The 70,520-nt window shown below is 41.3% G+C and overlaps 6 protein-coding genes, 1 long non-coding RNA gene, 2 other non-coding genes and 1 pseudogene across 9 annotated transcripts; 5 read left to right on the top strand and 5 right to left on the bottom strand.

Moving 5' to 3' along the window:
* The first annotated feature begins 6,702 nt into the window (after positions 1-6,702).
* On the top strand, positions 6,703-8,897 carry LOC106359640 (annotated as a pseudogene).
* A 5,868-nt stretch (positions 8,898-14,765) lies between these two features.
* Positions 14,766-18,561, top strand: LOC106444041 (homeobox-leucine zipper protein HDG4-like). The gene is made up of 10 exons (XM_013885578.3): positions 14,766-15,236; positions 15,328-15,482; positions 15,564-15,681; positions 15,807-15,968; positions 16,038-16,406; positions 16,749-16,847; positions 16,927-17,317; positions 17,392-17,636; positions 17,713-17,808; positions 17,883-18,561. Exons 1-10 carry the CDS (start codon positions 15,066-15,068, stop codon positions 18,279-18,281), a joined length of 2,205 nt encoding a protein of 734 aa, XP_013741032.1. The 5' UTR covers positions 14,766-15,065; the 3' UTR covers positions 18,282-18,561.
* A 298-nt stretch (positions 18,562-18,859) lies between these two features.
* LOC106433625 lies at positions 18,860-21,733 on the top strand. Its single transcript, XM_013874456.3, has 4 exons — positions 18,860-19,347; positions 19,453-19,544; positions 19,911-20,764; positions 20,842-21,733. The coding sequence occupies exons 3-4, from the start codon at positions 19,913-19,915 to the stop codon at positions 21,517-21,519; spliced, it is 1,530 nt and encodes a 509-aa protein (XP_013729910.1). The 5' UTR covers positions 18,860-19,347; positions 19,453-19,544; positions 19,911-19,912; the 3' UTR covers positions 21,520-21,733.
* A 73-nt stretch (positions 21,734-21,806) lies between these two features.
* Positions 21,807-23,089, top strand: LOC106453755. The gene is made up of 3 exons (XM_022719426.2): positions 21,807-22,027; positions 22,119-22,200; positions 22,276-23,089. The coding sequence occupies exons 1-3, from the start codon at positions 21,903-21,905 to the stop codon at positions 22,957-22,959; spliced, it is 891 nt and encodes a 296-aa protein (XP_022575147.1). The 5' UTR covers positions 21,807-21,902; the 3' UTR covers positions 22,960-23,089.
* A 1,267-nt stretch (positions 23,090-24,356) lies between these two features.
* Positions 24,357-26,992, bottom strand: LOC111208912. Its single transcript, XM_048765919.1, has 2 exons — positions 24,611-26,992; positions 24,357-24,524 (listed from the first exon to the last, which is right to left on the bottom strand). Exon 1 carries the CDS (start codon positions 26,916-26,918, stop codon positions 24,624-24,626), a length of 2,295 nt encoding a protein of 764 aa, XP_048621876.1. The 5' UTR covers positions 26,919-26,992; the 3' UTR covers positions 24,357-24,524; positions 24,611-24,623.
* A 9,352-nt stretch (positions 26,993-36,344) lies between these two features.
* Positions 36,345-37,908, bottom strand: LOC106360233. Its single transcript, XM_013799819.1, has 2 exons — positions 37,852-37,908; positions 36,345-37,622 (listed from the first exon to the last, which is right to left on the bottom strand). The coding sequence occupies exons 1-2, from the start codon at positions 37,906-37,908 to the stop codon at positions 36,345-36,347; spliced, it is 1,335 nt and encodes a 444-aa protein (XP_013655273.1).
* Positions 37,909-38,107: 199 nt separating this feature from the next.
* LOC106360221 lies at positions 38,108-39,517 on the bottom strand. The gene has a single exon (XM_013799811.1). The coding sequence runs from the start codon at positions 39,515-39,517 to the stop codon at positions 38,108-38,110; it is 1,410 nt and encodes a 469-aa protein (XP_013655265.1).
* Positions 39,518-45,606: 6,089 nt separating this feature from the next.
* LOC125592096 lies at positions 45,607-45,713 on the bottom strand. Its single transcript, XR_007327946.1, has one exon. It is a non-coding gene; the product is annotated as a small nucleolar RNA R71 (small nucleolar RNA).
* A 13,616-nt stretch (positions 45,714-59,329) lies between these two features.
* LOC125592056 lies at positions 59,330-59,436 on the bottom strand. The gene has a single exon (XR_007327906.1). It is a non-coding gene; the product is annotated as a small nucleolar RNA R71 (small nucleolar RNA).
* Positions 59,437-67,265: 7,829 nt separating this feature from the next.
* On the top strand, positions 67,266-70,410 carry LOC125591747. Its single transcript, XR_007327860.1, has 4 exons — positions 67,266-69,048; positions 69,130-69,425; positions 69,503-69,926; positions 70,006-70,410. It is a non-coding gene; the product is annotated as an uncharacterized LOC125591747 (long non-coding RNA).
* Positions 70,411-70,520: the final 110 nt, after the last annotated feature.

Genomic DNA, 70,520 nt, shown 5'->3' with positions numbered 1-70,520 from the left:
AATGATAATGTACCTCTTAAGTCTAGCTCCCTAAACCCAAGATTTAATGAGACTCATGTTTGGTTGATACCTAAAGAGTCATAGGTCATTGACTATCAACCAATTTTCTTATGTAATATGAGCACTACAAAATATTGTAAAATTTTTGACCACACGTCTACAACCGCTGCTATAGTCCATAATATCCTCCCACCAATCAACTCTCGTTCAGAGAGAAATCTCAAACAATGTGCTGATAACTCATGAAATCCTCCACTATCTATGCACTTTGGGAGCTAAGAAGAGATGTTATATGGCCAGAAAAGTTGATATGAGTAAAACATATGATAGGGTTGAGAGGCCTTTTTTGCAAGCTGTTTTGAGGAAACTGGGTTTCCACGAGATTTGGCTTTCATGGATAATATAAGTCTCGTCTATCTCATATTCCTTCTTCTTTAATGGAGGCCACATGGTAAATTGTGCTTGTCACGTGGGATCCGACAAGGAGACCCCATTTCTTTGTACATCTTCACTATGCACGGAGCTACTCTTAAGCTTATGCAAACAAGCCTAGCAAGAAGGCTCCCTTCTAGGGGTGAAGGCTGGATGCTAATGCTATCCGATAAATCACCTTGTTTTGCCGATGACGTTATGTTTTTTGGTAAATCGGACCGGCTAGTGTTCGAGCTCTAATCTTATTCTCCTCTGTTACGAGAAGGCCTCAGGACAATACAAAAACATGACTAAATCAACCATAAACTTTTCTTCTAAAACGTCCTTGGCTCAGAGACTAAAACCAAGTTGAGAGGGAGCTCTACGTCTCTTGTGAAGGTGCAATTGGGAAATACCTTGGTTTACCCAAACATTTTGGACGACAGAAGCATGACATCTTTGCTAGTATTGTGGACCGAGTGAGGCAACGGTCTCACATCTGGACATGCTTTTTATCCAGCGCAGACAAGATGGTACCCCTCAAAGCAGTATTAACAAGAATACCGAATTATGTTATTTCCTACATAAAATTACCTAAGTCCTAAAAAATCTAGTTGGTCTTCACATGCTTTTGGTGGGACGCGAAACATGAGCTGAAGAAGCTTTGTTGGGTATCTTAGGATAAATTAACCTTTCTATAGCTTGTGGGAGATCTTGGGTTCAGAGATATTGAGATCTTTAATGACTCGATATATACTATCTTAAAATAACTTCACTCTTTATTGGGCTGGACTCTGCTGGATAAGTATTGTAGGCACGCATCCTTACTCAATTGTTCTGCCCCAGAAAATGCATCACATGGATAGAGGGCCATTTCGGCTGGACATGAGGTCCTACAAAAAGGTCTAGGATGGGTGGTGGGTAGAGGTAACCAAATCAGTATATGGAATGAGACATGGCTGTCCAAGATCCAACCATTTAGGCGTATGTGACCTTGCTTTTCCACAGGACATAACCTCTTTGTCAATGAACTGATCGACCTAACAACTAGAGAATGTATGGTGGATGTGATCAAACTTGATTTAATTCAGTAAGAGATTCAGACTTTAAAGCTGGCTTTGAGATCCAAAGACATAGATGCCGAGTTGGAATCAAGGATTTATTCCACCAAAACCGGTTGTGTCCTTGCCAAGCTGAGCTTTACCGACCAAACAGTGGATAAATTCAACTAGAAAAATGTATTTGGCAAGTTAAATGCCTTTCCAAATTACAATTCTTCATGTGAAAGCAGAAAATAAGGCATTCTCAGTTGGTGAGACCCTTCACTCAAATGCGAAATGTGTTGGAGCTTTCACGATAATGCATGCATAATTATTAAGCAATGATCATCTCAACACCCCCCTTAGTAGCTTTTGCCTTGCTACGGAAGTATGAACCTTGAATGCTGTTGTCTCTGATGCGCTAATCTCAAGTTTTAAAGACATGGTATACATGTTAGATTCTGGTTACTTTTTTCTCTTGTTGGAATTCAATCAAATGCATTTTCTATGACATCGTCCGTGTGTTGCGTAGGTCTTTTACTTCTATTTCTTTCGATTTTATCCCCACAAGTTGTAATATTGTTGATGATGGTTTAGCCAAGACAGCTTTGTTTGAATCTTCTCTCTATGAGGATGAGTAACTCTATATGCTTTTGAGTTTAAAGTAATGAAAGATTTGATAAAATTTATATATATATATATATATATATAGGAAAGATTCAAAGTTTTCAGATGTATTTAATTTTGAAAATGTAAATCTAATGTCAATAAGATCAGCTGGGTTTAGATTGTGAAATTATACTATAGTTTGTTGTATAGTACATCTAGAAGTAAACTTACGTAACAAATTCAGCTAGAGTTATTTTTGTTTTTTGAACTATCAGCTAGAGTTCTTTTAGCGAACTATATGCATTTTCGTTTCAAGCTACGCAAGGGCAAATATTTATATACCAAATCCAATAACGAAATCCATTAACAACTATATATTGTTTCTTAAACAAGGATTAACAAGTATATATTGTTCTTATTCTTTTATATCCAAATTCTTTCTTTGAATATCATCCCCACAATTACTCTGCGAACGCCATGACACATCATATTATCATTACCTAATCTTGATTTTTGGTATAAATATATTGCTTATTTAACTTATTTGTTGAATGACTCGTATACTGTAGACTAATAGACTTGTCACACACTGTGAGAAATAATATTTACATAAAATCGTGACGAATGCATAAAATCTTGTCCAGCCTGGTGAAGCTTAGTGCTCAGCACTACCTTTTTTGTGCCTTCATTAATGAAGAGCTTTTTTTGGAATATTAGAGGCCTAAATGGCGACACTAGAATATCGTCAGTCTCGGATTGGATAAGGCTTAATAAGCCATTATTAGGTGGATTACTTGAGACACATGTGCAAGAAGAAAATTTAAGTGGTATTTTAGGTACTATTACTCCTGGCTGGAGGTATGAAGCCAACTATTCAGAAGAGGCAGACAACGGCAGAATTGTGGTTATCTGGGATCCGTCCATCTCAGTTGTTATTTATTATAAATCTCCTCAGATGATTCTTTGTGGTGTTTTCAACCCGGCTACGGATCAAGAATTTTCGGTGGCTTTTATCTACGCAAGGAATAGGTATGAGCAAAGGGTTTCATTGTGGACAAAAATTAAGGAGCTGGCAAACTCAACAAGACTTAGCCAGTCACCCTGGATTATTCTCGGAGACTTCAACCAAGTTCTTTCGGTCTCTGAAGTCTATTCTTTATCACAGCCTACTATCTGTCTTCAGGGAATGGAGGATTTGAGTGAGTGTTTGGCTGAAAGTGGAGTCTTTGATCTAACTTTCAGAGGCTGTCACTTCACCTGGACCAACAAAAGTCCTACAAATCCCAAGGCAAGGAAGCTTGATCGAGCACTTATTAACGAATCTTGGCTAGAGAAGTTTCCGGATTCTAATGCTTATTTTGACGCTCCGGGTTCTTCGGATCACTCACCTTGTTTAATTTCAATGGGAACCGCTCCTGGTATAAGGAAATCTCGATTTCTCTATTACAATATGTTCTCGACTCACCCGGACTTTCTTGCGCTGATTGAAGAGGCTTGGAGATCGCCAGTCATACCTTCCTCGCCGATGTTTGCTCTTTATCAGAGATTGAGGCTGGCTAAGGTTTGTTGTAAAAACTTAAATAGAAGCAGTTTCAGCGGCATTCAAAAGAGAACAAAGGAAGCTTTCTCCAAGCTAGAAGAGGTTCAGAGACAGGTTCTCACTGCTCCTTCTCCTCAGTTATTCGAGGATGAGAAGATAGCTCGGGATTCATGGATATTTTTTGCCGCTGCTGAGGAATCGTTCCTTCATCAAAAATCAAGAGTCCGATGGTTAGATGTTGGGGATTCTAATACTGGAGTTTTCTTCAAATATGTCAAGGCACATCTGCAGAGAAATAAAATTTTGTATTTGATGGATGGAGAAAATAACAGAGTCTATGATCCTATTTTGTTACAGGAAATGGCAGTGGGGTATTATTCTGATCTCTTGGGTTCTGAAAATGAGGATGTAGTCCCTCTGACGGTTCAGCAAATCCAGCAGCTCCATCCTTACAGATGCGAAGACTCAATGGCCAATCGACTTTGTATTATTCCCTCGGTTGAAGAGATCAAAGGCACTGTCTTCAGCTTGCCAAAGAACAAGGCTCCGGGTCCCGATGGTTTCACCACAGAGTTCTTCTGCACTGCTTGGAGTGTCGTGGGATCTGATTTGGTTAATGCTGTTCAGGATTTTGTCCGAAATCCGGGGATGCTCCGTCAGTTGAATACAACGGTTATTGCTCTTATTCCGAAGACCCCAGGCGCGACAACCCTTGCTGAGTTCAGACCAATCTCTCTTTGCAACACGGTTTATAAGGTGATATCAGCAATTCTGAGTGAAAGATTAAAACTGATTACACCTCTAGCAGTCCAAAGGAATCAAGTGGGGTTTGTACAAGGTCGGCTGATGTGCGAGAATGTCTTATTGGCAGCTGAGCTAGTTAATGATTTCAACAAGCCCGGAGAGCGAACTCGAGGCTGTTTGCAAATTGACATCACCAAGGCCTATGACAACGTTGACTGGAGGTTTCTATTGAATATTCTAAGGGCTTTTGAACTGCCGAAAGTTTTCATTGAATGGACCTGTTTGTGTTATTCCACTCCCTATTATTCGGTTTGTTTAAATGGAGAACTGGCGGGATTCTTTCCGGGGAAGAAAGGTCTTAGGCAGGGGGACTCAGTTTCTTCTTCTCTCTTTGTTTTAGTTATGGACATTCTGTCTAAGAAGCTTGACCACGCCGCCTTGACGAACCAGTTCACTCTACATCCTCGATGTTCTAGACCACTCATTTCACATTTAAGCTTCGCTGATGACATGTTGATTTTTTTCGATGGATCAGAAACATCCTTATCTGCGATCATCGATACTCTATCTGATTTTCACAGAGTTTCTGGTCTGGGACTCAGTCTACCAAAGTCGTGTCTCTTTGTGGATGGAGGGAACATCACCCTCGCTCGGTCGCTTGCAGGACGATTTGGAATATCGCAAGGGTCTCTCCCGGTAAGATATCTCGGTTTGCCTCTAATGCCTCACAAGCTAAGGCCTAGGGACTATCAGCCTCTCCTGGACAAAGTTAGAGCTAGAATAAATTCTTGGACAGTTAAGAGATTATCTTTTGCGGGTCGGCTTCAGCTGCTGCAATCTGTCCTATATGGAATCTTCAATTTTTGGGCAGCTATTTTCCCACTTCCACAAACTTGTATCGACTCTTTAGAGAGAATGTGCAATGCTTTTCTTTGGAATGGTACTCCGGACTCAGCACGAGGTGCAAAGGTTTCCTGGGAGTCGGTTTGTACACCAAAGAAATCAGGTGGCTTGGGACTAAGAAGAATGGCAGATTCGAACCAGGTTTACGGACTTAAGTTAATATGGCTTATTTTTGCTGCCAATGGATCCTTGTGGGTAGCGTGGGTGAAGGAACAATTAATAGGAAACATAATGTTTTGGGATGCGGACTTTCAGAATATTGGATCATGGATTTGGAGATCGCTTATGAAGCTCAGACCTACAGCTCGCCCATTCTTGGTCTGCAATGTTAGATCTGGCTCAATTGCTCTTTTTTGGCACGACAATTGGATAGGACTCGGACCTCTATTCGAATTGTGTGGAACCTCAGGTCCTATGGTCTCAGGTATAGGATACATGGATTCGGTTTCTATGGCATCAACTTCTAATGGATGGCGCCTTCCAAGGGGTCGCCATCCTATAAACCAATTCCTTCGAGATTGCCTTTCAACTGTCTCCTATGACCTAGACCCTTTAGCCCAAGATTTCTTTCAATGGAAACATTCACCTGATTCTTCTCCAGGAGACTTCTCTACCATAAAGACATGGGCATCTCTACACCCGAGCCCTCCGCATGTTTCCTGGTTCAAATCTGTCTGGTTCAGCTCTAATATACCAAAGCATGCCTTCACGGCATGGATTGTAACCAGAAACAGATTACCTACAAGGGATAGGCTGATAACTTGGGGAATGATTGTGCCAAGCTCATGTCTCCTCTGCGACCGGGCTAATGAATCAAGATCACACTTGTTCTTTGATTGTCTTGTATATGCAGAGGTTTGGACGTCTTTTTTCACACATCCCACACTTCACCCGCCTCACTCTTTTGATGGTATTCTCACATGGGTTTTAACAGCTTCTCCACATCCCAAAGTTAAATTTATTTGCAAGCTTCTACTTCAGGCAGTATGCTATGTCCTTTGGCGTGAAAGGAACCTGAGATTGCATAACTCAACAAGCAGATCAGCCCACCTCCTTATCAAGGAAATTCAAGTGATCATGAAGGCAAAACTCATAGGAATGGACCGCAGACCAGTTCAACCAACACAACGCTCTCAATCTTTTCAGGAGTCTCATCTTGTTACTTGGTTTACGTACTTCCAGCCGTAACGACGTCTTAACTTTATCCCTTTAAAGCTTTCGTTCACATGTGTCTCTCTTAAAATTTTATTTGCTTTCTGAAAACTGATGTCCCACTATAGGGAGGAAGACTATTAAAATAAAATTAAAAAAAAAAAAAAAAAAACTTTAGTTTTATCATGGCTCCTTTTCCCACATGTATATATATATACACATACAATAGACCGTAGATAGCTACGAAAGAAAGAATCAAATCTTCAATAATCCTTAATAAAATTAGGGTTCTTAAGCAAAAAAATGGGAAGATCACCGTGTTGCGATCAAGACAAAGACATGAAGAAAGGACCGTGAATGCCCGAAGAAGATGATAAGCTCAGGGCTTATATAAATAAGAAGGGTTATGGGAATTGGCGGTCGCTTCCAAAGCTCGCTGGACTTAACCGCTGCGGTAAGAGCTGTCGTCTCCGGTGGATGAATTATCTCCGGCCTGATATCCGGCGAGGCGAGTTCTCTGACGAAGAAGAGATTAATATCGTTAGACTCCATGCCCTTCTTGGCAACAAGTAAGACCTTTTTGTGAATTAGTATTTTTTTTTCTTTTATGAGACTCTTTAGCATCGACTAATGATTTACGTCTCTATTTTTTTCAAAACGATGTTTATCTGTTTCCATTTGCATGTTTTCATAATTTTGAAATATAAAACATTTTCCATTTTTTCATAAAATAGTTATGCGAAATGCATTTTAGACGTTTTAACGTTAATCGTTTGTGTGATGTCAAAAAAATACGTTAATCGTTTGCGCTTACAAATGATTAACAATTATTGATTAAAATGCTTAGAAGGTGAGCAGTTTTGTATTTCTTTATATTATAGGATGAGTTATTCTTGGGTTCACCCCCTAGGTTCAGCAACCAATAGGATTTTATTATTTCAAATTCGATATCTTATAGAAAATGAAACAAAATATTATCAACTTATATTATGTTTTTAAAATAAAAGGTCAAAAGAAATAAAAAAATAGTAGTTACAGAAAAAAAATTTAAAAAATATATTTTAAACGTCGTCAGCATAATACTAAACCCTAAATCATAATCCCTAAACCCTAAATCATAAACCCTAAACCATTGGGTAAACCCTAAACCCTTAGATAAATCCTAAACTCTAAATCAAAAACACTAAACACTACAACACTAAACCCTAAACCCTAAATCCTAAACACTAAACCCTAAACCCTTGAGTGTTTTAGTGTTTTGTGTTTTTGATTTAGAGTTTAAGATTTATCCAAAGGTTTAGGGTTTAACCGAAGATTTAGGGTTTAGGATTTATGGTTTAGAGATTATGATTTATGGTTTAGTGTTTTGGTGAGGACGTTAAATTTTTTTTTTGTAATTACTACTATTTTTTATATATTTTTTTTACTTTTTATTATTTTAAAAACATAATATAATTTGACAATATTTCATTTCGTTTCTTAAAAGATATCGAATATGAAATAACACAATCCTATTGGTAGGACCGGGGGGGGGTGAACCCAAAAATAAGTGTTATAGAATTATTACAAGTCTAGTCTTCAATTTAAGATCTCTTACCATAAAAAAATGTTAATCTTTGGTTTTTGGTTGTAACGATTAAATTTGACATTTATTCTACAGATGGTCGAAGATTGCGAGTCATCTACCAGGAAGAACCGATAACGAAATAAAAACCTATTGGAACACTCATATGAGGAAGAAGATGTTGCAAATGGGGATTGATCCAACCACGCACGAGCCAAGAACCAACGATCTTAGCCCTATACTCGACGTTTCTCAAATGCTTGCGGCGGCTTTTAGTAACGGGCAATTTGGTAACAGTAACCTCTTCAACAACAAAACTGCTTTGGAAAATCTTCTCAAACTCCAATTAATCCATAAAATGCTTCAAATGATAACCCCCAAAGCCGTACCAAACATCAATAGCTTCCGTACCAACTCATTGATTCCTAAACAGGAGCCTGTAGTCAATGATTTCAATACAAATTCAGTGAATCCTAAACCGGAGCCGGGGGCTGGACAACTGAATGCTATTGGTGGTCAACAGGTTTTCATAAACAAAAGTGAAAATGAAGATTTCATGCCATCTTTTGGACATGACTGGGATGGTTTTGAAGATAACCAGCTTCCTGGTTTGGTTACGGTTTCTAAGGAGAATCTGAAATCAGCTAAACCGGGTACCAGTACTACCACTGAGGTAAATTATAAAACCGGACCCGATATGATGCCGGGTTATTATGGTGATCAATTACGTGAAATCCCATCTACTGGTTTGATATCGGTTTCTCCTGAAACATCCGGTTTGAACTATCCTGGTACAACTCAACACTCATCAGCTTCAGATGTCCTAGAGGACTGGGAGAAGTTCCTTGATGATGAAACAAGTGACTCTTGCTGGAAAAGTTTCTTAGAGTAAGAATTTTTTCTCCAGATTTATTTTTGATATATGCTATTTGGTATTTATACATGGTAATACAATATACTTTCTCAAGTTAAAAAAAAAAAAAATATATATATATATTAACAGAGAATTGCTATCTAATATGCAGCTTGACGTCGCCCACATCGTCACCCTGCCCGTTGTAGAAGTGGATATTGTTTAAACAACATTCATACACAAAAACGTCCATTTAATGTTATAAAATTTTGTAACAAAATTATTGATTTATATGTTTGTATTCATTTTCTTATGAAGGAATGTTTGAAATTGTATTCCTTCTCTTTGGTTTGTTTGTTGGATAAAGAAACACATTGTAATCACTTTTCTATATTTAATCAAAATTCGCAGTAATATAAATTGATTGAGGAACATTACAAAATAACGAAAACTTTTAATTGCTATTAATCACATGTTATGCCATCAAAAATAACTAAGAATAACGATTTTTATTATTTATATAAAATCATAACTCGGTCAGTCTACAAATCTATATTATTAAATTAGAAGTACCCATTAAAAAATACCCCTAAATTTTTTAACTTATTTACACTTCCAAGCCACTGAAAATTAAATTAAACTACCCATTTTAATGCTTGTCTTTTCCAGTTAAATTAATGAGTTTTCGTTACTCAAATTTAAACTTAATGTCATTAAATGAACCTACCTATTTTAATGCTCGTCTTTTCCAGTTAAATTAATGAGTTTTCCTTAATGAAATTTAAACTTAATGTCATTAAATGAACCTAAAAATACATCATATTTAACGTAGCTTATTACGGACGAGTACGGCCCAATAATGAACTTGAATTTTATTTTTACGAAAACGTGAATCACTTGACTTATATAATATTTAAAATATATTAACTACAATATAACAAATGCATATAACCTACCTATACTTTAGTTTGAAATGATCATGCTCAAGTTTTATATAGTCAACTTACATCATGCATCGATCGATGTACAATAGTCAAACCACCTATAGTTTTCGTTTTCTTTATAGGATGTATCAACCAACCAATCATCCCGCTGATTTTCTAAGCTTTATAAAAAAACAAATCAATAAATACAAACTCAAAATCCAATATCTTCTATTAATCAAAACAGAATATCTTCAATGTCGTATCTTTAATGTACCTATTAAATATAGAAACTGTAACCATAATTACACTAATTATAAGAATAGATTTGATTCCAACCAATTGATCTATTACTTCGGTAATTGATTTGCTTGCAGAAGAGGAAACAATAAATTTAAAATTTATAAGAATATAAAGATATAGAGATTCCAACCAATTGCCTATATTTGCGTATGATTTTCGCATAATAAGCTTCAAATTGAACATTTAAAAATATAGAGAGATTTTTTTAATCTTTTACCGACACAGAACTTAAACAAAACGAAGAGTTGAAGGTAATTTTTTTTGTTACACTTCTCAGAAAAAAACGGTTACAACATGAGCTTTCATAATATGGTCTTTTAACATATTAATGTTATGGACATTTAATAATTATCTTGACGAAAAACAAAGACTATAAATAATTTATTATTAACAAAATTATGAAATTATTTACAGTTCGATGACTAATTCATCACCTTTTTTATATGTTAAATTTTTCATATAAGTTTAAAAATAATTTTATTTTCTTTAAACATGTATAAATAATTTATAATCTTTTATGTCATACTAAGTCATGATATAATATTTCTTCATATTTTACATTAATAACCATTGTTTTTATATATCGTCTACAATTCTTTAATTACGTCTATTTGTTCAATTTTGTATATGATATCGAATATTCATCATAAATAGATGGTTTAAGATGCCAAAAAAATTATTTACTTGGTGAATGTAATACATCAAATATTACAAATACATCATTTAGTTAAATAAATAACTAAAAACCGAAAATTCATACCCGCGGTGGTGCGCGGATCAGGGTCTAGTATGTATTAAAATACAAAACCTAAACCTACCTAACTAGCAGTATAATATACAAATACTTACTTTTTAATCAAAATAAGAAATATGTTAAGTCAATCTCCAAAATAAAAAATATGTTAAGTCAGGACCTATATATGATATCACCTAAATTATAAAACTGGGATTTCACGTCAGACCAGTAGATGAGATTTATATTTTACGTGAAATCCCATCTACCGGTTTGACATGATTTTAACAGCGGACTCAAGAACACCATGCTCAACCAACCTTTTTCTCTTCGATCCTAAAGATTTCGACTTGACCGTCCTCAATTAAGTCTTCAAAATTATTCGTCTGAGCAGCCTCGCGATTCCCCTCCACCTCGTCGGTTAAGCGATCATCCTCTACCTGATTGATCTCAACTTCCTGTTCTCTTTCCCATTCAAGACCAGCTTTCGCTCTCTTAGAAGACTTACTTTTCTTCTTCTTCTTTTTGGACGGACGAGCGTCGGACACCTGATCAATCGCCCCCTCTACCAAGGCCTCCCCCGCAGAAGCATCTATCCCCCCATCAGGAGATCCACGAGCGTCAGAATCCTCCTCTTCCGCTACCGTCATGGCACTGAAGCTCTCGCCAATTGAGCATCGAGAATGTCGTTGTAGTGGTACGACTTCGGAATTTTACCCATGAGTGGAAGCTTCAATCTTTTTCCCTTTGTCTCCTCGCAAGGAACGTTCGATGGCCAATCGTCTGAGGCAAAGAGAAAAACAAGTCAACCCAGAGAAATATTTGATGGCCGATCGATTGATCATAAAAAGAGAGAAAAGAAGTGACCTTTAGCGATTCACTCTTGCTGGCGACTGATCCTTCGACGGTCGAAGTTTTCCCAATGCTGCCGACTGAGTACAACGATCTTCGGAACGTCCTTCCAAAAAGTATCCAATGGTCCGATAGTATTCAGATGAATAACTACAAAAGTCGGAAGACAAGGAGTTTAAACTGACATAAAAAAAAATCAATCAGTCGCTTGACATCAGCTAAACTACCGATACGACAGTTCCATAGGATGTGGAAGCGGTCGTCCGGCGACTCTTCAAAGGCAGCACTGTTAGCTTTAACATAAAAGTAGTAACACTGCCAGAGTTTCGTCTTTGAAGGATGGCCGGTCAGGATACTTAACCCCGAACGCATCTGCACATAAAAGTAGTAACACTGCCAGAGTTTCGTACACACCGCCGGGTCTCAGTTGGATCTGTGTCAACTCTTCGAAGATTCGAACAAACATCGATATGTTTATCTCCGCTGCCATCACCATCAACGCAACAGAAATTCTCACCGCTCCGATCATCAACTGAGTCATAGCTATTAGGCGAGGAATCGGAAACCACAACTTAGAATCTTGTTGGAAGAAAGACTCATAGACGCATTGAAAACCGATGGGTGGAGCCCAAGGCCGCTGGTCGGGCCGAGGAATGATAAACTCAACGCCGCGCGCTCTACACTCCTTCAACAGCGAAGAAACACTCTTGAAAGTCGATCGGGTGGGCAAAATGCCGTTCCAACTCTGCCCCTGTACGACAGTCAATCGAAGGAATCTTGACGGGAGATCCAGCAGCTGCTCGATAGGTTGATCGCACCGATAAAGGAACGTAATCAGCCTACGGGTCTTCTTCGCCGAACCGTCTGAGCGACCACCCGCGTCCTCTTTACCAATGTCGACGACCCCATCGTTCGCCAGCGAGTCGCAGTCGCTAATCCTTTCGTATCGCTCCTCAGCATCGCCAGCGACCTCGATCCGATTGGATCTCAAGCTAGCAACATCACCAGGAGCCCCTCGATGAGCCCTAATCGCAGCATCCAACAACTTTGGACCAGACGGCAGATCGATCGAAGTACTCGAATCGGACCTAATGCCCCTTCCCTTTTCTGTTTCAGAATACCTCCGCCGGGGCGACGACATCGAACGACTCAACGGCGGGAGATCCGGCGGCGAGAACCTTCGTCGGCGGCGGAGACCAGATTCGACGGCGCTCTTCGAAAACAAGAGGAGGTCGGCTAAAAACCATATATAAGGAAGAGAGAGAGAGGATACCTTTTTGGATCTGAGCAGAAGTGAAGAAATAAGGGATGAAGACCCTATTTATAGCAAAAGCATACGGGCTTCGGGAAAAGTCCCATCATTAGGCTTATTGGGCCTATTAACGCCTCGTTTTCCACACCACTAGAGTTGTCGCGTCAGTTTCCCACGTCAAATCAGACCGTCCGATCAATGAGTCTTCAACAAAGATGCGAGCAACGCAAGGAGCAACCTGGCGGCCGATCAATCGACCGATCAACGCATAACTAATCAATGTCCCCCTCCTTTCGTCCAAATGCCATACAACGGAAACCGGGCAGATAACTCAGTTAACAATCAAACGACAAATAACATTGGCGATCTCTAAACCCTGCGACGTATCAGAACGAACGAGCAGGCGAGCATCGATCGAGGACTTGAGCAACTGGGTGTATGTCGATCGATCGACCTGATGCCTAACAAGACCAGAACATCCTCCTGATAAACAACCTCACACCAAACAATGCTTCTCTAAAACCCGCGACATATCAATCCCCCGAGATCAGGCGAGCATTAATTGAAAACTTGAGCAATTGGACGCATGTCAATCGATCAATCGGCGCATGTCAATTGATCGAATAGTATACCAAATAGCATTAGACGATCGATTGGCGCAGGACCGAACATGTTGTTCTCAGAACCAACTCTTGCTATCCTACTGAGACGAACCATGATCCCTCATGAGTGGGCTATGGGGGGCTTACTGTTGGAGAGGAATTTGACATTCCTCCACTAGGCCCATCGAACAACATGATTCAGCCCATTAACATATAAACCTCGACGATGATCAGCTCGGTTAATGGATCGGCCGGCTTGAGGATTCGTTCGACGGCTTTAGCCTCACAAAAGATCGATTGATCAAGTCGACATCCGCTCAGCAAACCTCTGTTCGACTCAAAAGCCCATCAAGCATGGAGTCAGGCTTGGGCCTTTAGGGCGAACACCACCTTAGGGCGAACGAAGGATAATGAACTAAAGCTATAAAAGGAGGACATGAAGGAGAGAGAAAGGGGATCCGAAATAGACACTAAAACACTGACGGCAAGTTTAGGGTTTTACAACCGATCGAGCCTCTTTGTATTCTCGTCGGTGCTTTCAACGAAGCTCCGACCTTGTCTCTTTTCCTTAAAACTCCTTGTAACCACTTTCGTTATCTCTTACCGTTCAATAAAACGTTTTTAAAGAACCACAAATCGAGTTTTGTTTCATTTCATTCGACCTAACAAACCTCGGATTCAACAATCATTTTCTTTCTACATGTTCTCAAACGAAACGTCACATCGAACCGTGAACTGAACTCGGAAAAATCGAGCTATGATAATCTTTTTTCAAAGTTTTCTCCTTCACTGCTGGGCGCTGGGAACCTTTTCATATGAAAACTTGTATTAGTTTACATAAATATGATTTCATATTTACGAAATTACAAATATATATTTAACAATTATAAGAAAATTAATATACTAATTTTATTTATTATTTGTTTAAAATATTGTATATCAATTTTATCTTAAAATAATTTTCAGACTTAAATTTTGTTTGAGTGTCAAATAATTTGTTAAGCTGGTGTTCGCTTAAAGCGTATTATATAAAGAAGATTTTTTTTTTTCCAAACTCTCAGCAATTTCTGTTTAGACAAAGGAAAAATGACGTATCAAAACAACAACATATCAGATCAGCAAAAAGTATAAAACTAAAGAAACATAAGATTTTGTGATGTTGAGATTTTGTTTCAAGAGATATATTAGCGTATTTTTCTCAAAAAAACATTAACGTATTCGGAATAACGAGGTTGGTATTACACGCAGTAGAAAAGCGCATATGGAAGAAAGTTTGACTGAGAGAACCCAAAGTTTTGACTTTTGTGGCTACTGTCTACTGCCAAAAGATTTGATTTGACTCTCTGCTTGCTTCGAGGGAAAGTAAGAGTGGTGGACAAGCCTCTCTGCCTTCTCGCCGTTAAACAGAAACTGACGCCGTTTGCTCTTCCTGGTACAAGTAACGGCGGTAAGCACCATCACCGCCGTTAAGAGGAATAAAACAAACAAAAAGAATAAAATAAATATATACCTCTTATTCTTCTCTTTAAACACTCACTGAATCTTCAGTTTCTTTTGTTAATTCCTCCAAGGAAACAAAAAAAAATGTACGAAGATCATCAAGTGGCGAAATCAGGCAAAGAAGGAGGACACATGGTTACTAATTACTCCGACAACATTTTCGGTTCGGCGTCTTCGTCTCCGACAGGAACGGTCCAAAACCCGAATTTCAAACGTAGCACCTTCCTAAACCCTAACTTCTCCTACGTTATCCCGGTTTGTTTTCTCTTCCTAAACCCTAATTTCTCCAATTTTATCATTTTTGCGTCTTAAAAAGCTTATCATTAATTTTGGGGGTTTTTTTTAGAAGGAAGAGTATGGGATGATGAGCATGACTGAAAACGGGTCAGCTTGGTCGGGTAATAACCCGGTTGAGGATAGCGCAATCGAACAACAGCTTCCTCCGGTTAAGAAGAAACGCTTACATAGACACAGTACTCATCAGATTCAAGAAATGGAAGCGTACGTCTTCTCTTTGCCGTTTAAAAAAAAAAAATTGTTGAATAATGATGATTAGTGTTAATTATTTGGTGTTTATTGTAGATTCTTCAAAGTAAATCCTCATCCGAATGACGATGACAAAACCAGATTAAGTGAAGAACTTGGTCTCACGCCTCTACAAGTCAAGTTTTGGTTTCAAAATCGACGTAACCAAATAAAGGTACCCTTTTTTTTTTTTTTTTTTAATTTGCTTTGGATAAGACTTTGTAACAAACCGGTTAGTTATACTAAACAAACCGGTTTAAATTCGGTTTTCTTTGGCTCAAACCATAATGAGATTAACAGACGCAACAAGACAGAACAGATAATGTGATGCTAAAAGCAGAGAACGAGACTCTTAAGACAGAGAACCGGAAGCTTCAGTTCGATCTACAACGCCTCTCCTGCTCATCTTGTGGCGGCTCTAGAGAGAAACTCCACCTCGAAAACTCCCGCCTCCGCCAAGAGGTAACGAATCAAATATCAGCTGTTGATGTTTATCTACTAACTAAATCAAACGGCTATTACATGGTGCAGCTTGACCGATTACACAGCATTGCCTCATTGATGAATCCTTGTCTTCCTCCACCACAAACAGCCCGTCTTTTCCCAGACATGAACGATAACATAACCAACAACTTGTTAATTACGGAAGAAGATAAGGCGATTGCAATGGATCTTGCGGTTTCTTGCGTTCAAGAGTTAGCGAAGATGTGTGCCACAAATGAGCCGTTGTGGAGCAAGAAGGGATCAGAAAACGACAGAATCTCTCTTAATGAGGACGTGTACAAGAAGATGTTCCAATGGCCTTCAGTGGATGATAATCATTTTCGCAGAGAAGCTTCAAGAGCTAACACAGTCGTCATCATGAACAGCATAACTCTTGTCAACGCATTCCTTGATGCTGTAAGTAAAACAAGTCAAACGTGTTTTTTGAATTACAGTTTTGAATACTTACAGTTAACATTAGGACAAATGACTTAGATAATAGAAAAAAAAAACTTAACAAATAGCGAAAGAACATTAATTAAAGAGTAAAATAATTAAATTACTCTAACCCCATCTCCTAAATACTAAATGTCTATACCTTTAATCACTAATCACTAAACTAAAACCCAAATATAAAATGTCTTTTTAATTTTTTTATTAATGCTATTTGAGGAATTTTTGCTATTTGTGAATAAAAATGTGTTTTAGTATACTATATGGTATTTTTCTTAACGGTGTTATTTAAAATTTGCTTGAAAGGATAAATGGTCGGAGATGTTTTGCTCGATAGTGTCAAGAGCCAAAACAATTCAGATCATTTATTCAGGAGTTTCTGGAGCAAGTGGGTCTCTTCTTCTGGTGAGTAAACATATAGAAGAGTCATCAAATCAATTCGTGTTCTTGTAATAATAGAACTTTTTGTTTTGTTTCCAAAAAGATGTATGCAGAGTTACAAGTGCTATCTCCATTAGTACCAACAAGAGAAATTTACTTTCTACGGTATGTGAAGCAAAACGCAGAAGCTGGAAAATGGATGATTGTAGATTTCCCGGTTGACGGTTTGATCAAACCAGCTTCGGGTATTACTACTACTGATCAGTACCGGAGAAAACCTTCTGGTTTCATCATTCAGGACATGTCTAACGGATACTCTCAGATCACGTGGGTTGAGCACGTGGAAGTGGAGGAGAAGCACGTGCACCACAAGATGGTTAGAGAGTATGTAGAGAGCGGCGCAGCCTTTGGTGCTGAAAGATGGCTAGCTGTGTTGCGGAGACAGTGTGAGAGGATGGCTAGTCTCATGGCTACAAACATCACTGACCTTGGAGGTATTAACTTGTTCCACAAGTAAACCTAAAACTTACACAATCAATACGATTTAAGTTTATAATTTCTCCTTCAGTGATACCGTCTGTAGAAGCAAAGAGGAAGTTGATGAAGCTGTCACAGAGTATGGTCAGAACTTACTGTCTGACCATAAGCAATTCGTACGGACAAGCACTGTCTGAATCACCAAAAGAGACGGTGATAATCACGACCAGGAAAGTTTGTGGTGGTGTTGTTCTATGTGGCGTCTCCACCACGTTGCTTCCTTATTCTCATCATCAAGTCTTCGATCTTCTACGCCACGATCATGGTCGCTCTCAGGTAAAGATTCAAACCCAAAACGTTCTTCGATTGTGTCTTGTGTCCCAAGATTCTGAAACCATGTTCCTTAACGAAGATGGAGATGTTGTTCAGTGAGAACCCGTTTCAAGAAGTAGCTCATATCGCAAATGGATCACATCCTGGAAACTGCATTTCTCTTCTTCACTTCCATGTTAGTGTTTTTTTTCTAATAATTATTCGAAAACATTTGTATATATATCTCTCTAATAATATTAATCATTACAGGGGGCTAGTAGTTCAAATAATGTAGAGTGGATGCTTCAAGAAACATGCACTGATAACTCCGGCAGTCTCGTGGTTTACTCCACCGTCCACGCCAACGCTGTTCAGCTCGCTATGAACGGCGAGGATCCTTCTAGAATTTCTCTTTTGCCCTTAGGGTTCTCTGTTGTTCCTGTGAATCAACCCCATGTCGTTGAGGGCATTTCCGTCAATTTGGATTCGTGTTTGCTCACCGTTGCGATACAGGTCTTGGTGAGCAACGCCACCACAGCAGCACTCAACCTTTCCACTACAGCTATCAACAACCGTATTTGCTCAACTGTCTACCGTATCTCCTCCGCTCTCGGAAGTCCTCTGCTGCCGGAGATTCCGTCGAGCTTTAAACAAGAAATAAGCAACTAAGAGAAAGATTTTTAGGGTATTAGCTTAAACGGATTAGGTTTGTTTTGTAGATCCCATCCCATGAGAAGGGGTTAAACACTAAAATTTTTGGGAAAGTCAAGAACGCACCAAGGCATGATTGTATTTTTGTGAACCGGGTTTTATCCGGTTTGGTACATGCGTGACTGGTTCGGAATTGACTTCCGATTTGGATAAACCAAACAGTTGGATGTAATGGTTTTATTATTTTGTAACTTTAATGCTAGTTTTATTAAATCTCTTTATGGTGTTTCATGTTGAATCTTTTGAAAATGCAGTCTTTTGTAGACATATTTTTTGTTTCATCTCAATATTTGTTAGGGTTATTGTAACTGTGAATTTTACGTTTTGGGTTGATCATTTTTTTTAAAGTTTTTTATTGTTATAGGGTTAGAGTTGTGATGATGTACTGTGTATGCATTGTTCTCCACTCATGAAGGACTAAACTGTGTTAGTAATGTGATTGATATTGTTTGTGGTGTTGATTGATGTGTCACTGAGACTTATTGTTTGTTTGTCTTTTCAATTTGTTACTTGTACTGTTGAGATTACATAAATTATATTAAGGTTGTTGAGAGTACCTTTTGTTTCTGGATATTTTTTCTCGAGTTTAGTTGTGTAAGTTGTGTGTATTAAGTAATAATTTTTTGGGAAAATTGCCAAAACAGAATAAAAAAACAGAATGGTTGTCCCTATGGTATAAATTCAATCTAAAGTTGTCCCTATAGTATAACTTTCTTCATAATACCTAAACTAACCTTAAACTAATCCCAAATTGTATTTAAAAAATATGGAAATCAATTTGTAAAAATGGTTGCCGAATAAAAAAGAAAAACAAAGGGAAAATTGGAAAATGGATTAAAACCATTCTGTTTTTTTTTTCCCGTAACCCTAATAAAGAAAACAATCTCTCCGCCTCTCTATACGGCGACGACGAAGGCGATTCTGTCTTCTCCGGTGAAATCAACGGCGACTGCAGACGCCACCGGTGGAACCCGTTTCTTTTCCCCTACCGGTGGAACCCTTTGTCTTCTCCTACATATTGAAGGTAAACACCAACGTTCTCCATCCAATTTCAATCATAAAGTTTGTTTCTTTCTCCTTCTTGTTCTAATACTTTTCTCTGGATCTCTGGATATCTCGACAAACAAAGGCGATTTCGGAACTTCTCTTGGTCATTGGTGAAATCGAGTTTGTCTTCAACCTCCCCGCCTCTCTCTTTCTCCGACATTGCTAGCGCATAAGGTATGTTCTCAATACTTCATATGTCAAGTGGTTTGAGTTCTTCATTCGGGTTTGAAGCTAGCATTTCTCTCTTTCTTTATCCGGTTCTTTATTGCATTTCTCTGTGTTTGAGTTCTTCATTTGGGTTACTCTTTTTATATTCGTTTCTTAGGATTTTAAGTGTTGTTAACTGATTATATGAACAGATTTCGATTGTGAATTGGCTTACTTTGATTAACTGATTTCGTTTGTGAATTGATTTCGTTTATCATGGGCTGGTTTATTGATTGTGAATTGGCTTACTTTGATTAACAGATTTCTTGTGTTTGTCTCTGCTTCAATCAATTTCAGTCTTTAACTAGAATCAATTTTTTTTGTCTTTTCTAGATATGGAGTTAGAGCTACCTAAGCGAGTGTATGCAGAGGGTTTAGAACCTCAGGTGAAGAAGATCAATAACTGCTGCCGCATGGAACTTATCAGAGATCTGAAGAAAGCTATGCCTGCGGAGTACGATGATGTCAAGATAGATCCTGTTTTCAAACATATCATGGCGATTGCGGAAAATAACCTCAAGTTTTCGGGGAAATTGGTGGATAGCTTCTTGTGTAAGCAGCTGATTACCTCGAAGATGCATGAGAAGTGGTTTATATTTGCAAGGAAGCCTCTCCGGTTTTCGCTTCAGGAGTACCACACTGTGACAGGCCTCAAGATCTCGCGGGAAAGTAGCTGTGACGTAATTAAATGGAAAAGTGATGGCGGATTTTGGAGTGAACTACTAAGGACAGGTGGTAAGATCACCTTGCAGTCGATCAAAAAGGTGCATCTACAAGAAGTTCACAGCTGGTCTCGGCGTGATAGGATGAGGTTGATCTACTTGTGTGTGATAATGGGTGTGGTGATGGGGAGAGATGAGAAGGTGAACATCCCTCATATGTACATCAAGCTGGTGATGGATCTCGAGAAGCTTCGGAACTTCCATTGGGGTCTTCACTCCTACGACTTCTTACTGAGTTCCATTGAGAAGGTTAGGAAGAAGTTGGGTAAGAAGAACAGCTACATTTTCGAGGGGTTCTCCTATGCGTTCCAGATTTGGATTATGGAAGCAATTCCGGATTTTGGAGAAATATGTGGCAGCAAAGTCTCGGACAGTTTCTGCGGTCCAAGGTGTGGAAATTGGAAAGGAGTTGCAAAAGTTTCTTATGAAGACATCATTCAACTTGAGGAATCGTTTACTGAGAAGGTATGAATATTTATTGTATTCTTTTATATGGCTGTTGCATATTTTTTAAAGCTTATAATGTAATAATTGTTTTGTAGGGAGATTTGTTCTCGGTAATTTCAGTAAGTGGCAATGGTGATGTGTTGAGGGATGCTGATTATACAAGGAAGGATGAGATGGAAGATGAGCGTGTGGAGCTTCTTCTCGATAGGATTAAAAAGAACTTTGATTGGAGCAACACAGAATGGCCAGTTATAGAGGATGAAGAGACTGAGATGGAGGAAGCCGATACAGAGTCAGAAGCTGATAAGAGTGTGGATGCTACTGATATTGCAGCAGATGTGGAGACATCTTCGGTCCATGTTGCTGGAAGAGGCAAGAGAAAGATTCAGGATGAAGGAGCCGAGTCAAGAAAGAAGAAGTTGTTGTGTAAGCGAACAGCAGAAAAAAAACAGAGTATTGATCAAGAAACTAAGAGTTTCATTGAGGGTTTGGTCCACTCATCTATCAGTTCCTTGGGCGATATACTCAGAGCGCAAATGGCGAGTATGGAGAGCATGTTCAAAGAGAGGATCGGCAACATGGAGATCGAGGTTTCACAGCTCAGGGAAGCAATCAGTTTGAGGGCAGAAGGAAGCGTTCCTAAGAGCAAAACCGATGAAGCTGCGCCTAAGACCAAAACCGCTCAAGCTCCTGCAAAGAAAAAGGTCAATCAAGCTCAAGCTCAAGCTCCAGCAAAGGAAAAGGTACTTCCTAAAAGAAAGTGTAGAACTTGATGTTCTTGTATCTAGGATGCCGCGTAAGGGTGCTGGAACTAGTCTTTTGGAGTTAGGTTGTTTTTGGAACTAAACATTTTCACAGTGTAATATTATGTAAAACTTTCGGATATTGTAATAGGTTTATAAATGTGTAATATGCTTGAATGTTTGTGTAATGATAACTCCATGAATGTAATGCTTTCTTTGTGTTTTGATTGAAAGACTTCTTACATATATTTTTTTTTGGTTTTAATGAATAGGATTGGTTAAAGAATGGTATAGAAACTAACGAGTTTGATTTTGGATTGAGCACACAAGAATTAAGGGAATTGTCCCAAGATACATATGTTGATGGGTTTGATCTTTCTCAAGTGAAAGTCGAAAACTCAAAACCCTTCAACATGTCCCCACCGAAGTTAAATGATGAGGAAATAGATCGAGCCGGAGAAGCCTCAGCAGATGCGGCATTGGTGTATCTTCGTAAAGAGGATTGGGAAAAAGTTAGCACTTGGTTAATTAAATCCAAGTAAGTAAATTCTCATTTTTATATCATGTGTTTTTAAAATTTAATCAAACCATATCATTGTTTTGAACTTTTATCATTGTTTTGGTTACAGACCTCTACGGATTGGACCTTCATTGTTAGATGCTGAGATTGGTACTCGTCTTATGGATAGAACCGAGTGGCTTCACAACTCGGTAAAACCTTTATACTTTTAGCTTTCATGTGTGTTTTCCATACATGGTGTGTGTTAACATCATCGTAATATGCAGGAGATTGACGCCATGATGTACGTATACAGGGAGAGAACATCTCTGAAACGATGGAAACTTCACCGTGTCGCCTTCATGTCTGTTGTCTTCAGCAACATGATTAAAAAGGAGTATGAGAGTTTCAAGGCGGGTATAAGAAAATACAAGCTTCATGATTTGCTAGTGCAGTACGGCAAAGGGGTCCTTCCACCACATGGACAGACACAAGAGATATGGAATGTAGATGTGGATCGACTGTATGTCCCTGTTCATGTTAGCGGGAATCATTGGATCGCATTGTGTATCAGTTTCGTGACGAGGAGCATTGATGTGTTTGATTGCTCGGGCAGAAAAAGGTACAAGGAATTGGATGGGTTCGCAAATCTTGTTCCTCGTATTGTCAAGGCAGTTCAGCCACCGAGTTACCAGAAGGACTTTACGTTCGCTGCATATACGGTTCACTATGTCCCCATGGGTAAGCTGAATAAAAGTGCATGTGATTGTGGTGTCTATACAATAAAGTTCATCGAGTGCCACTCGCTTGGATTGAAGTTGTCGATGGTGAATGATGGTAACATCAAAGAAGCTCGCCACAGAATTTTGTGGGATCTATGGGAAGCGGCAAACGACCCGGAATTGGTTGAGAGGATGTCAAATTATGAACCTCCAGAGTGTCTCACTTCAACCGTAGAAGAGATTCTGTGAGAATCGATTTTTAAATGTAACTAGTTCGGCTTTTATTCTAACTTTTAGGATAAAAATGCTTAATCTAATGTGTGTTTTATTAGGAACATGAATGCTTAATCCCTCTAATGAATTGCTTTTGGGTTTATTATTCTAAGTTTTTGACAATGTGTTTAATGAGACCCAAAAAAGTCATGTCGGCGACAACAATCAACCGTAACGAGACCCTAAACAATACCCTAAATGAGACAACATTCGAAAACATAACGATACCCTAAACATACCCTAAACAGAAACCAGTCATTCAATCGAGAGTCTAAAAACACATAACGAGACCCTAAACATGCCCTACATAACGAGATCCTAAACATGCCCTACATAACGAAACCCTAAACATACCCTAACGAGAAACCAAAACAACATTAATCATGCATTCTAATAGCCGTTGTAGAAGAAATCAACCGATAAGAGTATATAAACGAATCAAATCCAATACACTAAACTTGGTTTCTTGTAAACTCGACTTTTGATCCAAATCAGCAATAAAACCCGACCCGAATTAGATCCACAAATAACCTAATACCCGACATATTTAAACCAAAAACCCGAGTTTTCCCCATTTTTTCAGAATTCTCTTCTCTGTCGAGAACATTTTTCTCTCTGAATCAATTTTCCTAAAACATGAATACTCCAAGGCGATATTCGTACGGGGTGCCATCTAGGTGCTGGTGTGGGAAGGGGGTTGTGATTTTCTATTCGAGAACAGATGAGAATCCTTACCGACGGTTCTATAGATGCGAAATTGGGTCACAGGTTCATGGTTTCGATTTGTTTAAGGATTCAAATACATAATAGTTATCTGTTCATATCGAAACTCTGTTTTGTTAAAGGCGTTGGTCATGGCTTTGATATCTTTTGTCTGAATCGATTTTTGATTAAGAGAGACGAACACGCTGTCCTGACTTTATTTTTCTTCTATGTAGCGAAAAAATGAAACCCATTTATTTAAGTGGGTTGATGAAGCTTTGGTTGATGAGTTTCAAAAGCTAGATGCAGAGCAAGGGAGAATAACAGAAGCAATTGAAGATCTGAAAACGAGTATGAAAGAGACAGTTGAAGAAGAAGTAAGGAAGCAAAAAAATTCCCTTGAATTAGGTTGTTTAGGAATCATTCTACTGTGTTTTGGTAAAGTCAAGAATGAATGAAACCAGTCTACTGGTTCTTAGTATTTTGCTTCAATCTCTTTTGTTCTTACAATGACTATGTCACATTTTATGGTTCTTACTATGGCTTTGTTTTGGTTCATTTTCGAGGGGTTTTCTCAAATCGAGTACAATGAAACTGAGAAAGAATGATGATGGCAATGTATAACAATGAAACTTAGAAGAATGATGCCAATGCTTAACAATGAAAATGAGAAAAAATCCAAACGAAATTTATCCAATTGAAAAGAGAACCTATAGTGTTTAGAAGAAAAAAACCGTACAAAGCAACCTGTGAAATTTATCCAAATGATGAGAATGCACTTTGAAATAAGCTCGCCTAGCTCGCCATCTACCGCCACTTGCAAACTTGAACAGAGCAACCTGTGACACAAAGAACCATACATCAAACACATAAACCAAGCTATAAAAACACATAAATTTACCGCCTATATAACCTCACCCCTTACCATTTGTGACTGACTATATTGGTACTTGACAAGTTGCTCTGTTGTGCCCACTAATACCACATCTACTACACTTCCGAGGCTGCTTTCTTCGTGATATTTGCGATGACCGAATTTTGTCTTCCGCAGTTTCATATCTGCGTTTTCTTTTTCTTCCAACTGATCTTCTTGTCTGTGGTGGTAAAACAATGACTTTCTTAACATCTTCTGGTATAGACCAAGCATCCTCAGGAACATCAATAGGATTTATGCTTTCTTCATAAGCTTCTCTCCAAGCTCCTGTAGTATACATCAAATCAGTCAATGTGTGTGGCTCTCTTCCAACATGAAAACCAGCTTTAATTGCGTGCCTACAAGGGATCTTCATAAGGGTGTACTTTCCACATGAACAAGTCCTTCTATCCAAATCAACTAAGCAGTCGAATTTATCACCTCTAACAAGCAATCGACCAGCACTGACAGGGTAAACTACAAATGTGGCGCCTTTCCCGATTCTCCTCTCTATTTTTTTCTCTACATCTTTAGTCAGAGGATGTTTATGCTTTGAAATCAGTTTCTTACGCTCATAAAACCATTGTGTTAACATTTCCCTGATACTGTCTAACAAAGGGATGACTGGATACTCTCTCGGTGAACGCAAAGCAGAGTTGATAGATTCAGCAGGATTGGTTGTCCTTATGTCGTATCTGTATCCAGGGAATTGACATCTAGCCCATTTTTGCACATCAGCTTCCCTAAGATAATCTCCAATTGCCGGACTGATATTACACACAGTAGCAAATGTCTTCTCAAACTCAGAAACTCGATAAGCCTTGGACGCCTTTGAAACCAACCCAGCAAGTCCTTTCCCATGGAAATATGTGACCACATTATTCAACAAATGATGAATACAAATCCCGTGTCTGGCTGATGGATACACGTTTTCAATTGCCTTAGCGATAGACCCATGTCTGTCTGAAATAAAAGCCAAATCATGATCATCTGCAATGACAACCTTAAGTTGTCTCATAAACCATTCCCAAGAACGCTCATTCTCTGAGTCGACTATTCCAAACGCAATAGGATACAAATTTGAATTTCCGTCTAAAGCCGTAGCAACCAGTAAAACTCCTTTGTATTTATTCTTCAAAAAGGTCCCATCGATCACAATAACCCGCCTCATGACTCTGTTAAATCCTCTTATCGATTGCCCAAATGCAATAAATAGGTAACGAAAGTTCTCATTTCCGTCAATCTCATAGGATGTGTGTGTACCTGGATTAGCCTCTCTCAGCATGTGCAAGTATTTTGGTATTTTCCCATAACTTCTCTCTGGAATACCTCTAACTGCACTGATCGCATATTCACGCGCATCCCATGCTAAAGATTTTGATATCTCGCATCCATGATCACTACGCATAATCTGTATGATATCATTACATTTCGGCCCTTCCTTGACGCCTACATACTTATGCATAATCAGACTGCCTATTGTTTTTGCTGAAGCAGTCTTACCCGCTTTGGTTTTGCTTGAAGGTGCGCATGTATGTTTACCGACATACTTCTTGATCATGAAATATGATGAATCCTTCAGACACTCTGCTCGAACACCCCAATTGCATGCATTATCTGCACATCTAACATACCAAAGTTGTCTATCCGTTTTGATAACCTGGTAGTCAAAGTTATGCTTCATTGCACACATCTCGAAAGTCGCCTTCAACAAAGTTTTGTTCTCAAAAAATTGTCCGACCTTAACAACATGGAGCAGAGAAAACTTTGACATTTTATGTATGTTCTCTTTTTCAGAGATCATGGTATCAGCATCATAGTCCCCATCCTCATCAACTGCGACTCCTTTCCGCTTTTCATTCTTCTTATTCCCCTGCCTCTCAGCATACACAGGAGCTGATTCGTCCCCATTGTCAAACGAGTTTCCTTTCTCTTCATGAGTACATGGATCAGCTGGCGGTTTGTTAAGATCAAAGGCTTCTTTATTCGGATTCTCAGCCTTGGCTTTACATGTTACACACAATCGAGTAGAAGCACTCTTTTGAACAAATCGAACAAAATTATGAAGCTGACGATCGTTTGCAATGATCACAGGTGGACATCCTGAAGTATTGATCAACTCAGCAGGTAGATAACTTAACTCCAAATCGGCTATGATTTCTTCTTCCATACCAAAATCCTCCAAAATCATCCTTTTTAATTCATCTAAAGTACAATTTGATTCCACTAACAATAGCCTACCCCCTTTGCCATCAGCCTCAAAAATCCATCCCGTAGTTGCACCTAATTCCCAAAGACCACATGTTGTATAGATATGCATCTAATCTAGAACAAAAGTTTCTGAAAATCAAAAGAGAAACTATGAAAAAATCATAGATTCATGAAGAAGAAAGGCAAAATCATTTTTTTTAAAAAAAAATTGACAAAGAAAATCGAGCAGAACCATTTTAGGAAGTTAGAATATTTTTAGAATATTTTGTTAACTGACTTTCCTTTATTTTCGCCAAAAACAGGTGATTTTATTAGTAGAAGACACCTTCTACAATGCGTAGAACCATGAAAATAATAAGGAATGTAATTTCTACCTTCTTTAGACGTTTGTGTAGTTTTCAGATTTCACGTTCGATAAATGTTAGAATACTTGTTAAAAGTAGAAACTGCATTTTTCAGAAACGTAGATATCTTTACAATTAGTAGAATTCGCATTCCCCATATTTAGATATTGAATCAAAAGTAGATTTTACGTTCCAAAACAAGTAGATGTACGTGTTTATTCTGGATTTTGCATTCTACTAACCCAATTTCCGTAGAAGACGATTTCTACTTTTAGTAGAACGTAAATTGGAAATTTTATTTATTAAGTTTTTGAAAAAATAAAAAATATGTCCTTCTGTATATTGGTGTTCCATTAATAGTTTATATTTTTAATAATTTTTTTGATTCATAAAACTATTTATTTTATTAAGTTTCAGAAATAAAAGGGTAAAAGAGAGATAAAATGGACAAAGTTGAATTTATACCATAGGGACAACCATTCTGTTTTTTTATTCTGTTTTGGCAATTTTCCCTAATTTTTTTTATTCTTATTATGTTGGTTATATGTTTTTTTTTTACTTTTAAACTTGTTGTTTTTACCAGACCTTTAAAATAAATATATGAAGACTTGTAGAAATAACTATAAAATGAGTGACAATTAGTATTTGAGTCTTAATGGATTTTAAACGAATATATGTATTTCTCATAAGAAGAAAATAGCGTTGGCATGTTGACATTGAGCGTATAAACTATTTTTATAAGACAAGAGGAGTGAGCAGGTGGAGATCTTGTTACCGCCTTTGTGTCTGTTGGGATTGTCTCTTGTATCTCCTGGTGTGGCTGTGTTTGTTTCTCTTTTATTTGATGGGTAATATGTAAACCAAAATCATTGTTAGTTGTATTTATTAAAGTTTATAACTTACTCTGCTTTTTTATTTAGGTAATTTCACTGATCTTGGTTGTAGTCTTCGTCTTCTTCGTAAGCATAAGTTTGTAAATTGTTAAATATTTGGCCGTGTAGTTTATATTTGTTTAGCTGGCTCAATGTATGTGTTGTTGAGTTTTAGTTGAGTTGATTGGTTTGGTATATTTGTTTTGAAGTTTATTTGTAAGATTAGACAAAAAGAGAGGTGATCATTAATGATTCGTCTTTTTTGGGATTCTAGTTTTTTGGTGTTTTGATTGTTTAAGTTATTGTGGTTTCTTTTAAACAGTAAAATAAAGATTTGTGTAAAATTAAATTGATAAGTAAGAGAGATAAATAGACGACCACAAATCTTGGGTATGAAATATTTTTGATTATTGATGTTAGCAAATTATAGATAGTAATATAAAGGAAATTATGTGTTGATTGTTTCTTACGGATCAATGAGGAGACGGATAACGACTCGAGTTGTTTCTTTGGTGAGGCCATAGCCCTGGACAGAAGGGATTTGCCCAACCACATCTGTGAGTTTAAATATCAGTTATAATATCAAAACATAATATAAACCCAGATGCAATATGATAATATACGTGGGAGTTCTAGGTTTGTGTTCGCAATCACTTGGAGATTGTCGAACAGTCTAATCTTGACTGAAGAGTTGATCTCAGGAACACCCGTGATGACTTCATCAATAATGGTTAGTGAGATGAAACGAATGAGTAATGAATGATCAGTTATCTTGTACATGCTTGAGCACCTAGAAACCTCAAAACGATCGACTTTCACAATGGAACCAGCTTTCAAAGATGGCATGTAATGATTCGCACGTCCGACGGGAGTAAACCCATGAATCACGGAATTTGCAAATAATATTATTCAACAAAGAATCATGAAATAAATTAAAATAATTATGTTAAATAAGTGTTATAGATCGAAGATTAACTTACCTTTTCATCAAGGAAGAGAACCGTGATTCTCACAAACTCTCTGTCTTTCTTGAAGTTCAGGGAATCCCAGAAGCGAGGAAGCCAGAGGCTATGCTCTGACTACTATGACCAAGACGGAGATATTCGAAGGTTGAGTGACGGATGACGAGACGCCGGCTTGACGAATTGGAGAGACAGAGATAAACATTTTCTAGATGTTGGTTAAATCTAAGAGGAATCAATGAGTTTTGTGGAGATGCAGATTGAGTTCATCAAAGATGAGAATCATATATATAGGGTTTATATAGGGGCTACAAATCAGGAACATTTATGATCAAGCGATTTAAGATGTGGACATGAAGAGTTCACCGGTGAAAAAATAGATTACGAACAGACACATGTCGCAACTCTGTAACTCAGACTTGTTTGAGACAGTGATGAAAAGAACCTAAACTCATGTTAAACGACAACAGTTTACAATATGAGAAAACTATAATTGTTGCAAACTTAAGCTTTTTTCATATAATGTGATGAATATCATTTAAAAATGAAACCTATAACGCACTTGTAGGCCCGACCCTCAGAAGAAGCCGAAGAAGCAAGAGCTTGCGACCTTCATAAATATATATTAGGTTCGACCATCAATGTACAAAGTATCATTTAGCTTATTGGTATAAATGTTGGTGTTTATATCTCAATAACCCGGGTTCGAGCCATGGATTTGACATTTTTTCACACTTTTTAAAAGCGGAGCCCACAAAACGCTGACGTGGCGCGCTGAGGAGTGAGCAAAAACTCATCTATTATAATATAGATTATATACAAAAACCTTGTACTAAAAGAAATAAATACGTTCAAAATTCAAGTATTTATTAAATATAAATGAATCCGTCTAAGTAGTTCACATAAATTTACTCGTGCGAGTTTTCTGGCCGTCCCCTGTTCAAAAACGCGGTTGCCTAGCCGCCTAGGCGTTTTCTGTTTGGAAGTTGACCGCGACGCATATGCCCAAATCAGTATAGCTAGGCGTTGATCCGCTAAGACCGTCTAATTCTCGCGTTGACAGTCTAATTCCGCCTAGACCGCCTAAGTTTTTTTTTTCGTCCGTATAAAGTTGAAACATGGTTGATTATTTTTTACTCATTATTTTGAAAGATTTTGTGTAATTATTCATTACTAAATAATTACAATTAGCTATCAAACCCAAAACAAACACATAATTATTTCATTTAGGAATTTTTTCGTACCAAACACACCATAATCTAGATGTTCGACGAATCAAAAAGAGGCCGTTTAAAATTATATATAAAAAGTTATATAATTATGTCTAAGAACATGTGTCATCATGTTTAAAATTAGCTAAATATATTACAAATATATTAAATTGTATTTAGATAAGTTGTCAGCAGGCTCGGATTGCTAGAGGTGAGTTCGTTGAGGGGTTTCTCTTTGATTTTTGTCCGCCCAATTTTGTTGATAGTTCGCTACACTGACTTTGCGTTTTGGTCGCCTTTTTTCAGTTGATTGGGAGTCGAGGCTTCCTTGTGTACTTGGCCCTCGCAAATCTTGTTTATCTCTATTTACTCGGAAGCAGCAAAAACTTCTGAACAAGGCGAGAGAGATGGATGGGGTCCCAGATTTGAGCGCTCTGTTAAAGGGGAAGCTGCAGTTACTTTCGAAGAAGTCGACTTCCGCTGGTGCATCGGAGACGACAGGATCTGAAGACGTCGGGGCTTCTAAGGAAAAGGCCCCCAGCCTAGTTGATGAGGACGTTGGTGCAGAGCCTTCTGCTTCGAGTCCTAAGAAGAAGAAAAGCGAGAAGGCGAAGAGAAATGTCACTGCAGGGCAGCAAACCACGTCTCTTGACGAGAACGCTCCCCTCGAAGAGGCCGTTTCTCCCGATAAGGCTCCCGGGGGCCCGAAGAAGAAGAAGAGGTCACGGGAGGATTCTGCCGACGACCGAGACAATGCGCCGGTAGAGGGCTGAGAAGACAACGCGGGAGATCCCGCTGATACCGATTTGACCGAACCGGTGCCTGAGAAGAGGCCAAAGAAGAAGACGAAGAAGAAATCTGTCAAGACGGAGACGCGACCATCTGTCGATGGGACTACTTCTGGTGATGTCGCCGGGAGAGGGAGTCCTTCTCTTGAAACCCCTTCAGAGAAGAGAAGAAGGGTTTCAGCGTCAGAAAGCGAACCTAGGAGCGAGTCTGCAGCGAGCGAGATGACTGCTCCTGAATCGGTAGCGAGAGGAGGTACTCGGTCTGAAGGTTCGCTTGCGAAGAGAGGGGGGGGGGTCGAGTTTCCCGATCGCGTGCAATTTTCGTACGACAAAAAGACTCCTTTGATCTTTAACCCTCTCAAGTGCGCGGAGCTGACACACCAGATCCGTGGTGGGATGAGGGAGCTACCGCCAGTAGGAGATCTTTATTTCAAAGACGAGTACATCGATGCTGCTTTCACGAGGAAGCGGGTAATGTGCTCTCCCTTTCTCCCTTTTCCACCGAAAAAGTAGGTTGAATTCTTTTGAATAATTTTACCTTGCTGTTCTGCAGAGCGACGGGGGCATGAACTACCTTGTCGAGAAGTACGACAGCACCTTGAAGCAGACAATGGTTCAACTGGGAGCTTTGGAAAAACTTACTCAGGCGAGGTTAAAAGCGATCAAGAGAGTGAGGGCTGAACACAAGAAAGTGAACGACAAGGCTGCTAAAGAGAAAGAGGTCTTTCAAGTGAAATTCGAGGAGCTCGAAGGCAAGCTCAAGTCTGATAGGGCTTCGAGGAAAGAACTCGCTTGGGAGAAGGCTCGCTAGAGTGGGCCACTATGGCTCTCGAGAAGGAGAAGGCCGAGCTTCATGAAGTGAGGGATGCTGCTGTGGAGAAGTTGATCAAGGAGAGACAACGTCTGAAGGACTCGCGAAGCCTAGAGGTTACTTGTGAGAGGGAAAGGGTCTAGGCTGCCATGACCGATTAGGAAAATCGCTGTTTTAGTCGCATCCGCGACTATCTCGCTCGTCTCGACGCCTTAGGGAAGACAAAGAACTTATATGGGCAGGCTTCGGGAATGAGGAAATGCCTCGAGATGATAAGAGATAGCGGGACGGAGATCCCACAGGAGATGAGAGCAGGAGAAGCTGCATGAGGCTGAGGCTGCTAATCTTCGCGTCAACCCGCTATCTGACAGTGATCTCGCTCTCTCTCCTCTACTTCTCCCTTCGCGGTTTGTCGATGAAAGGTTTAAGGCGTCGTTTGATACATATGGATCGAACGTGGATCTGATTGGGTCGGAGACGGCCTCTCAGCTTTTGACTTCGCGTGACGTTGTTGAGGATCAATCTGCAGGCCAGTCTGGAGAGCCGGCGGTGGACATTACTTCGGCCCCCACATAGCGGACTGCGGCTTCGGAGGAGGGGAGCCCCGAGAAAGATAATGCCTTGGTCCGGGAAGAAGGGACTAAGGACGTGGGTCCCGAAGATCCTGTTCTAGTCTCTGATACTTCTTCTGAGGGACGGGAGGAGGAGGAGGATCGAGCTGAGAAGACGCCGTCTCCGAAAGCAGACGAGGAGGAGGCATCGAGCGAGACGGAGAAAGGGAGCGCCCCGATCATCCCGTCTTCGAATCTTGATGCGGATCTTCCCGCACCTGTTCCTGACAGTATAGAGGACCCGACTGTCTTCGTAGCTGAAGACCCCCAGGATCCTCCTGTTCCAAGCGTGTTGACCGGGGATGGAAACGTCCAAGACTCTGCCGTCTGATTGTTGTTGTATTACTTAGCCTTTTTTTTTGGTTTTCTTTTGAAGTATGTCGTGGTCCTGATGGACCCCTTTGTTGTACGACTTAACATATTTTTTACCTTGTCGGCAAGTTACTGTTTGAGCGAAATTTGGATTTATATGTTGTCTTTATCTATATTTGCATTGTCTTAATTAAATCTCAAGTCTGAAAGTTCTTATAGCATGTTTGCTTAGAAACGATAGGTCCTTGATCCTTAATTCGCAAATTGACGACAAAATAACCCGCTAAGAGATTTTGGTCAATCCCGTTTTGTCGGGTTATTCAGGTATCGCGGTTCCTTGTCGCGTTTCAGTTGAGATAATGTCTAAGGACGTTATTCGATTCTCAAAGACGAGATACCGAATGGTAGAGTTAAGAGGGAAAGGTTCTTTATCCGTTTTTCCAGCGACAATCGAGTTCTGGGCGGCCAATCCCTTACCCGTTAGTCGGAAAAAGGTTTAGATTTCGCTCTTTTTGGTCGGTCAATGCGTCAGAGGCATAGGTGACGTGCGACCATTGGGTCCTTCAGCTAAGTGTCTGATCAGGACATAGCTGAATAGTGGGATGTGAGTATCCGCGTACCGCCTGTTGGCAGTACGGGAATCACTCGATGCAAAGACTGTCCTATTACTGGCAGGTTTGGTCGATCGTTCGTTGGTCGATTAGGACTAGGAAAAAGTTTTGACTTTGGTGTTTTTACAGCTGGACCGGTTAGAGCTGCCTACGTACCTCGGGTGAGGATCAAGCCATTCGTAGTTCGTTTTACCCGAGTAAAAGTGGTTGTTTGAAGCGCATTTATTCGGTCGAGTAGAAGTGACCGCGAAGGTGCATCAACTCGATTTGTTTTTTTGGTGGTGCTCATCAAAGGTCGAGTAAAGAAGCGGAGATAATGATACGCCTGTTACTTGCCTTTCCTTAGACCTCCTTATGAGTAGAAGCGGCGTAAGTGCATTGAGTTCCATGCTCGAGGCACTTCTTCTCCGCGTGATGTCTCAAGTCGATAGACGCCTAGTTTGACGACTTTGACGATCTTGTAAGGTCCTTCCCATCTGGCCCCAAGCTTGCCGGCGTTGAGTTCTTTAGTGTTTTCGAAAACTTTGCGCATGACGAGATCGCCGAGTTCAAGCGGTCTTGCTCGGACCTTTTTGGTGTAGTAGCTCTGTATTTGGTGCTGATAGTTTTGGATCCAGAGCAGAGCTTGGTCCCTTCGTTCTTCGATCTCGTCGAGGGTGTCGAGCAGCATGTCTTGTTTGAGCTCAATGTACTGGGGCATTTTCGAGCATCGGAGGCTTGTAACGTTGACCTCTGTGGGAGCCATCGCCTTGACACCGTATGCAAGGGAGAAAGGTGTTGATTTGGTCGCACCTCTTGGTGTTGTACGGTGACTCCACATGACTCCGTCGAGTTCATCGGCCCAGTGTTCCTTCTTCAAGTCTAGGTGTTTCTTGATGCCGTCAATGATAAGCTTGTTGGAGGATTCAGCCTGACCATTTCCTTGCGGGTAGCGGGGGGTCGAAGGGCTCAGTCGGATGTTCCACTTGTTGAAGAATTCCTTGAAGTTGCCCGACATAAACTGCGATCCGTTATCGGTAACAATTTCGTAAGGCAGGCCATGGCGGCAGATGATGTTCTTCCAAACAAAAACGCGGACTTCTTTGTCCGTCACTTGAGGGACAGCTTCTGTCTCGATCCAATTTGTGAAGTAGTCTGTGAGGACGAGAACGAAACGTCGTTGGCGAGAATTGGGAAGCGGGCCTATGATGTCCTTGGCCCATCGCATGAATGGATATGGCGCTGTCGTTGTGCGCAACATTTCAGTTGGGCAATGGATGCTGGGTGCGTGTCGTTGGCATTTGTCCCATTGTCTGGCGTAGGACTCGCAGTCTGTATTCATCGTTGGCCAGAAGAAACCCAGGCTCCTAACTTTAAGTGCCAAGGCTCGACCGCCTGAATGGTTGCCTCCAGCGCCCTCGTGCGTTTCGGCCATGACCAACACGGTTTCGTCGCCGTGAATGCACTTGAGGAGTACTTTGCTTGCGGTCCATTGATGGAGTTCGTGGTCCAAGACGACATAATGGGCACTATGTGTTTTTAGTCGGCGTGTTGTCCATTTGTCGGTTGGGAGTTTTCCGTTACTGAGATAATCAATAAATTCTGTTCTCCAGTTGGGGTCGGACTCTTCGGTATCCGCCATGGTGGCCTCGTGACTAGTCGAATGGTCGGTGACTGGGGCCACGATGACCGTTTGGTCGGCTTAGATGTCGATGCTTGGCCTCTCGATGCGGTGAATTGGGATGGTTCCTTTAACTTGATCGCGAAGATTACCACCAAGGGCTGCGAGGGTGTCGGCGCTGATGTTCTCTCCTCTGGGAACCTTGGTGAGCTCAAAGAATTCGAACTCACCTGCTAAGCCTTGGACCAAATTGAGGTAGGTGTCCATTCGGTTGTTGCGGGCGTCGTAATCGCCACTGAACTGGCTAGCAACTAGCTGCGAGTCGCAGTAGGCGCTTAGGCATTTAGCCTTGACGGCTTTAGCTAAGTGGAGTCCGACGATTAAAGATTCGTACTCGGCTTCGTTGTTCGACGCTGGGAAGCCAAAACTAAAAGACTATCTGATCAACTCGCCGGTCGGTGATTGCAATTGGACTCCGGCTCCTGAACCTTTGTTGGTGGAAGACCCGTCGACGTGAAGTGTCCAGTTTGGGTTTGGGAGTGCGAGGTCTTGTTCGAGTTCTAGAGCCAGCTCAACTAAAAAATCTGCCAGGACTTGAGACTTTGCTGGTGTACGGTTCTTGTAAGTGATGTCAAGCTCACCGAGCTCGATAGCCCACTTCGTTAGTCTTCTTGATCTGTTTGTGTTATGTAGTATTGTTCGGAGAGGCTGGTAGGTTAGTACCTCGACTGAATGTGACTGCAAATACGGACGGAGTTTCCTTGCTGCTTCGACTACGGCCAGGGCCATCTTCTCCAGGGTCGGGTATCGGGTTTCCGGACCGGTTATACTTCTGCTTGTGTAGAAGATCGGTTTTTGCTCGCTGCGGTATTCCTTTATGAGGACGCTACTGACTGCTGCGGGAGAGACTGCGACGTAAAGAGATAAGACATCCCCAACATCCGGCTTGGTGAGTACAGGCGGCGTAGTCAGATATTGTTTGAGTTGAGTAAATGCTTCTTCGCACTTCTCGTCCCAGGTAAACTTCTTATTTCCACGCAAGAGGTGATAGAACAGTAGGCACTTGTCGGTAGATCAAGAGATGAATCGATTGAGTGCAGCAATCCGGCCCATGAGCCTTTGGACTTCTCTGCTATTTTTCGGACACGGGAGGTACAGGAACGCCAAGATCTGCTTTGGGTTGGCTTCGATCCCCTGTTGTGTTACGATGTAACAGAGAAATTCACCTGAGGAAACTCCGAAGGTGCATTTTGCCGGGTTTAGTTTCATGATGTACTTGTTGAGAGTTACGAAACAATCTCGTAGATGGCCGAGGTGGTAGGCGACACACAGCGACTTAACGAGCACGTCATCGATGTATACTTCCATGGTGTCGCCGAGCTTATCTGCGAACATTCGATTCACGAGCCGTTGCTAAGTCGCTCCCGCGTTCATCAGGCAGAATGGCATGACTTTGTAACAGTAGGTTCTCCTATCTGTGATAAATGCTGTTTTCTCGCAATCGTCAGGATGCATCATGATCTGGTTGTATCCGGAGAATGCGTCCATGAACGTGAGCATCTTGTTTCCGACTGTGGATTTGACTAGGCGGTCGATATTGGGAAGAGGGTAGCTGTCCTTCGGACAAGCTTTATTTAGGTCAGTGAAGTCGACGCAGATGTGCCACTTCCTATTCTTCTTCTTGACCACCACTTGATTTGCTAACCATTCAGGGTAGCGTACCTCAGTGATTGAGTCGGCACCGAGTAACCGCTCAACTTCTTCGTTTACAGCCTTCGACCTATCAGGGCCTAGCTTACGTCTCTTTTGTCGGATGAGCTTGAAGGTTGGGTCAACGTTAAGCTCATGCGTCACTATTGCTGGATCGATATCCTTCATATCCGACATGGACCACGCGAACGTAGATACGTTCTCCTTGAGGAAGTTGAGAATCGACTGTTGCATATTGTCAGATAGATATGCGCCGACACGTGCGGTCCTGCTTGGGTCTGTAAAGTCGATGGGTAACTCGAGAACTTCTTCCTTCTGAGGACAGACTTTAGCGATCGGGGGAGAGACAGAGTTGACGGGCAGAGAAGAACGTTGGAGCTTAACAGTCGCGATCAGTAGGTCTCGTGCGGCCTGCTGATCTCCTCCTAATGTTTTAATTGTGCCGTCTGTTCCCGGGAACTTGATGCACTGGTGATAGGTGGATGGGACTGCCTGCATCGAGTGTATCCATGGGGTCCCAAGGATCGCATGATAAGGCGCCTTCGTGCTGACGACAACAAATTTAACCGTTCGAGTAACTCCGCTGGCACGTACTGGGAGATGGATCGTTCCTAGTATTGTTTCAGAAGAGTCGTTGAATCCAGTTAATGTCGCGGATGATGCCTTGATATCGTTGAGGTCGATGCCCATCTTTTGGAGTGTTCCTCGAAAAATAAGGTCGACGGAGCTTCCCGTGTCGATGAGTACTTTTGTGACATCGTACTCCCCAATCCCTAGGACGACAAGAAGGGGGTCATTATGGGGGATATGAATCCCAGCGGTGTCATTAGGCGAGAAGGTTATCGGAGGGTGATTTGGTGACTTAGTCGGCCACCTCTGCGATGTCGCGGCTTGCCTGCGGTAATCATTGACAGAGCGAACAGAATTACCGCAAGGAGGGAGCCGCCCATGATGACGTTTAGTTGCGGCCTCGAGTGTACCCTATTGGAGTTTAAAAAGGCGTGCAGGTCAGCGGATGCATTGTCGTCGTTTTGCGACAGCGTAGAACTGCATGGCGTCTTAGTTCGTTCTAACTGTCTCTAAAGGTCTATCGGCTTCGAGCGGTTGAGGAGAACGCGTAGATCACACATGTTGGCATTGAGCTTGTCTCGAAGATCGCTGCCCAAATGTTTCGGACGCCGTTTGGGGACGGGATCGCTGGTCAGGTCACCTTTTCAGGCTCGAGCTTTCGCTTAAGTATATCTCTCTCCGGATGAAGGTGCGTCATCATTTTTGTCATCGGATGATAGAGCTTGTTGAGATTCTATAACCTCTATGCGCCTGCGGTTCGTCGGTTGTTCTTCGTCAGCAAAAGAGTCGTTGTTACCATCATCCTTTAGAGCCTTATCCTCGTCCTGTGGTCATTTTTCGTTTTGTCGGCCTTTGCCGGTTGTCTTGCGCTGGGCTCTTCTTTCCTTATTTTTGCTTTAACTTTTGCCATTTTTGGGCTTAGCTTTTAGAGGCTCGACTTTGAAGTCGCCGTTGCCGAGAGACGAGAGATAGTGTGCGTAGAGTGATTTGCACTCTGTCGTGTCGTGTCCTTTGGCGTCGTGATATTTGCAATGCTTGGTGAGATCAACGGTTCTGGAAGGACCCGTTGTTAGGTCAGGTTGGGTTGTGCAGACATCATTAGTTGGCTCGTCGGGCGAGTCGAGCTCTTTGACCCACTTGTTCCATCCTTCTCCTCGGACCACCATGTTCGAGACTGGTACGTTGTTCTCGTCGACGATATACATAAAACCGTTCTTACGGTTGTTCTTGTCGCTAGGGGCATGCTGACGCGGTTCTGCCCGAGTGTGAGCGGTTTTGGTCGCTGGAGGTTTCGCTGCGTTCAGCCTACTGATGATCGCCTTTGTATCCTCTTCCATTCGGATGATGTTGTGAGAGCAAGCGATGGCATCTTGGAGCGAGGTGGTTGGGTTTTGGTATAAGTCCTCACGAAACTTGGAGCGGACCCATAAGGTGTTCATCAGGGTGTCGATGGCGATGTCATCTGGGATCGCGATCCTTAAGACTACTACTTTGAATTTTTCCATGTAGTCGCGGAGGCTGTGACCTTGAGTTTGCGATAGGTTCCATAGACTAGAAGCAGTAGCGCTGCGCTTTGTAAACATAATGTATGTCTTGAAGAATGCTGCTGATAGATCGCGGAAGCTACTGATCGAGTTCTCTTCAAGTTGAGTGAACCAGGTTAGGGCCTGCTCGTGGAGGGTCTCGACAAACAGTTGACAGTAGCCAGCGTCCCTTTCTTCGTCGGAAAGACGAGCCCGTGCCATTGTGATGTTGAAAGCTGTCATGTGTTCGACGGGGTCTCCTTCGGGCTTGTACTCCGAAAGGCGCAACTTCTCTATTTTTCTGAGTTGTACGTCGGTTAGTGTACTGGTGAAAGGGGTTCGGGAGGTTGCAGTGAGCACACTCTCGATTTGCGGAGCCGCACTAGTAGCTTGATGGATCTTCGAACTTATCTGCTGAAAGTTGAGTTTGAGTTCGGCGATATCACGTATGGTCGCGAGATCTGGTCCGATCTGAGGAGCGTCAGCGGGGAGAGGTTCGTTAGGCTCTGATTCATCTGAAATGTGGTCGTCGCCCATCGCTGTAGGGTTTGTGTTGAAGAGGCGACAGCGGATCAGTTGAGGACGGCTCGTTTGGCCGTCAGGAGCAGTGAATGCTGCGACCAGAGCATCAAGCTGTTCGTTGGTCATTTTTTGAACTTCGTCTTGTTGAGCGAATCGCGCCATGACGGAGCTCATGAAATCTGCGGGGATTGGTGGCGCGGCTTCAGGCGTAGGAGTCAGTTCTTCGCCTGAAGCACCGAACGTGGTGTCGTCTTGAGCCATGTAGAGAATCTAGAAACGTTGCTTTATTCCTGCCCCACGGTGGGCGCCAATTGTTTGTACGGGGTTCAGTCGACTAGATTGAAAGAACTCGAAGGTGGGATGAATAAAGACGTTTTATTAGATCTGACCAAGGGATTACAAGAGTGACAAAGAGGATAAGGAGACATGACGATGCTCAGGGAGTTAACCGGGAAGGTACAAAGCGGTGAGAGATAAAGAGAGACTAAAACCCTAGATCTAGCCGCTCCGTATGTGAGTGTAAAGTGTCGATCCCCTTCTTGTTGTTGCCTCCTCTCCCTTTATAAGCTCTCCGTCCTCGTATGCCCTAATCCGAATGTGTCTTCTTGGGCCTTATCCAAGAAGGCCGAGTATATGGGCCTTCGGGGAGTCCCTTCAAGCCATATACTTTTAATCGGCTTCGGCTTCGTCGTCGGCTAAAAGCATTCTAGGGCCGAGCCGATGAATCTTCTCGCCGAGCCGAGTAAACTCCTCGCTTAGCGGGCTAGACCTTGTTATTTGATGGGCCTTGTGGAGGGATGTAATCCATCTTCTACGTCTCTCCAATGTGATAATGAAGTTCTTATACCTTTTTTTCTTTTGTTTGTGTGTGCAGGCAAAGTTTGAATTGAAGAAAACTTTAACTATGGTGATAGTCTTTTCTCTCACAGCACCTGTAGAAATCGGGATTGGTATTGGAATCGCCGAGATTTACTACAAGAATGGCCCGACCACGTTGATACTGTCCGGTTTCTTACACGCTGCAGCCGCCGGAATGTTGTTGTTCATGGCTGGGGTCACTGGTTACAACCTCAAACCTCATAGTACTCTTCACATGTTAAAAGCTTTAGGTTTTGTCCTCATCGTGTTGACGTAGGGTGGGGGTTCGAATTACCCATTCAGGGTCTCTCCTCATCCTTCCTCCACTCTATTACTTATGTCTCTTTCTCAACCATGTAACCAAAGAAAATAAGTTTTATTCGACCAATATACTTATTTTCAATACAAAATTGTAAAATTCTAATCTCTTTTTATGAAAAGTGATTGATTTTGTTCAACTCTTAGCTCCTTTGCTAGCTTCTGCATCCTGTGTTAGTATTAGTAACCCATACCCTACCATTAAAACACAGCTGTATAACAAATATATCAAAGGGGCATCAAGTTGAAAATAGGTCAAGGATTCCTTGTAAGGCTTGGCTTGGCTCGTGAGAAAGTACCATATTGCTTAATCTCATAGTGTAGATTTAAGATGTGACATGGAATTTTTAATGAAGTTACATAGTTTTGTTCGATTGGTCGTAATAGATTGTTGACGTGGCAACACCACTTGCCAAAAATTCAGTCTTTTTTATATAAAGAAGATAATGGTTTAATTCACCGACCTGCTTTTGAATTTAATAATATATATTATTCTGAACCATTTTGTAGTTTTTATATCAGTGACCTCAATATAATTTATACCAAATGAAACCCGCAAATATAATCACGAAAAATGTCAATTAAAGCATCAACTTTGAAATTTGATTGAAAAAACATGAACTTTTTTTTTTATAAATCATAAATAAAAATTAACTTTCTATCAATATCACTAAGTTTAAGTTATATATAAATATTAATTTATAATTATAATTAATAATAGTTAAATTTAATTATTAGCTCCTTTGCTAGCTTCTACATCCTGTGTTAGTATTAGTAAACCATATTCTACCATTAAAGCACAACTATATAACAAATATATCAAAGGGGCATCAAGTTGAAAAGGTCAGGGATGCTCCTTGTACATGCAAGAGTAAACAAGCAACACATGCTTACTTGCAAGTTCAGGTTTAAAACAATATAGTAAAGAAAAAGACCTAAAACAATTCATGACCATATTAACTTCCAGGTTAAAAACGATAGCTAAAGTAAAGGAACATACCCACTATCAACGGCATAAAAGGATTAAGCTGGCAAATTGAGATTATTACACAACATATATAAACTGGAATTATCAACGGCAAACATATGAGTTACTTACAGTAGCTAAGCATTAAGCAACAAAACAAAGGGCAAGAAAGAACCATAAGAGTCATTGGCATTGCATCTTAACACACTCAAAAACATCTTGATGATCAGACAGAACCAAAGGTAAGCCAACAACCATCTTCAGATACTTCCAAGAAATCTCCAGGTAAGATTATGGGAAAATTATAGGTATTTTTGAATACTTTCGGGGGTTTTGAGTATTTTTGGGGTCTTTAGGTACAATTTGAGGTATTTTAGGTTTTTTTGGGTCCCAAATACCTTAACCGATCCAAATCCATTACTTATCCAAAAATTAAATGTATTATAGTTGTAGACATGAACCGACCCGACCCTGAATCAAAAATATTCAAGTAGCTAACTAGGTCTAAATGTTACCCGATAGAAAGCGACCCAAGGAGTCGAATGTCCAGACTTAAGTTTAATCAAAAGTTAAATATTTTTAACAAAAACTAAGAAAAATATTCATTCTCTTTGTTTTAGTTGAGTATCCATCTAAAACTAAGATGTGGTACTATTTTCTAGTTCTCCTAAAGAGTTTGATATGGTATTGTTGATTTTCTATCACTTAAACATATAGATAAAAGTTAATGTGTATAGTAACAAAAATGTATATCATCATTTTATTCATTAAAATTTGATTCAACTAAAACAAAGAGAATGAATATTTTCTAGTTCTCCTAAAGAGTTTGATATGGTATTGTTGATTTCTATCACTTAAACATATGGATAAAAGTTAATGTGTATAGTAACAAAAATGTATATCATCATTTTATTCATTAAAATTTGATTTAAGTTTTTATGCTATGCTCATCATTAACAATATTCGTGCTGAAATTTTGAGTTATTAAAAGAAAATCAAGAGAGTTGGTGAAACCTTCTATTTCGCTCAGCGGCTCTCAGTACCCTTCTTATATAAATAACAGAGTTACCGAGACGACGACTCCCTCTCTTCTGAAATTCAATTTGGGGGACACTCTCGATCATATTCAATCGAGTGACAGAAGCGCGATGGAGGTGGTTGCAACGTGGTGGAGAGATGATAGGAACTTCATCTCGGATAGAGAGGCTGTGGCTCCGCCGGTTCAGATGCTTCTGTAAATTTATGAGAATTAACGAGAGTTTATGAGAATTATTTGAGAGATTTTGGTGAAGAACTAAGAGAGATATGTGAGGGAATCCAAGAGAGAGATAAGAATATTTGAGGAACATTTTTCCTTAGATTTATTTAGTGTATACAATAGTTACATAAATAGATCTAGCAATGAGAATAAGACAATGAGAATGAATAAACAAATGAAGATGAATAAACTAATGAAGACCAGATCTGAGGAAGTCACTTTCGGATAGTGACAACTCTCTTCTCTATTCCTTCCTTAGCATATCATGTGACTTTGGCTTGTTTCCACACTCCAACAGCTCTATCCAGTTGCCTCCACTTGTTTAAATTCGTCCAAGACTTCAGGCAAGATATTTAAATCAGTCTCACACCTTTCCTTGCTTCAGTTTTCCTGTCTATAATTTCCTGTTCACGATTTCATGTCTATGATTTTCTGTCCATGATTTCCTGTCCATGATCCCCTGTCCATGATCAATCAGGTTCTTCATGTCTTTACTCTTGCTCTTTATTCTCTTCATGTCAATACTCCCCCTCAAGCTTGACCATAGGGACTTGGTCATGCTTGGAAACCATGAAGCATTCCCTCATTAAAACTTTTACTTGGAAAAACCACTTGGGATAAAAACCAAGCAAAGGAAAAAGAGTAGAACACTTCGTGACAAGAGGATCAGTGACGAGAGAGTTGATATCTTGCATATTTCTAATGTTTTATCCATTCACCCATGTGCATTTTGATCATATAGATTAAGATTTAGCCATGTTTAGGTTGCATTTTGCATACATGAGTCCTTATCAGGTATTGGAGTACCACATGGAGTTCTTGGAGACATTTGGGTGCAATTGGAGTCCAAAAGAAGTGTTCAAAGTGATCATTGGGCGAGCACCTTACCGGAGCGACCAGTCCGGAGCGACACCGTCAAGTCGCTCTGATCTCCCTATCAGAGCGACCTTACCAGAGCGACAAGGAAGAGTCACTCGCGTTTTGGTCACCCGGAGATGCGAGAACGATTCCGGAGCGACCTCTCGCAGCGACACAGCGAGGTCGCTCCCGAAGCATGGAGCGACTACTCGGAGCGACGAGCGGAGGTCGCTCGCGTTTTCATGTCCGGAGCGACCTCTCGCAGCGACACAGCGAGGTCGCTCCCGAAGCATGGAGCGACTACTCGGAGCGACGAGCGGAGGTCACTCGCGTTTTCATCACTTGGGAACGCGAGAACGAGTCCGGAGCGACCTCTCGCAGCGACACAGTGAGGTCGCTCCCGAAGTATGGAGCGACTACTCGGAGCGACGAGCGGAGGTCGCTCCGCGTCTTATTTCTGCTCGAACTTATGATTTCTCAAGGGCCTTTTGGTCATTTCATGATGCACGTTTTTATTTTCTAAACCTTTGTTTTAATACTCTGTAAGCCACCATGAGGCAGATCATCTTTGTTCTTAAGAAAAACCACCAAAAACTCTTGGAAAGTCATCTCTTGAATGAATTGATCAGTTTTGTTATTGAAATTCTGTGTTCTTATATTTATTTTCTTTGTGTTTCTCTACATGATTAATCTGAAATCCAACATGGGTTTAAGAGGAATCATGGAGATTAGTGAGTAATCCCCCTTTGAATTCATGGGTTAGGGAGATTAAGGGTGATTAGGTTAGAGCTAGGATGTTTTAGTGTAGATCATTCATATTTCCTTGCTAGCAGAGTGAACCTAATGCATCTTCTGAGTTGGCCACTCAGTTGTTGATTCTTAGGCATTTCTCACCCGAAAGGTGTTCGAGGAAATGCCCGAGACAACTCTTCCTAGCTTTTAGCATACTTTGCCAAAGACATTTGTTGTTAGAGGTGCTAAGATAGCCATTGGACTTGCTAGTTATGATTACTTTCATATTATTCAACCAAAGACATTTGATGCTTGGATTGTGTTAGTAAATGAACATTCATCTAGACATAGAGTTTGTTTAGGATTGTGTCTAAGCTTAAGGTTGATAGTTTGATTGATCGTTTGCCATCCTTAGTTCGAAACTTGATCACCCGATGTCTAATCCCTATATCCATGAGTTCTCTTTTCCCATAGTTAAGAGAGTATCATTTAGTTATCCTTTTAGTTAGTTATAGTTTAAAAACCCTTTTAAAAACCATTGGTTGCACTTAGATTAAGTGATTACTTGCATTCTCGGTGCTTTCACATCTCTCAGAACTGGTTCGACAATCATTTATACTACAACATTTGTCTTAGGAGCCTTGAAAACTCCTAACATCAAATTGGCGCCGTTGCCAAATTCTGAGTAGATTTAAACATTGAGATTTAGTCAATTGCTTGAGACTAAGTCATTTTTATTTTCTTTTGTTACTGACTCTTTTTCACCTCCTCTTATTCTACAGGTGTATGAACTTGCGGAGCAACGGTCCATCAAACCTAGTTCCACGAGCTGCAGACATCAGAGCTTTAGAGAGAGAGTGTGCTAGAAAGAAAAGAGAAGAAGAGCAACAGGCTCAACTGCAAAGACTGAACACTGATATGGGAGACGTTCATCAGCATGATGCAGGCGTCAATGGCGCTAATAACAATGCTCCAGCTAACCAACAGCGAGCAGCTCGCCCCATTGGCACTTACGATCGCCCCAACATTCATGGTCATAGATTGGGAATCCGAGCACCCGCTGTGGCAGCCAACAACTTTGAGATCAAATCAGGACTCCTCAACGTGATCGAGAACAACAAGTATCATGGCTTGGCTCTAGAGGATCCATTTGATCACTTGGACAGGTTCGACAGCTACTGTGGGTTGTCAAAAACCAATGGTGTGTCCGAAGACGCCTTAAAGCTCAAGCTATTCCCTTTCTCTTTGGGGGATAAGGCACGTCAGTGGGAGAAGTCTCTACCCAGCGACTCTATCACCACTTGGGATGATTGCAAGAGAGCATTCTTGGAGAAGTTCTTCTCTACTTCAAGAACTGCTAAGCTGAGAAATGAGATTTCCAGCTTTCAACAGAAGGGCTTGGAAGGATTCAGTGAAGCCTGGGAGAGATTCAAGGGCTACCAAGCTCAATGCCCACACCATGGTTTCTCTAAGGAGAGTTTGCTGAGCACATTCTACCGTGGTGCTCTTCCTAAGTACAGGGCCAGACTGGATACAGCTAGCAATGGGTTCTTCTTGGGGAGAACTGAGGAGGATGCAGAGGAGCTGGTTGACAACATGGTTAAAAGTGATGCAGTCTACAGTGGAGACCACGACAGAGGTAGTAGAACAGATGATAAGCAGACGAGGAAGGAGTTGAAGGCTCTACAAGATAAGATAGACATCCTCATTGCTGACAAAGCTACCCAAGAGCAGCTGCACTTTGTTGGCAACCCAAGCCAAGAGACACCAGTTGTTGTCCATGAAGTTGAGGGTTTGGAAGGTCAGGAAGAGCTGTGTTTCATCAACAACAATGGTAGCTGGTACAAGAAAGAGCCCAACTTTCAGTACAACAACTACCAACAGAAATCCTATTCCAACAACCAACAGAGTGGTTATCAGCCTCGGAATAATCAGCAAGGCAGCTATCAACCTCAGCAAAACCCTCCTCCTGGTTTCAACAACAAGGGCAACCATTCTTCCCAACAGCAATCTAATCCCTCTACCTCAACTCCTCAGGTCAACACCACTGAAGCTCTACTGAAACAAATCCTGGAGTCTCAAACAAGAAGTGAGAAGCATGTTGGCTATGAGTTGAAGAACCTTCACTCAAAGATTGATGGGAGCTACAATGAGCTCAACAACAAGTTCAGAGCTTTGGAGAACCAGTTTGCTGCCATGAACACTCAACAAAATCGCCAACAAGGTTCTCTACCTGGAAAATCTGAGCAAAACCCAAAGGAAACCATGAAATCTATCACTCTCAGGAGTGGTAAGGAGTTACCTCAGAGAACTCTCACCAAGGATGCTGAGAAACAAAGTGAGGGGGTTGCCATCAACATAGATGATGAAGTGGTGATTGTTGATGAGAAGATCAATGACGAGATCTTAGAGAAGATAGTGGAAGCCAAAGGAAAAGGAAAGGTTGGAGAAGAGAAGAAAACAGTTAAGGATGGTGAAGTTGTCACTCCTGCCAGTGAAAGTTCTTTTGTTCCTCCTGCCTATGAGCCCAAGCTCCCATTCCCAGGTCGATTCAAGAGGCAGCTGCTAGAGAAGTACCAAGCTCTATTTGAAAAGCAAATGAGTGAAGTCCAGATCACAATGCCCATTATTGATGCTTTCATGCTGATTCCTCAATACAGCAAGTTCCTGAAAGATGCTGTAGCTGCAAAGAAGAAAGAGATGGAGGGCATGGTGATTCTCACTCATGAGTGCAGTGCTATCATTCAGAGGCTTGTCATTCCAAAGAAGCTAGAAGATCCAGGATGCTTCACATTACCTTGTGCTCTTGGACCTATGGTATTTGATAGATGTCTCTGCGATTTGGGAGCTAGTGTCAGCTTGATGCCTCTATCTGTTGCTAAGAAGCTCGGCTTCACTCAGTACAAGAAGTGTAGACTTTCTCTGGTATTGGCTGATCGTTCAGTGAAGTACCCTGTGGGTATCTTAGAGGACCTCCCAGTGATGGTTGGAAATTATGAGATCCCTACAGACTTTGTGGTGCTTGAAATGGGTGAAGAAGCTCAAGACCCTTTAATCCTTGGAAGGCCTTTCTTAGCAACAGCAGGAGCTATTGTTAATGTGAATGAAGGCAAGATTGATCTCCATCTGGGTAAAGGGCACATTCTCCATTTTGACATCAAAGAGGTAATGAGGAGGCCAACAGTTCAAGGGCAAGTGTTCTACATTGAAGAGATGGACGCCCTTGCTGATGAACTCCTTGAAGAGTTGTCACTAGAGGACCCTCTACAGCATGCTTTGACTGTAGAGAGAGAGGCTGTGGTGATTGAGAACCTGGAGTGTACTGCCTACGGGATGATGCTGGATTCACACCAGGGGTTTGTCAGTAAGGATCAGTACGAGGAGTTTCCACAGATGGTTCACCAAGAAGTCTCAGCCACTCAGCAAGATGACACCCAACAGAATGACTGGAGTGAGCTTAAGGCACCTAAAGTGGAGCTTAAACCTCTACCCATGGTGTAAGGTATGCATTCCTTGGTCCTAATGAAACTTATCCTGTCATTGTGAGTAGTGAACTTACTGAAACTGAGTTATCTGAACTTTTGAAAACGCTTAAAAGATTTAGAAAGGCAATAGGTTACTCACTGGATGACATCAAGGGAATATCACCCTCTTTGTGCATGTATAGGATACATCTTGAGGATGAATCAATGACTTCTATCGAGCATCAAAGAAGGTTAAACCCTAACCTGAAGGATGTTGTAAAGAAAGAGATTCTTAAACTCTTAGATGCTGGTGTTATTTACCCTATCTCAGATTCTAAATGGGTATCACCTGTGCATGTTGTACCAAAGAAAGGTGGTATCACTGTGATTAAAAATGACAAGGATGAATTGATACCAACAAGAACCATCACAGGTCATAGAATGTGCATTGATTACCGAAAACTAAACTCCGCATCTAGAAAAGATCATTTCCCATTACCATTTATTGATCAGATGCTTGAGAGACTTGCAAATCACCCATTCTACTGCTTTCTTGATGGGTACTCAGGATTTTTCCAAATCCCCATACACCCCAATGATCAAGAGAAAACGACATTCACATGTCCCTATGGTACCTTTGCATATCGAAGGATGCCATTTGGTCTATGTAATGCTCCAGCCACCTTTCAAAGGTGTATGATGTCAATTTTCTCTGATCTGATTGAGGATGTTGTGGAGGTATTTATGGATGATTTCTCTGTCTACGGATCTTCGTTTTCTGCTTGTTTGTCAAACTTGTGCAGGGTCCTACAGAGATGTGAAGACACCAACCTTGTGCTGAATTGGGAGAAGTGTCACTTCATGGTCAAAGAAGGGATTGTGCTGGGACACAAGATTTCAGAGAAGGGGATTGAAGTGGATAAAGCCAAGATCGATGTTATGGTTGGTTTGCCCCCACCAAAGACAGTGAAAGACATCCGGAGTTTTCTTGGTCATGCTGGGTTCTACAGGAGGTTCATCAAGGACTTCTCCATGATCACTAGACCTTTGACCAGGCTGCTGTGCAAGGAAGCCACTTTCAGTTTTGATGTGGAATGTCTACAAGCTTTCAAGAAGCTGAAAGGTGAACTCATTAGTGCTCCAATTGTCCAGCCACCTGATTGGGATCTCCCTTTTGAGATCATGTGTGACGCTAGTGACTATGCTGTGGGAGCTGTTTTGGGGCAGAAGAAAGATGGCAAAACCCATGTGATCTACTATGCCAGCCAAACCCTCAATGATGCTCAGATACGGTATGCCACAACAGAGAAGGAGATGCTGGCAATTGTTTTTGCCTTTGAGAAATTCAGGAGCTACTTGGTTGGGTCTAAAGTCATTGTCTACACAGATCATGCTGCTTTGAGACACCTTTTGGCCAAGAAGGATGCAAAACCCAGGCTTTTGAGGTGGATCCTTTTGCTTCAAGAGTTTGATATGGAGATTAAAGACAAGCCCGGAGTTGAGAATGGTGTAGCTGATCATTTGTCCAGGTTGAGGGTAGAGTCTGGTATTCCTATTGACGAAGGACTTCCTGAGGAGCAGATCATGGCTATTGAAGCAGTGATAGCAGTTTGTGAGACTGGTAGGAAGCTGGAAGAAGTCAAAGCAACAGAAGAGAAGGAACCTTGGTATGCTGATTTGGTGAACTACCTAGCCACAGGAAGAGAACCTTTGAATCTTGTGGGCTATGCCAAGAAGAAGTTCTACAAGGATGTGAAGAGATACTACTGGGATGAACCCTATCTCTACATTCTCTGCAAGGATCAGCTTTATAGAAGAGTGGTTGCAAATGAGGAGATTGATGGGATCCTTACACAGTGTCATGGATCATCTTATGGAGGCCACTTTGCCACCTTCAAGACAGTTGCGAAAGTATTACAAGCTGGATTCTGGTGGCCACATATGTTCAAGGATACACAAGACTTTGTCTCAAAGTGTGATTCTTGCCAAAGAAGAGGAAACATCACAAAGAGGAATGAGATGCCTCAGAATCCAATCCTTGAAGTTGAAGTGTTTGATGTGTGGGGTATTGACTTCATGGGACCGTTTCCATCATCTTTTGGAAACAAATACATCCTTGTGGCTGTCGATTATGTCTCCAAATGGGTGGAAGCTATTGCAAGCCCCACCAATGATGCTAGAGTTGTAACCAAGATGTTCAAGAGCAACATTTTTCCAAGGTTTGGAGTCCCAAGAGTTGTGATCAGTGACGGAGGTTCCCACTTCATTAACAAACTGCTTGAGGGACTTCTCAAGAAGAATGGTGTGAAGCACAAGGTGGCAACCCCTTATCACCCCCAAACAAGTGGCCAAGTTGAGATTTCTAACAGGGAGATCAAGTCTATCTTGGAGAAGATTGTGGGGATCACAAGGAAGGATTGGTCCAATAAGCTCGATGATGCACTTTGGGCTTATAGGACAGCGTACAAGACACCACTGGGCACCACACCTTTCAACCTAGTGTATGGGAAAGCTTGCCATCTGCCAGTGGAACTTGAGTACAAGGCACTATGGGCAATAAAGTTGCTGAACTTTGACATCAAGAGTGCCAAGGAGAAAAGGATTTTTCAGCTACATGAGCTTGATGAGATAAGAATGGATGCTTTTGAGAACTCAAGGATCTACAAGGAGAAGACTAAAGCTTTCCATGACAAGAATATCCTGAAGAGAGAGTTTAAAGAAGGAGATCAAGTTCTTCTCTACAACTCTAGGCTGAAGCTATTTCCAGGAAAGCTTAAGTCAAGGTGGTCAGGTCCTTTCAAAGTCAAAGAGGTTAGGCCATATGGAGCAATAGTTTTGTGGAGTACTGATGGAAGAGACTTCACAGTCAATGGGCAAAGGGTTAAGCTCTACATGGCTACTGCACCAGAGGAAGATGGGGTTTCAACTCCACTGTCTGACCCTACCCCGGCCTAATCCAAAAAGAGGCAAAGTCAAGCTAGAGACTTAAAACAAGCTCACTTGGGAGGAAGTCCCATGCGTATCCTTGTATATATTGCATTGGTATTTTCATTTTCATCTTATAAAAAAAAAAAAAAAGGGGAGAGAGAAGTCGTGTGCAGGTGCTTGATCGATGCAGGTTCGAGCAATTGTCGTGCGTGGGAGCGACCTCACACAGCGACACTTCGAAGTCGCTCCAGCTGGGAGCGACGTTACGGGAGCGACACCTCGAGGTCGCTCGGCTTAAAGACGTTTTGTGCTCCAAACACGCTCTCGGAGCGACCTCTCAGAGCGAGCACATGAAGTCGCTCCAACTGGGAGCGACGTTACGGGAGCGACACCTCGAAGTCGCTCGCGTTTTCGTCGTCACGGAGCTCAAAAACTGCCTCGGAGCGACGTCCTAGAGCGACACCTCGAAGTCGCTCCATCTCCAGAGCGAGGTTTCGAGAGCGACACTCCAGAGTCGCTCGCGTTTTCGTCGAATCACGACGCGAGAGAAGGACTCGGGAGCGACCTCTCGCAGCGACACCCTCACGTCGCTCCCGAACCGGTCCAGGTAAGTTTTCTGACTCTAAACCCCGGTTTACTTCAAGTAAACCGACCCTAACCACCCTAGACCGAACCGGACGACCCTAAACCTACCCCCAGCCCCCGCGAATCCATCTCTATCAGTCTCCCCTCCTCTCACAAACTCTCTAACTCTCTCAAACTCACCCAAACCAAAAATCCCAAACCTTTCTCAATTCTCACCCAAATCGACTAGTTCTTGTTTCTAAATCCAAGCTTTCGCCCCTGTAGCCTATTCCTCACCACTCATTCACCATTTCTTTTCATCCAAAGCAAGGTATTGAGTTTTAAAATTCAAATTCGTAATTCAAATTCGTAGGTCCATGAACCCTAGGATTTAAAAATCGAAATTTGGTCATTTTCTTGCTAGATTGTGGGGAAATAGACTAGGGAAAGCTTATCTATCAAGTTGGGTTGTCGAATAAACGGTGAAATTGAGTTTAATTTGCACTTTGGCAAAGTTAGGGTTCATGGATTTGGGGGTTTTCGAATTTCACCTTAATTGGGTGTGTCTGTGAGTAAACTAGATGCGTTAAGGTGTTACAAGAGTGCGAATCATTGCATTGTGTTGAACTTGAGTTTAAATTGATAATTCATTTGTTAAGTTCACTTTTGCAAATTTTCACTTGCAAAGTCTTGCCCTTCTTTACTTCCATCTACTTATCCCTTTTCAAGTTTTTAATTTTTCAGGTGAAAATGGTTAAGAAGACAAAGGGAAAGTTGGAAGCTGAGAGGCAAGAAGCTGAAAGACAAGAGTTTGCACTAAGAGGAAAAGCTTTGCCCTCCGAGCCAACTGGCTCAGGGACGCAGAAGACTGTTCGACAGCAGACCTTGGCTGCAAGGAAATCGAAAGAACAGGAGAAGAGGGCAGGGAAAAGTGTAGCAGTTCCCATCCATGAGGAAAGTGAAACTGAGAGTGCTGATGAGCAGGCACCTACGAAGAAAGCCAAGATGTCCAAAGGCAAAGGGGTTGCGGTTGATCGAGATAGGGCGAAAACTCCATCTGTGGAGGAGCTGTATGATCACTTGAAGAATGAGGTCACTTGGACTCCAACCAGGTTCGCCGACCTTGATCTGCTGAAGGAGTTGGGTCTTGACTCTGACATTGAAGAGATGCTAGGACATTTGAAGATGCCAAAACTCCTCACCATGGCATATCCTTTCTACAAGGATGTCACTTGTCAGTTCTTATCTTCTCTTGCGGTCACTTACCACGACACCGCGCATGTGAGGCAAGGATGGGGAAAAATCAGTTTTAAGGTCAATGGACGAGACTACAACATGAACTTCAAGGACATTGGAGAGTCATGGGGTTCCAAGACCTAGAAGACCACTCCCTACCCAAGTGTGAGAACCTTCCCACGGAGCTTTGGAAGTTGATCACTGGAAACAAACACACTACCGGGGCTGACAAGAATTCACACATCCGACACCCGTCCGTACGTTACCTCCACAGGATGCTAGTCCATGCATTCTACCCACGGAAGCAAGCTGGTACGGTTACTGAGGAAGACATGCGACTGCTCTGTCCGGCTATCCGTCCCTACGCCCAACCTGGAGTTTTACCCCTTCCCAGCACCGACATCTATGCTACCTTCGGGATGGTCAGTTTCTTTGTGGGTCGTCTCCAGCACTACAGAGACTGGGCGTGGTCCACCACTGACTCGCGCCCAAAGATGGGGATAGGTGGAATGATCACACCACTGCTCCAATTTCTGAATGTTCCCTTGGGAAAGGACGCAGTGGGACCGAAGTTCATTGATGGCACCTACTTGAGGATTGCTACCTATTTTAGTGGGATGTATGGGAAGGACTACGTCTACCACTACTATTTGCAGGGCAAGCCAGTCGAAGTGGTTCTTCCAAACCGGAACCTGACGAGTTTAGAGATACCTGGAGCTATTAGCTTCAACATACCCCAGGAGTACTTTCTTGGAGAACACGGGCCTCTCGATCCAGTTAATGCTGCTCCATCAAGGAGAAGAAGTGTTCCTACGCGACATGACTCGCCTGTTGCAGACCCTTCTGAGCATATCTATGGACCTCCGCGCTACTACTTCAAGCCACATGACGGAGTTCTTCCCCCTGGAGCTCTTCGTGATGCTCATGACCACATTAGTCGCCTTCAGAGGTGGAACAAGGCTCAGGACAGAACGATAGAAAAGCTGAAGGATAAGTGCAAGGCGCTAAGCAAGACGGTAAAGAAGCATGCAAAGACCTCAGCCAAATTCATGAAGAAAGTAGCTGATGTCTTAACCAGGGGGGGATAGCTGGATGTAGCTCAGCAGACTTCGCTTTCGCGAACACCTCGAACCCCCAGCCTCCACCTCCGCCTGATGCTCTTGGCTTCCCCCTCACTGCTGCGCAGCTTCAGCGTAAGCGGAGGAACCCACCCACTCAACCTTCCATTTCTGGTAACAAGTCCCCATCCCTCGCTTCTTCTGATAGTGAGGACGAGATTGACGAGGTTGAGAGCCACCCTTGGTATGGAGGCTCCGGTTCAGCATCCGGTGGTTACTATACCACCATCCCACCTGACGACGACGATGCTGGGGCATCAGCCCCCACCTACTATCCATAGGAGGTACTTCTTTCTCTCCCTTGTATATACCATTCTCTTTTTGCTTATTAGTTTTCATTTCGGTATTTCTCTCTTTACTTGACAACACAGAGACTGTGTAACTCAAGTTTGGGGGAGGTACCAAGCATTTGATCATGTTTGCTTTGATGTTGTTTCATGAGTCATGCATTGCATACCTATTTGCATAAAAAAAAACAAATTCATTCAGTTTGCATCATTTTGCATTTCTAGGAGAGTCTAGGGCATATAGGTTGCATTCACTTGCACTGGGAGCAATGATTTTAAATGCCTTATAAAGAACACTATGTTTCACCTGAAAAGCTATGCACCTCTCGAAAAGACTTGTATGTTTCGTGCCTTGAAAACTCTTCTTGAAACTTGTTGATTGCTGAAACCTACTATTTGAAGCCAACTACAACCCTATTTGAACTAAACGAACTTAATGCTTCTTGCTTAGGGTCCCTTGTGTACCGAGTCATGGCTATACACACTTGAGTTGTCACATCTTTTATGCCAATCTTTTTTGACAAACTCTAGTGGTAGACCACTCCCAAAAACCTTTCCCTCCTTTTAAGCTTTCATTGTTTGATGAGTGAGGCCTTCTTAGGAAAGTCTTACATGTGCATAATGTTGAGAGTATCGGGAACAACAATGCTTGATCTTCATTCTTGCTAGATTAGGCACATCATTGTCTAGCCATAGATGGGGGTGAGTGTTGTAAAGTTTTATTTGGGAGTTTGAGAAAATGGAAGGAAAAGAGTGAACTCTCGTGCTTAATTGGCTACTCTTTATGGGTAAGTAGAGAAACTTCTAGCTCAGTTTATGAAAAGTCTTGGCCCCCGAAAAAAAAAAATAAATAAATAAATAAAAAAAAAAAAAAGAAAGGGGGCTAGCAAAACTGTTTAGAGCTAAGTTTTGTTTTGAAGTTGAGAAAAATCCTTATGAGATTTCAAAGAAAAGAGTTTTGTCGTGCAAGGTGTTCTTGAGATCTTTTGGTGAGAGATGTGAGTTGGGCTTGACATTTGGGAAAAATTGTGTAATTGTATGTTTGGGAAAAGGGTAGAACAATGGAGATTGAGCATTGTATGCATGAGTTGGTCCCTTTCTTAGATATATTATGTGCAATGTCAAGGCTACTTGTTTCGAGAGTAAACCACCGTAAAGATTTTATGTTTCGAACATTTTGATTCACCTCCTTTTGATTCACCTGAATAAAAGCCTTCCCTTACCCAAATGACTTGGACCGACTGACCATTTGCAAGAATTCACTAGATGTTTTGTGCTTAATGAATGTGAGAGTTGGTTGATTTGAATGTGTGGATGCTTGATGACGAGTGTAGGGACAAAAGGAGTTGAGATAGGCCTAGAGAAGCTAGAGTGTAATAAGAGAGTGTGCTAATTGTGTTTGCTAGTTGTGTTTCTTTTGGCTATGAGCTCCCACCTTCAAACCTCTCTCCCTATGAGTTCTAGAAAGTTCACTTGTGGACAAGTAAAGAACAAGTTTGGGGGAGTTGATATCTTGCATATTTCTAATGTTTTATCCATTCACCCATGTGCATTTTGATCATATAGATTAGGATTTAGCCATGTTTAGGTTGCATTTTGCATACATGAGTCCTTATCAGGTATTGGAGTACCACATGGAGTTCTTGGAGACATTTGGGTGCAATTGGAGTCCAAAAGAAGTGTTTAAAGTGATCATTGGGCGAGCACCTTACCGGAGCGACCAGTCCAGAGCGACACCGTCAAGTCGCTCTGATCTCCCTAACAGAGCGACCTTACCAGAGCGACAAGGAAGAGTCGCTCGCATTTTGGTCACCCGGAGATGCGAGAACGAGTCCGGAGCGACCTCTCGCAGCGACACAGCGAGGTCGCTCCCGAAGCATGGAGCGACTACTCGGAGCGACGAGCGGAGGTCGCTCGCGTTTTCATGTCCGGAGCAACCTCTCGCAGCGACACAGCGAGGTCGCTCCCGAAGCATGGAGCGACTACTCGGAGCGACGAGCGGAGGTCGCTCGCGTTTTCATCACTCGGGAACGCGAGAACGAGTCCGGAGCAACCTCTCGCAGCGACACAGCGAGGTCGCTCCCGAAGTATGGAGCGACTACTCGGAGAACGAGCGGAGGTCGCTCCGCGTCTTATTTCTGTCGAACTTATGATTTCTCAAGGGCCTTTTGGTCATTTCATGATGCACGTTTTTATTTTCTAAACCTATGTTTTAATACTCTGTAAGCCACCAGGAGGCAGATCATCTTTGTTCTTAAGAAAAACCACCAAAAACTCTTGAAAAGTCATCTCTTGAATCAATTGATCAGTTTTGTTATTGAAATTCTGTGTTCTTATATTTATTTTCTTTGTGTTTCTCTACATGATTAATCTGAAATCCAGCATGGGTTTAAGAGGAATCATGGAGATTAGTGAGTAATCCCCCTTTGAATTCATGGGTTAGGGAGATTAAGGGTGATTAGGTTAGAGCTAGGATGTTTTAGTGTAGATCATTCATATTTCCTTGCTAGCAGAGTGAATCTAATGCATCTTCTGAGTAGGCCACTCAGTTGTTGATTCTTAGGCATTTCTCACCCGAAAGGTGTTCGAGGAAATGCCCGAGACAACTCTTCCTAGCTTTTAGCATACTTTGCCAAAGACATTTGTTGCGAGAGGTGCTAAGATAGCCATTGGACTTGCTAGTTATGATTACTTTCATATCGTTCAACCAAAGACATTTAATGCTTGGATTGTGTTAGTAAATGAACATTCATCTAGACATAGAGTTTGTTTAGGATTGTGTCTAAGCTTAAGGTTGATAGTTTGATTGATCGTTTGCCATCCTTAGTTCGAAACTTGATCACCCGATGTCTAATCCCTATATCCATGAGTTCTCTTTTCCCATAGTTAAGAGAGTATCATTTAGTTATCCCTTTTAGTTAGTTATAGTTTAAAAACCCTTTTAAAAACCATTGGTTGCACTTAGATTAAGTGATTACTTGCATTCTCGGTGCTTTCACATCTCTCAGAACTGGTTCGACAATCATTTATACTACAACATTTGTCATGTGTTGACCTGAGGAGTTGAGGTAGAGGGATTAGATTGCTGTTAGCTAAGAAATGATTTGAGGTTGTGAAAAATCCCTTGTAGATTTCAAAGAGAAAGAGTTGATGTTCTTAGGATCTTTTGGTGAGAGGTGTGAGTTGGTTTTGACATTGGGAAATGATTGTGTGATTTGTATGTATGGGAAAAGGGTAGAACAATGGAGATTGAGCATTGTATGCATGAGTTGGTCCCTTTCTTAGATATATTATGTGCAATGTCAAGGCTACTTGTTTCGAGAGTAAACCACCTTAAAGATCATATGTTTTGAACCTCTTGAATCATTTGAATAAAAGCCTTCCCTTACTCAACCAAATGATTTGGACCAATTGACCATTTGCAAGAATTCACTTGATGCTATGCGTAATGAACTTGAGAGTTGGCTGATTTGCATGTGTGAATGCATGATGATGAGTGTAGGGATGAAAAGAGTTCAGATAGGCCTAGAGAAGCTAGAGTATAATAAGAGAGGGTGTACTAATGCTGAATTTAAATGTTGATTTGAGTGCTTTGTGTGTTTTTTTGGCTATGAGCTCCCACCTTCAAACCTCTCTCCCTATGAGTTCTAGAAAGTTCACTTGAGGACAAGTAAAAGAATAAGTTTGGGGGAGTTGATATCTTGCATATTCACATTGTTTTATCCATTTATTCATGTGCATTTTCATCATATAGATTAGGATTAAGCCATATCTAGGTTGCATTTTGCATACATATGTCTCTATCAGGTATTGGAGTACCACATGGAGTTCCTGGAGACACTTGGGTGCATTTGGAGCTCAAAGGAGGTGATTATAGTGATCTTTGGACGAGCACTGCCTGGAGCGACCAGCCCAGAGCGACTATCTCAAGTCACTCCAGCCAGAGCGACGCCATGAACTCGCTCGCCCTATACGCTTCAGAGCGACCTCCTAGAGCGACAAGGCGAAGTCGCTCCAGCTCCTAGAGCGACCTCACCACAGCGACCAGTCCAGAGCGACGCGCCGAGGTCACTCGCATCTCACACCCCTCTCGGAGCGACCTCCCAAAGCGACACCCCGAGGTCGCTCGCGTCTCTATGGTGAGACGACACGAAGCGAAGCCCGGAGCGACCTCTCAGAGCGACCCACTGAGGTCGCTCCCGAAGGCCAGAGCGACCTCTCGGAGCGACATGCCGAGGTCGCTCCGCGTCTATTATTGGGTCGATTTTCTATTTTACTTAAGGGCATTTTGGTCATTTCATGATGCACGTTTTTAATTTCTAAAATCTATGTTTTAAACATCTTTGGTAGCCACCAGGCAAACTATCTTTGGATCTATTGAGAGATACACAAAAACTCTCTTGAGAAGTTCATCTCTTGGATTTTGATTGTTATGTTCTTGTGTTATTGTTGATTTCTTATCGATTTCTCTACATGATTAATCTGAAATCCAATATGGGTTTAAGAGGAATCATGGAGATTAGTGAGTAATCACCTTTTGAATTCATGGGTTAGGGAGATTAAGGGTGATTAGGTAAGTTCTAGGATGTTTTAGTGTAGATCATTCTTGTTCCTTGCTAGTAGAGTATTTCTAATGCATATTCTGAGTTGGCCACTCAAAAGTTGATCAATAGGCATTTCCCACCCGAAAGGTGTTTGATGAAATGCCTGAGACAACTCTCCTAGGCTTTTAGTATACTTTTGGCATTTGTTGTTAAAGGTGCTAAGATAGCTAATAGACTTGTTAGTAATGATTGCTTTCATATTATTCAACCAAAGACATTTGATGTTTGAGATATGTTAGCAAATGAGCATTCATCTAGACATAGAGCTTGCTTAGAATTGTGTCTAGGCTTAAGGTAGATAGTTTGATTGATCATTTGTCATCCTTAGTTCGAAACGTGATCACCCAAGGTCTAATCCCTATGCCCATGAGTTCTCTTTTCCCTTAGTCAAGAAAGTATCATTCTGTTATTGCTTTCTAGTTTTAGTCATAGCTTAAAACCTATCTAAATCATTGGTTGCACTTAGATTAAGTGAGTACTTGCATTCTCAGTGCTTTGATATCCCTCAGAACTGGTTCGACAATCACTATACTACAACATTTGTCTTAGGAGCCTTGAAAACTTCTAACTTCAAATTGGCGCCGTTGCCAAATTCTGAGTAGATTTGAACATTGAGATTTAGTCACTTACTTGAGACTAAGTCATTTTTATTTTCTTTTGTTACTGATTCTTCTTCTTCACCTACCTTTAACTTTCAGGTGTATGAACTTGAGGAGCAGGGGTCCAACAAACCTAGTTCCAATAGTAGCAGACATCATAGCTTTAGAGAGGGAGTGTGTTCGAGCTAGAAGAGAAGAACTTTACCCAGCGACTCTATCACTACTTGGGATGAGTGCAAGAGAGCATTCTTGGAGAAATTCTTCTCATCCTCAAGAACTGCTAAGCTGAGAAATGAGATCTCCAGTTTCCAACAGAAGAACTTGGAAGGCTTCAGTGAAGCCTGGGAGAGATTCAAGGGCTACCAAGCTCAATGCCCACACCATGGTTTCTTTAAGGAGAGCTTGCTGAGCACATTCTACCGTGGTGCTCTTCCTAAGTACAGGGCCAGACTGGATACAGCTAGCAATGGGTTCTTCTTGGGGAGAACTGAGGAAGATGCAGAGGAGCTGGTTGACAACATGGTAAAGAGTGATGCAGTCTACAATGGAGACCACGACAGAAACAGCCGAACAGATGATAAGCAGACGAGGAAGGAGTTGAAAGCCCTACAGGATAAGATAGACATCCTCCTTGCTGATAAATCCACACAAGAGCAGCTGCACTTTGTTGGTAACCCAAGTCAAGAGACACCACCTGTTGTCCATGAGGTTGAGGGTTTGGAAGGTCAGGAAGAGCTGTGTTTCATCAACAACAATGGTAGCTGGTACAAAAAAGAGCCCAACTTTCAGTACAACAACTACCAACAGAAATCCTACCCCAACAACCAACAGAGTGGTTATCCGCCTCGAAACAACCAGCAAGGCAGCTATCAACCTCATCAAAACCCCTCATCTGGTTCCTCTGCTCCTCAAGAGAGCAACACTGACACCCTGCTGAAACAAATCTTGGAGTCTCAGACTAGAAGTGAGAAGCATGTTGGTTATGAGTTGAAGAACCTTCATTCCAAGATTGATGGGAGCTACAATGAGCTCAACAACAAGTTCTCACATCTTGCTTCTACAGTCAAGAATTTAGAGAATCAGTTTGCTTCCATGAACACTCACCAGACTCGCCAGCAGGGATCCCTACCTGGAAAATCTGACCAAAACCCCAAGGAGGCCAAAGCTATCACCCTCACGAGTGGTAAGCAGTTACCTCCTACAATCCTCACCAAGGATGCTGAGAAAGTAGGTGAGGAGGTGTCCATCAACTTAGATGATGAAGTGGTGATTGTTGATGAGAAAATCAATGATGAAATCTTGGAGAAGATTGTGGAAGCCAAGGGTAAAGGAAAGGTTGGGGAAGAGAAGAAAACAGTAAAAGATGGTGAAGTTCTTGCTCCAGCAAGTGAGAATTCTTTTGTTCCTCCTCCCTATGAACCCAAACTACCATTCCCTGGTAGATTCAAGAGGCAGCTGCTAGAGAAGTACAAGGCTTTGTTTGACAAGCAAATGAGTGAAGCTCAGGTTGCAATGCCCATCATCGATGCTTTCATGTTGATTCCTCAATACAACAATTTCCTGAAAGATGTTGTAGCTGCAAAGAAAAAGGAAATGGAAAGCATGATGATTCTTACCCATGAGTGCAGTGCCATCATCCAAAGGCTTGATGTTCGAGAGAAGTTAGAGGATCCAGGATGTTTCACACTACCTTGTGCTCTAGGACCTATGATATTTGAGAAATGTCTCTGCGATTTGGGAGCTAGTGTCAGCGTGATGCCTTTGTCTGTTGCAAAGAAGCTTGGATTCACTCAGTACAAGAAGTGTAAACTCTCTCTGGTGTTAGCTGATCGTTCAGTGAAGTACCCTGTGGGCATCTTAGAGGACCTACCTGTGAAGATTGGAAAATATGAGATACCTACAGATTTTGTGGTGCTTGAGATGGGTGAGGAGGCTAAAGACCCATTGATTCTTGGAAGGCCATTCTTAGCTACAACAGGAGCAATTGTTAAGGTGAAAGAGGGCACGATTGATCTCCATTTGGGTAAAGGGCATGTTCTACACTTTGACATCAAGGAGAAAATGAAGAAACCAACTGTGTTCGGACAAGCCTTCTACTTTGAAGAGATGGGCACTCTTACTGATGAGCACCTTGAAGAGTTACCACCTGAGGACGAGGAGGAGGGGGCATCTCCCTCTACTCATTCTCCATAGAAGGTAACCCACTACTTTCCCTTGTATATACCATTTCATTTTTGCATATTAGCTTTCTCTTTTGGGTATCTCTCTCTACTTGACAACACAGAGACTGTGTCATTTAAGTTTGGGGGAGGTACCAAGTATTTGATCATGTTTGCTTTGATGTTGTTTCATTGAGTAATGCATTGCATACCTATTTGCATATATATAAAAAAAAAATTCATTTAGTTTGCATCATTTGCATTTCTAGGAGAGTCTAGAGCATATAGGTTGCATTCACTTGTATTGGGAGCAATGATTTTAAACGCCTTGTAAAGAACACTACGTTGCACCTGAGTAGCTTTTGCACCTCTCAAAAAGACTTGTATGTTTCGAGCCTTGAAAAATCTTCCTGAAACTTGTTGATTGCTGAAACTCAGTCTTTGAAGCCAACTACAAACCCTATTTGAACTGAATGAACTTAATGTTTCTTGCTCATTGGCCCTTGTGTACTGAGTCATGGCTATACACACTTGAGTTGTCACATCCTTTATGCCAATCTTATTTTGACAAACTCTAGTGGTAGACCACTCCCAAAACCCTTCCCTCCTTTTAAGCTTTCATTGTTTGATGAGTGAGGCCTTCTCCAGAAAGTCTTACATGTGCATAATGTTGAGAGTATCGGGAACGACAATGCTTGATCTTCATTCTTGCTAGATTGGGCATTCTATTGTCTAGCTATAGGTGGGGGGTGAGTGTTGTGATTATGATTTGGGAGCAATGAAAAAGGAAAAGAAATGACTCTTTGTGTTTAAGTGAATTGTCTTATTGGGATAGGTAGAAAAACCTCTAGCTCAAGTTATGAAAAGTCTTGGCCCCCATCTAAAAAAAAAAAAAAAAAAAAAAAAAGAAAAAGGGGGCTAGCAAAGTTGTTAGGAGCTAAGAAATGATTTGAGGTTGTGAAAAATCCCTTGTAGATTTCAAAGAGAAAGAGTTGATGTTCTTAGGATCTTTTGGTGAGAGGTGTGAGTTGGTTTTGACATTGGGAAATGATTGTGTGATTTTTATGTTTGGGAAAAGGGTAGAACAATGGAGATTGAACATTGTATGCATGAGTTGGTCCTTTTCTTAGATATATTATGTGCAATGTCAAGGCTACTTGTTTCGAGAGTAAACCACCTTAAAGATCATATGTTTTGAACCTCTTGAATCATTTGAATAAAAGCCTTCCCTTACTCAACCAAATGATTTGGACTAATTGACCATTTGCAAGAATTCACTTGATGCTATGCTTAATGAACTTGAGAGTTGGCTGATTTGCATGTGTGAATGCATGATGATGAGTGTAGGGATGAAAAGAGTTCAGATAGGCCTAGAGAAGCTAGAGTATAATAAGAGAGGGTGTACTAATGCTGAATTTAAATGTTGATTTGAGTGCTTTGTGTGTTTTTTTGGCTATGAGCTCCCACCTTCAAACCTCTCTCCCTATGAGTTCTAGAAAGTTCACTTGAGGACAAGTAAAAGAATAAGTTTGGGGGAGTTGATATCTTGCATATTCACATTGTTTTATCCATTTGTTCATGTGCATTTTCATCATATAGATTAGGATTAAGCCATATCTAGGTTGCATTTTGCATACATATGTCTCTATCAGGTATTGGAGTACCACATGGCGTTCCTGGAGACACTTGGGTGCATTTGGAGCTCAAAGGAGGTGATTAGAGTGATCTTTGGACGAGCACTGCCTGGAGCGACCAGCCCAGAGCGACTATCTCAAGTCACTCCAGCCAGAGCGACCTACCGGAGCGAGGCCATGAACTCGCTCGCCCTATACGCTTTGGAGCGACCTCCTAGAGCGACAAGGCAAAGTCGCTCCAGCTCCTAGAGCGACCTCACCACAGCGACCAGTCCAGAGCGACGCGCCGAGGTCACTCGCATCTCACACCCCTCTCGGAGCGACCTCCCAAAGCGACACCCCGAGGTCGCTCGCGTCTCTATGGCGAGACGACACGAAGCGAAGCCCGGAGCGACCTCTCAGAGCGACCCACTGAGGTCGCTCCCGAAGGCCAGAGCGACCTCTCGGAGCGACATGCCGAGGTCGCTCCGCGTCTATTATTGGGTCGATTTTCTATTTTACTTAAGGGCATTTTGGTCATTTCATGATGCACGTTTTTAATTTCTAAAACCCATGTTTTAAACATCTTTGGTAGCCACCAGGCAGACTATCTTTGGATCTATTGAGAGATACACAAAAACTCTCTTGAGAAGTTCATCTCTTGGATTTTGATTGTTATGTTCTTGTGTTATTGTTGATTTCTTATCGATTTCTCTACATGATTAATCTGAAAATGAATATGGGTTTAAGAGGAATCATGGAGATTAGTGAGTAATCACCTTTTGAATTCATGGGTTAGGGAGATTAAGGGTGATTATGTTAGTTCTAGGATGTTTTAGTGTAGATCATTCTTGTTTCTTGCTAGTAGAGTATTTCTAATGCATCTTCTGAGTTGGCCACTCAAAAGTTGATCAATAGGCATTTCCCACCCGAAAGGTGTTTGATGAAATGCCTGAGACAACTCTCCTAGGCTTTTAGTATACTTTGCCAAAGACATTTGTTGTTAAGGGTGCTAAGATAGCTAATAGACTTGTTAGTAATGATTGCTTTCATATTATTCAACCAAAGACATTTGATGTTTGAGATATGTTAGCAAATGAGCATTCATCTAGACATAGAGCTTGCTTAGAATTATGTCTAGGCTTAAGGTAGATAGTTTGATTGATCATTTGTCATCCTTAGTTCGAAACGTGATCACCCAAGGTCTAATCCCTATGCCCATGAGTTCTCTTTTCCCTTAGTCAAGAAAGTATCATTCTGTTATTGCTTTCTAGTTTTAGTCATAGCTTAAAACCCATCTAAATCATTGGTTGCACTTAGATTAAATGAGTACTTGCATTCTCAGTGCTTTGATATCCCTCAGAACTGGTTCGACAATCACTATACTACAAAATTTATCTTAGGAGCCTTGAAAACTCCTAACATCAAATTGGCGCCGTTGCCGGGGATCGAACCCGGGTCACCCGCGTGACAGGCGGGAATACTTACCACTATTAGGGCTTAGGATGAATGAACTCACAAACCTTGCTGCTAGCTGCCTTGGTGAATATGCCAGCTAGTTGATCTTCACTTCTTGTGTAGCATGGAAGAATCACTTGTTGTTCCACTGCCTGTCTCACCTTGTGGCAGTCCACTTCTATGTGTTTTATCCTCTCATGAAAGACTGAGTTGGATGCAATGTGTATTGCTGTCTGGTTGTCACAATGCATAGTCATTGGTGTGTTGACTCAATACCCAAGTCCCTTATCAGTCCCTTGATCCATATAAGCTCACTTGTGTGCTTCCTCATTGATATGTACTCTGCCTCAGCACTTGAGCAAGACACCACCTTCTGCTTCTTGCTCTTCCATGTGACCAGGTTTCCTCCAATGAAGGTGCAGTAGCCTGTAGTTGATCTCCTATCAACTATGTCTCCAGCCCAATCAGCATCACAATATCCAACAACTTCAGTACTCTTGTTACATGCCATCCATACTCCTTGGCTAGGCGCCTCTCTTAGGTACCTTAAGATCCTTTCCACCATATTCCAATGATGCACCTTAGGAGCTCCCATGTGTTGACTCACTTGATTCACAGCAAAACACACATCTGGTCTGGTGATGGTTAGATAGATGAGCTTTCCCACCATTCTTCTATACTTCTTGATATCTCCAAATGGTGTAGACTCATACTCCCCCTCTCTCAGCACCTTGTATCATTCTTCTAATGGAGTCTTGGCCTTTTTACTCCCAAGGTTTCCTGCCTCATTTAAAATATCAAGTGTGTACTTCCTTTGAGATAAGAATAACACCTCTTTAGGGCGGCAGATCTCAATCCCAAGGAAGTACTTCAACTCTCCCAAATCTTTGATATCAAATGCATTTTTAAGAAAGGTTTTAGTTGAGAGAATACCTTCCTTGTTTCTACCAGTGATGATAATGTCATCCACATAGACTAAGATGACCACAATACCTTGCCTATTAGTTAATGTGAAGAGGGTGTGATCAGCTTCTGACTTTACAAAGCTTTTTCCATTGAGGGTGGTGCTCAACTTATGGTACCAAGCCCTTGGAGATTGCTTCAAGCCATAAATTGCCTTCTTTAATCTGAGAACATTTCCTTGTTTCACCATGTTCTCAAGACCAGGAGGTGGTCTCATGTAGACTTCATCCTCCAATTCTCCTTGAAGAAAGGCATTCTTCACATCTATCTGCCATAAATCCCACTCAAGGTTGACAGCAAGAGACAAGAGAATCCTTATAGTGTGAAGCTTGGCCACTGGTGCAAAAGTGTCTAGATAATCTTCACCATATACTCTATTCCCTTGCAACCAGTCTTGTCTTTTTTTCTTTCTGGTTTTCCATTGGCTCCATACTTGATAGTGTAGAGAAGCCTGCTTGTCACTGTCTTCTTTCCTTTTGAAAGTTCAGTCTCAAACCATGTATCATTCTTGATCATGGCTCTCATCTCATCTCCAACAGATTCTCTCCACTCCTTGTGTTGCATAGCTTCTTCATATGTTCTTGGAATGTATTCCTGATCCAATTCACTAATGAAGACTTGATGCTCTTCTGGATATTGAGCAAGGGAGCATACTGCATTTATTGGGTGAGCTACAGCTTCAGCATTGAAGTAAACTCTTGTGTTGATCCAGTGTGAAGGTTTCCTGATCCTTGTACTCCTTCTCAAAGGTTGTATCTGCTCAGGTTATGCTTCATTTCCTTCGCTTGGCGCCTCTACTTGAGTCTCAGCATCTGGTTCTAATGGCATCTCATCTTGATCATGAGCTACTGAGTTCTCTTCAGATTGAGCTTGTGTAGACTACTCAACATTTCTAGTGCCCCCCTCATGATCAGGATGAGTGTTCTCAACACTATCAGCTGCAGTAGATGCTACATTTTCAGGGACATGTTCCACCCTTGGTAGAGAGAAGGCATACTGATTCTCAGGCTCTCCATTACTCTCCTAAGGTTGTTTGCTCTATCTAAAGCTGATTGAGAAAGATCTTTGAGCTCATCCCAACTCTTTCCATCATAATAGCCTCTGGATTCTACAAACTTCACATCCCTTGATATCAAGACTATCCTAGTCTCTGGAACAAAGCATTTGTAGCCCTTTTGGTGAGGAGAATAGACAATAAACACTGCCCTCGTGCTTCTATGCGCCAGCTTATCTCTTTGTTCTCCTGAAATCAAGACAAAACACAAGCACCCAAACACATGTATATGATCTATGGATGGTTTAGTTTTGTTCAGTACCTGATATGGAGATTGATCTTGAAGGATCCTGGTAGGTATCCTATTGATCAAATAGCAGGCAGTAAGGACAGCATCTCCCCAATAGCTTTTGGGCATGCTTGTATGGAACATAATGCTCCTTGCAACCTCCATGAGATGTCTATTTTTCCTCTCAGCTACTCCATTTTGTTCTGGGGTGTATGGACAGCTAGTTTGATGAATCATCCCATATTTGGCCAAGTGTTGTTTAAAAGCATTGCTTGTGTATTCTCCTCCATTATCTGATCTCAGAATTTTTATCTTGGCATTGAAATGGTTAGATACATAATTTTGAAAATTTATGAAAGCTTCTAAGACCCTATCTTTAGATTGCATCAGTGTGATCCAAGTATATTTTGATTTTTCATCTATAAAAGTCACAAAATACTTATGATGCTCTCTAGATAAACATGGGGCAGTCCATACATCAGAGTGAATCAGGTCAAAGCAATTTTCATAAATAGTACTTGAGGGAATCCAAGAGAGAGAGATAAGAATATTTAAGGAACATTTTTCCTTAGATTGATTTAGTGTATGTTACATAAATAGATCTACCAAGGAGAATAAGACAATGAGAATGAATAAACAAATGGAGATGAATAAACTAATGAAGACCAGATTTGAGGAAATCACTTTCAGATAGTGACAACTCTCTTCTCTCTTCCTTCCTTAGCATATCATGTGACTTTGGCTTGTTTCCACACTCCAACAGCTCTATCCAGTTGCCTCCATTTGTTTAAATTCGTCCAAGACTTCAGGCAAGATATTTAAATCAGTCTCACACATTTCTTTGCTTCAGTTTTCCTGTCCATGATTTCCTGTCCATGATTTCCTGTCCATGATTTCATGTCCATGATTTCCTGTCCATGATTTCCTGTCCATGATCTTCTGCCCATGATCAATCAGGTTCTTCATGTCTTTACTCTTGCTCTTTATTCTCTTCATGTCAATAGCTTATGAAGCAGGTAATTTGTGGCTCATGGTGTTGTTATTATGATCGAATTGTTTTGGTTCTGCCATAGTCATGCTCAGAAGCACGATAAACTCGATAACCTTTATCATCATCACACATATCACTTGGAATTTGCATCTTCGGCATTGTTTATAGAAGATAGAACTTATTCAGGCTATATACTATTATGGAGGAAGAAGGTTCTAGGTGTAGGCATTTATAGAGGATTCCATTAAGTGGATGGTTTCTGTGTTATGTCTCTTACATTTTTATCGCTTTGAATCGGTATGGAGTAGTTTTAGGACTGATTCTTAGTTTCTGTTGTTGTTGATGCTGCTTTGGATCTGTATGGAGTGATTTTAGGACTGGTTTGGAATCTGCATCTTCTTCAGTAACCTTAATCATCATCACACATACTCACTTGGTGTCACTTCTATATATTGTTACAGAAGAAGGTTCTAGGTCTAGGCATTTACATAGGATTTCATAAATTGGAGAAGGAGATATGTACAAGAATATATGCACACGAATTTAGGTGTTTGTCACGCTTGTTTGAATAATGTTTATCTCCTGTTTTCTTTTGCAGGTTTTACCTCACTCTGGGTTACACTCTTTTTTTCAGCAGCTGTGGGAGCTCACATGCACATGTTGTGGGAGCTCACATGCACATGTTGTGGGAGCTCACATGCACATGTTCTTCAACCCTTTAGCTACCTCAGTTTGCTTTGACTTGGATTACATATCCTTGATTTTGACAGAATCGTGGGGATACCCCCGTACGCTCTTCTTTTAAACCGCTAGTTTTAACAGTTTTTAAACTAATCTTTATTTTTTAACTTCTTTGACATTTATTTGTCTTTTTGACTTTCTAGGTCTTCGCTTAGGAGTGTTGATGCTCATTGCCTTTCTCAAAGGGGTATCAGCAGGGTCAATCATGGAGCTTGTTTTTGACTGGGACATAAAGTGATTGTCTAGTAGGATACATTTTTTCTCCTCTAAATCATTAACTAACTCTTGTTATTGTTCTATAGGTTCTACATAACTTTACTGCTTGGAGGATCACTCTTATTCTCCTGCTTGTCTGCCACAACTGGTGCTGCAAAATGGAGAGATGTGAACTATCTTATGTCCATACTCCTTTATGTCATATCTATCCCCATTTGGCTTGAGTATTCTCTCTGGATTCCAAGAGAAGAATATTTGCTCAGGTATGAAGCATGCTCTTGTTTCTTGACCTTTGGTGTACTCGTGTGCAAGTAGTACTCAGACAGAGTAATCAATGGAGGCATTGACTTGGACCCTGTGAACCACACACTCTCATTCTACTCTTATGTGCTTATCCAATTCCAAATGCTCATGGTGAGATATATTCGTTTTTAATCATTGGTTGTTTTAAATTCAATTGCCACAAATAACATCATGTTTGCTCTCTCTTCTTGAGCAATTCTTGTGCAGTCACAATTTTGTTGCAGATAAGGATGAGAACGAAAGAAGAACAGGGAAGAAGTAAATGAATCTCATGGTAAGAGCTCTATGCTTTCAAAATGTGTTGCAATGGTTGTCTTATCATCAAACTTCTTATATTTGTCTCTTGTCTGTGCAGATAACTCCCTCTTAGCAACTAACAAGTACCATGTGGATGGACTAAGAAGAAAAAAGAAAAGTAGCAGAGTATTGAAACCAAGTATAGTATAGTTATTGTAATTACATTTGCAATAACTTATTTTGTGTGTTTGTTGGTTGATAAAGAAAAACAATTTAGATATTTCAATGCATTCAAGGCGGGGGAGAGTGGACTCGTGTCCTGCCATCATGTCAAGTCGACACATGTCCCACTTAGTGAGAGTGAAACAAAAACACCTCATGATATTGCATCTGCAAACATCACTGACCTTGGAGGTACTAACTTGTTCCACAAGTAAACCTATAACTTTACATAAATTAAAGTAACTTCCCTTATGATTTCTGTCCTTCAGTGATACCGTCTGTAGAAGCAAAGAGGAAGAATTGATGAAGCTGTCACAGAGTATGGCGAGAACTTTCTGTCTCACCATAAGCACTTCGTACGGACAAGCACTGTCTGAATCACCAAAAGAGACGGTGAGAATCACGACCCGGAAAGTTTGTGGTGGTGTTGTTTTATGTGGCGTCTTCACCACGTTGCTTCCTTATTCTCATCATCAAGTATTTGATCTTCTCCGCAACGATCATCATCGCTCTCAGTTAAAGATTCAAAACAAAAACCTTCCTCCATTGATTCTTGTGATCCAAGATACTGAAACTTTATTTCTTACCTTACTGAAGATGGAGATGTTGTTTAATGAGAATCCGTTTCAAAAAGTTGCTCATATTGCAAATGGATAACATCCTGGAAACTGCATTTCTCTTCTTCACTTCCATGTTAGTGTTTTTCTTTCTATATTAAATATTTTAATTTTAGTGTTGGCATTGTATATATCTCTAATAATTAATATTACAGGGGCCGAGTAGCTCATCGAATAATGTAGAGTGGATGCTTCAAGAAATATGCACTGATAACTCCGGGACTCTCGTGGTTTACTCTACCGCCGACGCCAACGCCGTCCATCTCGCGATGAACGGCCAGGATTCTTCTACAATTTCTCTTTTGCCCTTAGGGTTCTCTGTTGTTCATGTGAATCAACCCCATGTGTTTGAGGGCATTTCCGTCAATTTGGCTTCGTGCTTGCTCACCGTTGCGGTACAGGTCTTGGTGAGCGACTTCACCACCGCAAGTCTCAACGTTTCCACTACAGCTATCAACAACCGTATTTGCTCAACTGTCTACCGACACTACAAGAAAACATCAAGGATTCTGAGGGAAAAAATCGTCGGAATTTCGTCGGAATATCGTTATTCCGACGAAATTCCGACGAAACACGTCGTCGGAAATAATTCCTCGGAATTTCTTTTTTCCTCTGAAATCCCTCGGAATTTTCCGACGGAATTCCGAGGAAATCAATTTCCGAGGAAATT

The sequence above is a fragment of the Brassica napus genome, chromosome C8, assembly GCF_020379485.1.
Source record: "Brassica napus cultivar Da-Ae chromosome C8, Da-Ae, whole genome shotgun sequence".
Classification (NCBI taxonomy): domain Eukaryota; kingdom Viridiplantae; phylum Streptophyta; class Magnoliopsida; order Brassicales; family Brassicaceae; genus Brassica; species Brassica napus.
Note: the sequence above shows the minus strand (reverse complement) of the source record. Positions and strands in the feature narration are given on the sequence as shown.

Bases quoted from the DNA above. Each gene is read 5' to 3' on its own strand.
- LOC106444041 (XM_013885578.3), top strand. From the start codon at position 15,066: ATGTACGAAGATCATCAAGTGGCGAAATCAGGCAAAGAAGGAGGACAC. The intron at 15,237-15,327 runs GTTTGTTTTCTC...GGTTTTTTTTAG, and splicing joins ACTTCTCCTACGTTATCCCG to AAGGAAGAGTATGGGATGAT. The intron at 17,809-17,882 runs GTTAGTGTTTTT...TAATCATTACAG, and splicing joins TTTCTCTTCTTCACTTCCAT to GGGGCTAGTAGTTCAAATAA.
- LOC106433625 (XM_013874456.3), top strand. From the start codon at position 19,913: ATGGAGTTAGAGCTACCTAAGCGAGTGTATGCAGAGGGTTTAGAACCT. The intron at 20,765-20,841 runs GTATGAATATTT...ATTGTTTTGTAG, and splicing joins AGGAATCGTTTACTGAGAAG to GGAGATTTGTTCTCGGTAAT.
- LOC106453755 (XM_022719426.2), top strand. From the start codon at position 21,903: ATGTCCCCACCGAAGTTAAATGATGAGGAAATAGATCGAGCCGGAGAA. The intron at 22,028-22,118 runs GTAAGTAAATTC...TTTTGGTTACAG, and splicing joins ACTTGGTTAATTAAATCCAA to ACCTCTACGGATTGGACCTT. The intron at 22,201-22,275 runs GTAAAACCTTTA...CGTAATATGCAG, and splicing joins CCGAGTGGCTTCACAACTCG to GAGATTGACGCCATGATGTA.
- LOC111208912 (XM_048765919.1), bottom strand. From the start codon at position 26,918: ATGCATATCTATACAACATGTGGTCTTTGGGAATTAGGTGCAACTACG.
- LOC106360233 (XM_013799819.1), bottom strand. From the start codon at position 37,908: ATGACGCACCTTCATCCGGAGAGAGATATACTTAAGCGAAAGCTCGAG. The intron at 37,623-37,851 runs GTGACCTGACCA...AAACTCCAATAG, and splicing joins GAAAGCTCGAGCCTGAAAAG to GGTACACTCGAGGCCGCAAC.
- LOC106360221 (XM_013799811.1), bottom strand. From the start codon at position 39,517: ATGGCTCAAGACGACACCACGTTCGGTGCTTCAGGCGAAGAACTGACT.